Consider the following 72,089-nt stretch of genomic DNA (forward strand, 5'->3'; position numbering starts at 1 on the left):
AATTCCACAGCAAGCGTTCTCCAAACAACCCATAATTGCCGACTTCCTGTTGGGCTGGCGTAAAATTTAGAGCATGAAAGTTGTTCGGCCCGATGAGATCTATATGTGTACCGAGTTTCATATCATTACATGCAAGTGTGTTTGATTTATGGACAAGTGTTCGGATCCCGTTCCAGGGGGCGCTGTTGAGCCCCCCTGCCACGCCCGGGTACCAGCTTCAGCCCGGCCCTGATGGCCGCGGGTTCTGACCTGTGTGCAAAGTTTCAAGAGTTTTTGAGCACGTTAAAGGCCCCAAAAGCCCCTGAAACCTTGAAAAACAGGAATTTTAAACAAATCTCACTCAAAAGACAAATCCCCCCACCCCTCACACACACAGAGACGCAGAGGCAGAGAGAGAGAGGGAGAGAATTCTCCAAAAAATCACATTCAAACCAAAATATCTCACTTCCTGTTGGTCACAGCTTATGACTATAAATTAGAAAGTTGTCCGGCTTGATGAGAACAATATACATAACGATTTTTGTGACTCTTCTTAAAACTAAGCCCCCATTTTTGACTAAAGGTGGCGCTACTGAGCCCCTCACCACGCCCGTTTCTGAAACTTTGCACATGTCTACTGGATAATAAATGTGATGTGTCTGTCGAGTTTCATCCAATTTCAAGTATGTTAAGAGTCTCAAAAGCATCCGAAAAGAATATTAAAGTTTGATGCGTTGCCACGGCAACAGTATCTAAGATATAAATAATCCTTTCACAGGTCTACATCTGCCGTGTGTCTACATTATACACATAAAGTTTTAAGCAAATCGGGTAAAAATAAGAGGGTGATTTCAAAGCATTTTGAAAGTGACACATTTTCTGTTGCCAGTTGGTGGCGCTATAACTTTGACTCACAATAGTCACATCCATGTGATCGGCCTCTTACAACGAACACACTGCTGAAGTTTCATCAAGATCAGTTAATGTATGCAGAAGTTATAACACACGTCCTGTGTCCCATTATTCGCCATAAATTCGTTTCCTCGCCACGGCCAAACCGTTCGAGATATCAAAAATCCGTTCGCAATTTAGCATCCTCAATGTCTTGACTTCATTCACACCGAGTTTGGTGGTGATCGGATGAATTCCCTAGGAGGAGTATTTCACATTCCATTATATGCGTTTTCCAAACAACGTATAATATCCGACTTCCTGTTGGGCTGGTGTAAAACTTAGAGCACGAAAGTTGTTCGGCCCGATGAGATCTATATGTGTACTGAGTTTCATATTATTACATGCAAGCGTGTTTGATTTATGGACCAAGTTTTCAGACACCATTGCAGGGGGCGCTGTCGAGCCCCCTTGCCACGCCCGGGTACCAGCTTCAGTCCGGCCCTGATGGCCGCGGGTTCTGACGTGTGTGCAAAATTTCAAGAGTTTTTGAGCATGTTAAGGGCCCCAAAAGTGCCCGAGAAGTAGAAAAAAATAATAATAATAATAATAATAAACAATAATCCTACCGAAAACAATAGGGCCTTCGCCCTTTCAGGGCTTGGGCCCTAATAAATAATCCTACCGGAAACAATAGGGCTCTTCGCCCTTTCAGGGCTTGGGCCCTAATAAACAGAGCAATTCCAAGAGGGTCCTCACACCATCGGTGCTCGGGCCCTAATAATAATAAATAATCCTACCGAAAACAATAGGGCCTTCGCCCTTTCAGGGCTTGGGCCCTAATAATAATAATCCTACCGAAAACAATAGGGCCTTCGCCCTTTCAGGGCTTGGGCCCTAATAATAATAATCCTACCGAAAACAATAGGGCCTTCGCCCTTTCAGGGCTTGGGCCCTAATAATCCTACCGAAAACAATAGGGCCTTCGCCCTTTCAGGGCTTGGGCCCTAATAATAAACAATAATCCTACCGAAAACAATAGGGCCTTCGCCCTTTCAGGGCTTGGGCCCTAATAATAAATAATCCTACCGAAAACAATAGGGCCTTCGCCCTTTCAGGGCTTGGGCCCTAATAAATAATCCTACCGAAAACAATAGGGCCTTCGCCCTTTCAGGGCTTGGGCCCTAATAATAATAAATAATCCTACCGAAAACAATAGGGCCTTCGCCCTTTCAGGGCTTGGGCCCTAATAATTATAAATAATCCTACCGAAAACAATAGGGCCTTCGCCCTTTCAGGGCTTGGGCCCTAATAATAATAATAATAAACAGAGCAATTCCAAGAGGGTCCTCACACCATCGGTGCTCGGGCCCTAATGATGTGCAAAAATAAACAAATTATTAGTAAAACACGCCCCTCTGCCTGATGCAGTTATTTAGGTTATTCTAAATATATACTTGAAACTAGTAGCATAGAAAATGTTTTCAAAACATGCACATTGTGGAATGGTTTCCTTTGCTGCTCTATAAACCTAGTGAATACTAGGAGACCATGGTTTCTGTGTGAACTGATTATTTTGTAGACATCTTTTGAAAATGAAGATAAAATTTTGAGGAAGATAAAATTAATTAACTTTTTAAATAATTTTTTTAAAAAGGAAGTCAGAGTTGCGTTAATATATATACTTTTTTGTTTAAAAAAAAGAAAAAAAATACGTAATTATGAGAAGTGCCCTTTATTTCACTTGAGCCCCTGCCCCTCAAAATGTCTGTGCACGTCCCTGCTCCCGAATCAGAACCGAACAACAGAACCCCCCCCCCCCCCGTTGGAGATTTCTTGACACCAAGAAATGACTTTGTTCAGGTTGGGAAGTCTGTCATTTTCATGTTGTTGACTCGTGTACGATAATTTTCTTCCAAATACGATAATTTTGAGCTTCTGGTACGATACTTGGACATTTCCAATCTGGCAACACTGACACCGTCACACACACACACACACACACACACACACACACACACACACCAGCAGAGACACTATAGAGTTATCTAGAGCTACAGAAGCTGTGGAGCTGAACATGTGACTATGAAATACTAAACTTTATACTTTCTGATGACCAGGACTCTCAGATATGATGATCTCCCACTTATAATCGTATATAGGCTTTAATATCTTTAGATATCCAGTTGCGGTTCAGAACGGGTTGGAGGTCCAGAGCTCCATCAGGACCAGAAGTGGATTGTTTGTAATGAACAGTAAACTCCTGTGATTTAAAGAGTTGAAGGTGAAGTTTCTCCTGGTGTAAAGCAGCACTGAGTTCTTCTGCTCCTGATCTTCTTCTGCGTGAGAGAGTTTTTTTTATTGAAATTTTATTTTTATTTTTTATTATACATAAGGTAAACACAGAACACAACAACAGAACAAAAACAACAATAAAACAGCAGTAATAATAACAGCAATGAAAAAAAAAAACAGCAACGACAAATAATAATAGTAATATGTAGAAGTATTAAATAGTATTTAAATAGTAATAGCATGTATAATAATAATGATAATAATATTTTGTGGTGACGGTAACAGTAATATCAGTGATAACAATGACAGTAATAATACAATAATGATACTACGGATGGTGATAAGTTGTGTTGACGGTAATAGTAATATCAATAATAATAATAATATATAACATTGATAATAGTGATAATAACAATAACAGTATTGGTACTCATACTAACACAAAAAAAGTGATGATATTGATATTGATAAAATCAATAATAACAATAATAATAATAACAACATTTATATCAATAATAATAGCAACAGTAATAATATAGTAATACTAAATATGGCGATGATGATAATATTTTGTATTGAAAGTACAATTGCAATAATAATATAATAACAACAACAATAGTAATAATAATAATAATAATAACAACAATAGTAATAAAAAAAAAAAGTATAATAATAGTAATGCTAAAGATGGCGATGATGATAACACTTTGCGATGACGGCGACAGTGATATCAATAATAATTATAGTAGTAATAATGATAATAATAATAATAATAATAATAACAATACACACACGTGTGACACACACCCAACACATACCACACCTCTCCTAGTTTCTGTGTCAGTGTGCATGTTTTTTCCCCCTCTCTTCTTTCTTTTTTTTTCTTCCTTTTCCCCTCTGTTTTTTTTTCTTTTTTCTTTTCTTTTTTCTTTTCTCTTTATTTTTTTCCCCTTTTCTTTCCCTTTCTTCTCATTCACTGTACAGTTACTATTTGTATGTATGCCTAAACTAAGGTGGTGCATTAAAAGAAGGTGAAGTGCATTAAAATCAGCATTTGGTGCATTAAAATCATGTGTGGTATGTGTTAGGTGTTGACTTGATTTGGTTATATTTTTATATTTTATATATTTATATCACTATTATCATCATCATTTCATTTATCCATTTATTTATTCATTTATTTATTTTAATCATTTAATATACCATTACCGTCCTTATATCAAGCAAATTATCATCACATCGCCATCATTCCATCACTGTTAAATGTTTCTATGATATTGAAAATATTAATAACCATAATGTCAATAATAATCATAATAATGAGAATACTCACAATATTACTAAAACCTTGTATAAATGTATAATAATAAATGAATACATAATTAATCAGGATGAGTGTGTCAGATTTGTAATAGTTGGATGAGGTCTGATCTGGAGTGTTGAGGTTCCGATATACAGTTGTAATGAGGTGTAAAATATTCTAGGGAGATGTAGTCTATGAGCAGATTTTTCCAGTGTGTTATGTGAATAGTGCTTCGGGATTTCCAGTTCAAGAAGATAGTTTTCTTGGCGATGGCTAAGGCTACAAGGAGCATGCTTTTGTTTGTTATTTCCTGATTGAGAGTTGATAGATCACCTAGTAGACAGAGTAAGGGGGATAATGGGATGCGGCAGCCCAGGAGGCGGGACAGGGATTCAGTGACGTCTTTCCAAAAGTGTTTAATGGGTGGGCAGTGCCATGTGGCATGGATGTGTCCGGACAGTTTTGTGAGCAGTGTGAGCAAATTCCTGATATGAATCCCATTTTAGCCAGCCTTTCCCCAGTGTAGTGTGTTCTATGAAGAGTCTTATACTGTATGAGCTGAAGGTTGGCGTTTTTAGTCATGGAATAAATATTTTTACAAATTTGAGTCCAGAAGTCGGTATCAGGAGCAATCGAAAGGTCTTCTTTCCATTTGATTGTTGGTAAAGTTATGGTTTTATTTGAATTAGCTATAATTTTGTATATTTTGGAAAGTAATTTTTTTGGGGAGGATATATTAATTAGATCTGCTAATGCGGTAGGAAGGTGAATATTGATAGTTCTGTTGTTGATTTTGGATAATACAGCTGATTTGAGTTGCAGATAATTCAAGAATTGATTGCTCCCGATACCATACTCCTGGACTAAGTAAGAAAACAAAACAAAGTTGTTAGACTGAAAAATGTGCTTTAAATGTGAGATGCCCTTTTGTGCCCATTTATGGAAATTGAGTGTTTTTTGTTGCTTGTGAGATCAGGGTTATTCCAGAGTGGGGTGAGTTCAGATGGGGCCTGATTGGAGTTTGTGATGTAATGATATTTCCACCAGGCTGTCAGAGCAGAGGCTATTGTCAATGCTTTGAAACATGGGTGGTGTTTAATGGACTGACTAAGAAATGGGATGTCTGATATGTGCAATTTTTCGCAGAGTGATTGTTCTATGTCTAGCCATGTAGCCATGTCTGACTGAGTGGGGTGAGTCCATTTATATATGTATTGAAGTTGGTTTGCTAGTGAGTAATGGTAAAAATGCGGTGCTTCTAATCCTCCTAAGGATTTGGGTTTTTGTAAAGTGCCTAATTTTATCCGTGGTGGTTTATTTTTCCAGTAGAATCGGGCAATGATGGAGTCTAAAGATTTGAACCAATTGAGAGAAGGTTGGGTTGGGATCATTGAGAAAAAATAGTTTATTTTTGGAAGTACTGTCATTTTGATTATAGCTATTCTGCCCTGGATGGAGAGTGGTAAGTTGTGCCAGCGGTGAAGGTCGTCTTCTAATGTTTTCAGTAGAGGAGTGAAGTTGAGTCCGGGTCAGCTCTGACAGCCTGGAGGAAACCTTAACGCCTAAATAAGTGATGTGGCCTGTGCATAGAGGAATGGGTGATACCTGGGCTACAACATCCCATTTAGTTTGATGTAGCGGAAGAATTGAAGATTTATTCCAATTTATTGCATAATCTGATATTGTAGAGTATAGATCAATGGTTTTAGTTATTTCTTGCAGAGATGATTGAGGATCTTGCAAAAAGAGTAAAATGTCATCAGCATATAAACTAATCTTATGTTATGTTTGGGGTGTGTGGATTCCTCTGATGAGTGGGTTCTGACGGATGGCTGCTGCTAAGGGTTCAATGAAGATGGTGAATAAAGAAGGAGAGAGTGGGCATCCTTGCCTAGTCCCCCTGTGCAGTGTGAAGCTTTGTGACGTTAGTCCATTGGTTGTGACTGTGGCAGAAGGTGCTGTGTATAGAATTTTAATCCAATTAATAAACGACTCACCAAAGCCAAATTTTTGTAATGTGGTGAATAAAAAGTTCCAATTGACTCTGTCAAAAGCTTTTTCTGCATCTAAAGTGACTATAATGGTATTTTCCTGTTGTAGTGATGAATAATGGATTAAATCGTATAATCTGCGTGTGTTGTTGGATGCCTGCCTACCTTTAATAAAACCAGTCTGATACGGGTGGATTATGAGCGGGATAATTTTTTCAATTATATGTGCAAGAACTTTACTGATTATTTTAATGTCTACGTTGATGAGAGATATAGGACGGTTGTCATGTATTGTCATGTCTTGTCATGTTATGTCTTGTTCTTGATCTTTCTCTCTACTCTGTCTCCCTCTGCTGGGGTTTTGACGTTACTGTTTCTTTTCCCTTCTCCCTTCCTCCAGCTGTTCCTCATCTTCTCTAACTACCTCGTTTACTCTCTTCCCACCTGTTTCCTCTCCCCTCTGATTAGATCCCTATTTCTCTGTCTGTTTCTGCTTCTTTCCTTGTCGGATTCTCACTTGATTTTCTCATGCAAGAAACGAACACAGTCCTGTCTGTCCTGTCCGAGTCCTGTCCTGTTGGCATCTGCCTGGTGAGCGCTATCTGTACCATAATAATCATCTTGATCTTTGTATTCTGTCCAGTTCATCTGATGCTGAAAGAGATCTGCTAACTACTGTAGTGATCTGAGCCTTGTCAACACTAGTGATGGCCAGATCGAGGCCTCGTGAAGCAATGAAACAGTTGAACCAAATGTGCCATATTGTTTCGAGGCTTCGAATCAATCCGACACCCGTCTCAACGGTGACACCTAGTGGTCACTTGCAGGTGTTGATCTGAAACAACCTTGACGAGCCATTAAAAAAATGTGTTGTTTTTTTATTATTATAATTTTCTAATATGTGAAGCTTGTAACCTGTAGGCTCCTCACTGTGCATAATGTTATTTTGGTCATGAAAAATGAATATTAATAAAATAAATCAAGCCACAATGTCTCACTTTTTTAGAGATTTTTATTCAAAAATATTAATTTCTCTGCTGTGGAAGGACTTAGCCTACTTCTTTTTTTACAGATAATTTCTCCAGCCTTTGAAAAAATCCTCTCACAAGGGACACTTGTTGCTGGCATACAAAGATATTTTTTAGCAAGGACATACAAATGAGGAAAGATTACTGCTCTCTCTTTCCAGTAAGTTAGTGGATCATGAGTTCTGGGCAAATATGCATCGTTTTTGTATTTTTTTCACTTCCACTGTGGCATCAGCTGCAGTATATTGGGTACTCATATGTAGACCTATAAAATGTATATTCACACAAGATTATATTATATTATATTATATTATATTATATTATATTATATTATATTCACATTGAAGCTATTTTTAACATGATTGGCAGTTGTGATTGGGACATTAGGTTGTAGGGCATTGGGCTATGGACTTTCTAAACAGTGTCCCAAAAGGTTGTAATTATATTTCAATTATAATTATATTTCAAACAATACATTCCATATAGATGGCCCAACAGTGTCAGTAGCAGGCCTAGGTACAGGGGGAATGCCATTCTCTGCACCCTGCAAAATGGCAGGATGAGTGCTCCTCAAATGGCGCATCATGGATGATGTATTGTTGCAGTAGGCTAGCTGCCGATCACAATACACACATCTCACTTTATTTGGGGTTTCTAAATGGAAATGCTCCCACACCACAGATGTACGGCATCTCTTCTGGGGAGCCTCCATTTTATCTATCTATCCAAATCTATCTATCTATCTATCTATCTATCTATGAATCTATCTATGTATAGATATGTATCTATAATCTATGTATCTATATATGTATCTATCTATAACATATGTATTTATATATGTATCTATAATCTATCTATATATGTATCTATCTATAATATATGTATTTATATATGTATCTGTAATCTATCTATATATGTATCTATCTATTAATCTAGCTGTCTATATATATTTATATCTATGTATCTATTAATGTGTCACTATATGTATACTCTGTCTGTCTCTAGCCTGTCAGTCAATGTGTTGTGTAAATTTAAATGTAAGCCTAAATTGCCTATAACTAATCAAATCGCACTATGTCACTATATCACCAAAAATACGCTATCTCAAAGTCAAACTCCTCTCACATAAACCCACGAGGTCAAAATGCTTTTATAATATTTCACTTTTATACAGATGTGCGATTGTGTGGTCTGTTCCCGACCGTGTCAATCAAAACGCTGATTCGGCGGACCACACCTGATGAAACACTAGTGAAACACTTCGAGGCTTCGTTTGGTCATAGTCACGTGACATGGGTGTTTCGAATCACGCTTCGGATCAGTGTTTCGACACATCTGCGCTTCGGGATCTCGCAAAGCTTCGGAACGACTGTTTCGCGTCAGCCATCCTTAGTCAACACTGAGAGACCCGCAGCCTTTCGCCGTTATCAGTCATCTCTGTCTGCCGTCAAAAGAGACTCTTATCTTCTCTGATTTTTCTTTCTCAAAAGTATTTTTGTTTTGTTTTTTATCGCCCTCTCTGCGGGTTGCCTGTTTTACCATTATCTCTCAAGAAGAGGATTTGTTTTCTACATTATTGCCACCCAGTGTTGCTACCCTGTGTTCTCATTAAATAATCTTTTTGTTAATTCGCTATTGGGTCCTCTCTTACCTGCATAACAGAAGAATCCGACCACTATGGATCCAGCGACTCCTAATCCAATCCAGTCTGCAGTCGAGATCCAGGGAGCGATGATCGGCCGGCACGAGGAGGAGTTGTCCGCCGCTCGGCTTGCCGTTGAGACCCTGGCTGCCCAAGTCTCTGATCTCACCAAACAGGTCCATCATCTTCGCCTTGACCCACCGGTCGTTTCCAGGGCTTCCGAACCTCCCGAACCCAGAGTCAATAACCCTCCGTGCTACGCGGGTGAGCCCTCTGAATGCCGCTCGTTTCTCACTCAGTGTGATGTGTTTTTTTCTCTCCAGCCCTCCACATACTCCTTGAACAGAGCCCGTATTGCCTACGTTATATCTCTCCTCACCGGACGGGCCCGGGAATGGGGAACGGCGATCTGGGAGGCGGAGGCTGAATGTACTCACCAGTATCAGGACTTTAAGGAGGAAATGATCCGAGTTTTTGATCGTTCTATTTTTGGTGAAGAGGCTTCCCGGGTCTTATCGTCTCTGTGTCAGGGTAAACGATCCGTTACAGATCCGTTTTCTGGAGGGGCTCTGTGCTGAAGTAAAGGATGAGATCCTCTCTCGAGAAGTTCCTACCAGTGTGGATTCCCTGATTGAACTCGCTATCCGCATTGAAAGACGGTTCGACCTTCGTCGCCGAGTTCGCGGAAAGGAGTCCGCCTTCTCTGTTACCTCCTTCTCCGCATCTCTACCGTCTTCCTCCGCCAGCTCGGACTCCGAGCCCATGCAGCTGGGGGGCATCCGCATTTCGGCTAAGGAAAAGGAGCGGAGAATCACCAACCGCCTCTGCCTGTATTGCGGTTCAGCTGCTCATTTTGTTTCCTCTTGCCCTGTAAAAGCCAGAGCTCACCAGTAAGAGGGGAGCTACTGGTGAGCGCGACTACTCTGGTCTCTCCTTCAAGGTCCAGCACTACTTTTTCTGTCCATCTCCGCTGGACCGGCTCATCGGCTACTTGTAGCGCTTTGATAGACTCTGGGGCGGAAGGCTGTTTTATGGATGAGAACTGGGCTCGAGAACATGATATTCCCCTCAAGGAGCTAGAAGATCCCACGGCCCTGTTCGCTTTGGACGGTAGTTCTCTCCCCAGGATTCAGCGTGAGACGCTGCCTTTAACCCTCACTGTCTCTGGTAATCATAGCGAGACCATTTCTTTTTTAATTTTTCAGTCACCTTTCACTCCTATTGTTTTAGGCCATCCCTGGCTAGTCCGTCATAATCCCTCGATTAATTGGGCTAAGAATACTATCCTTTCCTGGAGCATTTCTTGTCATGTTGAGTGTCTAATGTCTGCTATTCCCCCTGTTTCTTCTGTCTCTATTTCTCAGGAGGAGTCTGGTGATTTGACAGGAGTGCCGGAGGAATATCACGATCTTCAGACGGTGTTCAGTAGGTCCCGGGCCACTTCTCTCCCTCCACACCGTTCGTATGATTGTAGTATAGATCTTCTCCCGGGAGCTACTCCCCCCCGGGGAAGACTATACTCGTTGTCAGGTCCTGAACGTAAGGCTCTCGAAGATTATTTATCCGTAGCCCTCGACGCCGGTACTATTGTTCCCTCCTCCTCTCCCGCCGGAGCGGGGTTTTTCTTCGTTCAAAAGAAGGACGGTTCCTTACGTCCCTGCATCGATTATCGAGGGCTGAATGACATAACGGTTAAGAATCGTTACCCGCTCCCTCTTATGTCATCAGCTTTCGAGATCTTGCAGGGAGCTAAATTTTTTACTAAACTGGACCTTCGTAACGCTTACCATCTCGTGCGCATCAGGGAGGGGGACGAGTGGAAGACGGCGTTTAACACTCCGTTAGGGCACTTTGAATATCGGGTCCTTCCTTTCGGCCTCGTCAACGCTCCAGCTGTCTTTCAGGCACTGATAAATGACGTCCTGAGAGACATGCTGAACATTTTTGTTTTCGTTTACCTTGACGATATCCTGATCTTTTCGCCGTCACTCCAGATCCATGTCCAGCACGTCCGACGCGTCCTCCAGCGCCTTTTAGAGAACCGTCTTTATGTAAAGGCTGAGAAGTGCACTTTTCATGCTTCTTCCGTCACGTTTCTCGGTTCTGTTATTTCTGCAGAAGGTATTCAGATGGATCCTGCTAAGGTCCAAGCTGTCATTGATTGGCCCGTTCCAAAGTCACGCGTCGAGCTTCAGCGTTTTCTCGGCTTCGCTAATTTTTATCGACGCTTTATCCGTAATTTCAGTCAGGTGGCTGTCCCTCTGACAGCTCTTACATCCGTCAAGACGCGCTTTTGTTGGTCCGATTCCGCCCAGGGGGCTTTTGATCTTCTCAAGAAACGCTTTACGTCCGCTCCTATCCTTATTACACCTGACATTTCTAGACAGTTCATTGTTGAAGTCGACGCGTCAGAGGTGGGCGTGGGTGCTATTCTTTCTCAGCGCTCTCTCTCTGACAACAAGGTCCACCCTTGCGCGTATTTCTCTCATCGCCTGTCACCGTCTGAACGTAACTATGATGTGGGAAATCGCGAACTGCTCGCCATCCGCTTAGCCCTAGGCGAATGGCGACAGTGGTTGGAGGGAGCGACCGTTCCTTTTATCGTTTGGACAGACCATAGGAACCTTGAGTATATTCGTTCTGCCAAACGACTAAACACGCGTCAGGCTCGTTGGGCAATGTTTTTTGCTCGTTTTGAATTTGTAATTTCCTATCGTCCAGGCTCTAAAAACACCAAGCCTGATGCGTTATCTCGTCTCTTTAATTCCTCTGAAGTCTCAATGGACCCCGAGGGAATTGTCCCTGAGGGGCGTGTCGTCGGTTTGACTGTCTGGGGAATTGAGAGGCAAGTTAAACGAGCGCTCGCTCACACTCCTTCACCGCGCGCCTGTCCGAAGAACCTCCTTTTTGTTCCTGTCCCGACTCGTCTGGCCGTTCTTCAGTGGGCTCACTCTTCCAAATTAGCAGGCCATCCCGGCGTCCGGGGCACGCTCGCGTCCGTCCGTCAGCGTTTTTGGTGACGCACGTCGTTTCGTGGCGGCTTGCTCCGTCTGCACGCAGACTAAGTCTGGGAACTCTCCTCCCACCGGACTTCTCAGACCACTTCCAATTCCTTCACGACCGTGGTCACACATCGCCTTAGATTTTATAACCGGACTTCCTCCGTCGGGGGGCAAGACGGTTATTTTCACGGTTATTGATCGGTTCTCTAAGGCGGCTCATTTTATTCCCCTCGCAAAACTTCCTTCTGCTAAAGAGACGGCGCAAATTGTCATCGAAAATATTTTCAGAATTTATGGTCTCCCGTCGGACATTGTTTCGGACAGAGGTCCGCAATTCACGTCTCAGTTTTGGAGGGAGTTTTCTCGTTTGATTGGGGCTTCCGTCAGTCTCTCGTCCGGCTTCCACCCCCAATCTAATGGGCAAGCCGAACGGGCTAATCAGACTGTTGGTCGCATTTTACGCAGCCTTGCCTTCCGTAACCCTGCGTCTTGGTCAGAGCAGCTTCCCTGGGCTGAATACGCCCATAACTCGCTTTCTTCGTCTGCGACCGGTCTGTCACCTTTTCAGAGTAGTCTTGGGTACCAACCTCCGCTGTTCTCGTCTCAGCTCGCCGATTCTTGCGTTCCCTCCGCTCAGGCTTTTGTCCAACGTTGTAAGCGCACGTGGAGGAGAGTCAGATCTGCTCTTTGCCGTTATAGAGATCAGACTGTGAGAGCTGCTAACAAGCGTAGAACTAAGAGCCCTAGATATTCTCATGGCCAGAAGGTATGGCTCTCCACTCTCAATCTTCCTCTTAAGTCTGCGTCTCGTAAGTTGACCCCGCGTTTCATCGGTCCGTTCCGTATTTCTCAGATCATTAGTCCTGTCGCGGTGCGACTTCTTCTCCCTCGTTACCTTCGCCGTGTCCACACGGTCTTCCACGTCTCTTGCATCAAACCCGCTCTTCGTGCTCCCACTCGTCCTCCTCCCACCCCTATTCTTGTCGAGGGCGCTCCTATCTATAGGGTCCGCAAGATTCTGGACATGCGTCCCAGGGGTCGTGGTCATCAATATTTGGTAGATTGGGAGGGGTACGGGCCCGAGGAGAGAAGTTGGGTTCCCTCTCGGGACGTGCTGGACCGGTCTCTCATTGATGATTTCCTCCGTAGCCACCAGGTTCCCTCCTCGGGAGCGCCAGGGGGCGCTCATTGACGGGGGGGGGGGGGGGGGGGGGGGGGGGGGGGGTACTGTCATGTATTGTCATGTCTTGTCATGTTTCTGCTTCTTTCCTTGTCGGATTCTCACTTGATTTTCTCATGCAAGAAACGAACACAGTCCTGTCTGTCCTGTCCGAGTCCTGTCCTGTTGGCATCTGCCTGGTGAGCGCTATCTGTACCATAATAATCATCTTGATCTTTGTATTCTGTCCAGTTCATCTGATGCTGAAAGAGATCTGCTAACTACTGTAGTGATCTGAGCCTTGTCAACACTGAGAGACCCGCAGCCTTTCGCCGTTATCAGTCATCTCTGTCTGCCGTCAAAAGAGACTCTTATCTTCTCTGATTTTTCTTTCTCAAAAGTATTTTTGTTTTGTTTTTTATCGCCCTCTCTGCGGGTTGCCTGTTTTACCATTATCTCTCAAGAAGAGGATTTGTGTTCTACATTATTGCCACCCAGTGTTGCTACCCTGTGTTCTCATTAAAGAATCTTTTTGTTAATTGTTAATTTTCTATGATTGGTTTATCCAGTGCGCTGATTTGTTCGGTGTTAAGTTTTGGGAGTTGAATATTATTGAAAAATAAATTAATATCATCTTGTCTTGTGTTATTATCCGATGAATAAAGTTTGGCATAGAAGTTCATGTGTGCGTGAGAGAGTTTTAATGCATGGATGCCTTGAGCTTTAGTGGCCTGCAGTTATTCATAAGAGACTTCTTTAAAAACATAAAAATAGTAATGTGTCCAAATGTTTGACCAGTAGTACTGTACTATTATACTATTGCTGCATAATTATCAAAAATGATGAAGTCCTTTCACGTCACCATTTGGCGTGTTGTTGTCCGCCTACACTTCACATAATAGTTCTGTAGGCCTGGGCTTCATTTAACCAACTATGATAGTTTGATCAAATGCTAAACGGTGTATCAATATACATAGACTAAATAAAAAGTGACTTTAATACTACTTACCACTAATGCAACTTTCGGTGCTGGTTTTGTGCAGTGCTCTGGAGTCAATTAGCATCCATTGTTTAAACGACGCAGATTCAGATCGCTTCATAAATGTAAATTTGTCTGTCCATCTAATTTTCAAACCATTTATGCATGACTGGAAAATTACCGCTCCACTTCACATTGGCCAATGAAATTTGAACTTGTTGTGCCAGATGACGATTGGTCGGTGTATTATACATGACAAACAGGCTTCAATGAATTATGTAATTATGTAATATTTTAAAATATGTGATATGTGGATTTTTAATTGAATCAACACACTACCTTTAATTATTGAAAAAAACGTTTAAAAATTGTTCGGTTTATTCCTTCCTGCCGTCGAGCCGTTTACTCACTGAAATAACTATATCTGGCCCGAGAGCATCGGTTCCCGAGCAGACTGTGGAAAACCTACGGTGACTGGACAAGTTTTCTAGCGTGCGTCCGCTTTTAACGCGTCTTGACGGTCGTACAGTCTGACATTAATGACGAGATCTTACAGTGTGACATGGCTTACAGCGAGGATCATGTTCATAGCAACAATCGTAAAGGACTATTATAAATGGCACAGTGTGCGCCGGCTTTAGTCTTGAGTTGTTGAGTTGTTGTATTATGTGGGGAACTGGTATGCATGTAAGAGGGAGAGAAAGTTGTTTTTGTACATGCAATGCTAGCAAAGAGACATGTGAGTTACCTGAATGTGATCTCTTGATTTATGTGACTATACAACAATGTCCACTAACACTCTTTAGAGTATTAGTAGACTGTATAGTATTAGTATAGTAAGTATTAGTTGTGATTGACGATCAGTTAAACTTCACAGAGCTCATTTCTAGAACGGCCCGGTCCTGCAGATCTGCCTTATACAACATTAGGAGGATCAGGCCCTTCCTATCAGAGCTACACAACTCTTGTTCTCTCCAGACTGGACTATTGTAATGCTCTCTTGGCCTTCCAGCACCAACTGTCAAACCTCTGATCCAAACACTAATAACACTATATCATTACAATCAACATCACTCTTGTGTTTATGAAGAGAATGAGTCTGTGTTTCAATATGATCATCATGTTTTAGGTGTAATATATGATCCTGTCAATCAAACTGAACAGACTGCATTCAGTCACTTCTGCTGTCTGGACGTGATGCTTTCCATTTGAGACACACAAACTTTTACATTCTTACACAATTACTGTCACAACGGCTGATTCTTGATTTATGATGATGGATTATATTTTAAATAACATTTTCATATACAGTATATTTACACCATTGTCTATAAATGTAATGATTATGTAACAATTAGTTTCAGAACGGCTGATTCTTGATCTTGATCTTTTTTATGATATTTTTATATAATAAAGTTTTTAATCTCCTATAAATGTAATGATCAGTTTCTCTGCGCTGCTTCACTAAAGCAGAAGTGAAAGTGTTCCAGTCCAGATCATGTAACCAATCAAAGAGCGAGACTGAAAAGCCCATTTGCATTGTCAGGGTGGAGTGATTGTGATCCTCTCAGAATAGAGCAGCTCTGTCTCCAGAGACCATGTTCAAACCCCAAGAGCTTTATTTGACATTTACTGCTACATCAACCTTCTGAAAAGCACCTGCATCTTCATCTGTTAGTTGAATGATGTTGTCAGACACAAAGTGAACTTGTTGAGAAGCTTTATTGAATGTTGCAGCAAACACAGCAGATTGAAAGATCACACACACACACACATACACACATACACACACACACACACACACACACACACACACACACACACACACACACACACACACACACACACACACTCAGTTTCAGTATTGAGTTGTAAATCACTCCAGCTGCAGCACTAGACTCATGTGAATCCTGCCTGACACAGGACACTCAGATACGGCTCATCTTCAGGAGAGAAACATCAGCACTCAGAGCTCTTGTGGAACGAGACCTCATGAGGAGCTCCATCATGTGTTACTCTGCAGACGTACAGCTCTCCCTCTTCCCAGCGTGCTTTGCTGAGGGTCAGGACGCTACTGCGGCTGTAGCGGCCGTCCTGCTGGCTCTCTGCGCTGGTCAGAACCCCCTCGGTGACCTCTGACCCGTCCAGTGTCCAGCTCACCAGCGCCCCCTGTGGAGAGTAAGAGCTGAGCAGGCAGAGCAGTGCGGCTGAGTCTCCAGAGATCTGCAGAGAAGAGGGCGGCAGCAGAGACACTGAGGGCTTCACTGTGGGACCAGCTGCAGGAGACAAACACAACACACACACACACACACAACACACAATTACATTTTTAATGCATTAATTATTCACTGCTATATACATTAAAATGCATGTATGATCTCATCAATAAGTGTAACAGCAGTTATAACACATATTATCTATTATCAGGCCGATCTGACTGCTTTAATTCCAGCAATTATTCACTCTGAACATAAATATCTTACATTTTGAGATATTCACCTGAACTGAAAATGTAACTCAATTTCAAACAGAGTTAAAACACAATTGAATCATACAGAATGAACAAAACACTGAATTATAAGCACAACATGAGCAAAAGAGATTCAGTATCATTGACTGAACTACAGAAAGGAGCAACATTTACATTCTGATGTCAAATCTCTTTTTCCATGTATGATTTCTACTATAAAAGATGAACTAAATATGAACTCAGTGTAGAAATAAATGAAGGAAAAACAAACCTGTAATAAACTGATTAAACTCATAGTGAGACACAGTGTGGAAATATGTTTAGAATTGTATTTACATTTTTTTTAATATATTTTTTTTAAAGGAATAATGCTATTCTTATAATAATATCATTGTTTTAGATTAAATAATTATACAAAAATATCAGTAACACTTTAATTAAAGCCTTTATACATATTGCATTATAAAAAGTATTTTTAATGCATTAATTATATATTGTTTTACACATTATGATCTCATCAATAATTGTAACCAAGGTTTTAACACATTATAATATTATCTATTCATTGTTACACCTCCAAAAAATTATAAAACACTAAAACTCATGACAAACAACCAATTCTAGATGTAACAAGGAATTTGCAAATATTATAAAACATTTTAACTTTGGCCACAGTTATTTATGAAAACATATATGACATTATAACATACGCTATTGATACCTTTATAATGCATTATACATAAAGGCTTCAAGTAAAGTTTTACCACAATATCTAATAATCATTATTATTAATAAATGTTGTTCTTGTTTCCACTGTAAAACACTTTCTGAAATCTAAATTGTATTTTTTTATTAGGTGATTAAATAGACAGACTTACCGATCACCAGTTTAGTTCCTCCACCGAATGTGTACCACAGTGATACAATCTAATGAAACGCTCGTACAAAAACCTCTATTCCACTCGAGTGAACACACACTCCAGCAGAGAGAGAGAAACAACACTTCAACACACTGATATTAGAAGATCCTCAGCTCTTCTCAACACTCACTCATTCAGATTTGACTAAATGCTTTCTGATATAACACTGTTTAAAGAAATATATTTGATGAGCTGTGACCTCTGAGGTGACCTTTGACCTCTTTGATCATGGATGATGTTGTGGAGTTTCTCATAATGATGCTTCTGTTCTTCATATGCAGATCAATCATCATGATTCACAGAAAAACCTGCAGCTTCAAATAAATAAAAAAAAATGTCAGATGCACATTGTTTAATATATAATGACCTGATTATGAGTCCTGATGAACTTCATGCATGTGGAAAATGTGGGAAAAATAGACATCATGAAAATATTTCCCAGAGAGCAACATGTCAACATTGACTCCAAAGACCATAATGGACCTTTTTATTATGACTCTAAATATAGTAAAACTGATTTATTTAGTTCTTGATTTCTCATTGTTAACATGCTTGTAAAGGTGTAGCACAGAACTGAACTCAGAGGGTCCGTGTACTTTTTGATCATTTCATTTCCTGTTTGGAATGGAATAACGAGAAATGAAAACAAGCTCGTTTATTCATTTTTTAATTTAGTTTAAAAAACGAAAAATTCGATTTTGGCTCGATTTTTCATTTTTCGTTTGTGGTTTACAAATCGGTTTATGGGTTCGATATTTCATTTGCACATGTGGGCGGCGCTGAAACGCCCCTTTCATCTGATTGGTCAAACCGATCCACCTTCAGGCAGAATAAGAGTCGGTACGAGTGCGGCACGGACAAATCATACACTATAATAAAATAATGTCTGAAAAAAACACTCACTGTTAACAATATTTGAAGCAGAATATGTTGTTGCTCACGTAATTCGTGCTGCAAGCGACCCAATTAATGTGAGCCACGTAGCCTATGACAGATAATTTTAGCATGATATAGCCTACTGTATTTCCCATTGATAAATACAGTGCAAATAGTTCCATCTCTTTAGATAAAAGGGATGTGGAAATAAAAATCAATGATTGGCTGAACGGTAATATGTCCGTAACATTTACCACTCTAGTCTTTTATTTACATCAAAAGGCCGGTAGGCGTGTGTGACCTATAAATAATTTTGAAAATTGAATAGAAATAAAGATTATATTTATGAATGTATGCATGTGTAGCCTCAGTTCACATGAAAAGAAAGAGACAGAAAAGAGAGAAGCTAGAAGTAAACGTACATTACTGACAAAATTACCAGGTTTGGGATTAATTAAAGTCATGTTGGTTGAAGAGCACGGGATACCGTTTTTATTAACTAATACAATTTTCTTACATACTGAATTGGTCGAGTTTCTCTGATTTTTCTTTATTATGTTGGCTTGAAAAAGCCAGCATATATTTAAACATTATTATTATGTAGCCTATTAATATTATGAGAAATTGACTCCGCCTAGAACTTAAATGCATCACCAAACTCAGCTCAGACCTTCAGACTGGTCTGACTCGCTTATATCTTTTCTAACTAGTAACTGGTCAGACTGACTTTCCCCAAAAAAATCCATTGACTTGCGTCATCTGAGCAATGAAGGCCGTAATACCTAATGCTGTCCACTAGAGGGGGCGACAGGATAATACGTCTTATCTACTCTCTTTCCCTGTTTGCATCAGTTTAAATGACAAATAAATGCATGAATCTATCTATCTATCTATCTATCTATCTATCTATCTATCTGTCTGTCTGTCTGTCTGTCTGTCTGTCTGACTATAACAGACCATCTTTTTTAAACTGTTATTTAAAAAAGGTGGTCTGCTACTATATTTCACAAAGGAAGCCCATTTGTGCGGTCATTGGCGTTATACGAGAAGGACATTCTGAATATGAGCCTAAAATTAGCTGGTTTAAAAATGCGGATTGATCATTGCAGAGTTATTCCAGACACCTCCCGGTGCTATTCGTATTGGAATTGTGTAATCACAGATTATGAACAGATGTTTTACACAACAATTCCCATTGGGTTGTTGGGTTTTTATGTTTTATGGGAACTTTAGACATCATTTTTATACTGTACAAACTGTGTTATCCCCTTAGCTGAATCTAATGTAACAGTTATGGGTAGGTCATCTACGAACATTTTACGGACATATCATGGTAGCCTACTGTTCAGCCTATTATTGATTTTTATTTCCACTTCCCTTTTATCCAAAGAGACGGAACTATTTGCACTGTATTTATCAATGGGAAATATATCATGCTAAAATAATCTGACATATACTGTGGCTCACATTAATGGGGTCGCTTGCAAGTAGCAGCAGCACGAATTACGTGACCAGCAACATATTCTGCTTCAAATATTGTGCGTAGTTACAAGTGAGTGGTGGTTTCAGACATTATTTTATTATAGTGCGTGATTTGTCGTACTGACTCTGCCTGACAGAAAGAAAAGCTCGTAGCTTACTGAAGGCGGAGCGTTTTGACCAATCAGATGAAAGGGGCGTTTCAGCGCCGCCCACGTGTGCAAATGAAATATCGAACTCATAAACCTATTTGTAAACCACAAACGAAAAATGAAAAATCGAGTCAAAATCGAATTTTTCGTTTTTTAAACTAAATTAAAAAATGAATAAACGAGCTTGTTTTCATTTCTCGTTATTCCATTCCAAAACAGGAAATGAAATGATCAAAAAGTACACGGACCTCAGAGAAACTGCTGCGTATGACATATGTTTAAAATGATCTACATTCATGATTCTCTAGTGTCTTATCAGCCTGACAAACATAAACAAAAATATTTCACTATTAATAAATATTATGTACAATTAATCACTAAATGGTTCAATAACATTATTCTGAGAGTAAAATCTTCTATGTAGAGTTTATGAGTTTGTTCTCAGCACAAGCTGTTGTAAATCCTGCCCACTTCTTTGCATTGTCAGCACATGCTTCAGTGCTCTGAGAGTGTTTATAGTGCTGTGAGTTTAACACTTCATGACTGAGAGCAGAACACAATCTTCATCATCACACAAGACTAAACTACAGCAATGAACACAATCAACATCTTCATCTGGACCATTGCACTGTTTATTCAAGGTTTGTGTAATACAGCTTTTACAATGATTAATGATATAATGATCTTAAAATGTGAAATGTATATATTTATCATATACTGTATATCATCATAGATATCATTTTAATTTTTGTTTGTGTTTTCTCTCAGAGTGTAGAGGACAGATCACTGTAACTCAGAGTCCATCAATACCATCAGTTCAACCAGGAGAAGAAGTCAGAATAAACTGTAAAACCAGCAGTAGAGTGCTTGGTGGTGATGAGTTACACTGGTACTCACAGAAACCTGGAGAAGCTCCTAAACTCCTCATATATGGAGCAACAAACCGTTATACTGGAACTCCATCTAGATTCAGTGGCAGTGGATCTGGCAGTGATTTTACTCTGACCATCAGTGGAGTCCAGACTGAAGATACAGGAGATTATTACTGTCAGAGTGTACACTGTCCTAGTAGCTGTGTGTTCACACAGTGATAAAGAGTGGTACAAAAACCTCTGTCAGTCAGACGTCACAGTGACTGCACTGATACAGCTGAGAGAAACTGCAGCTGCTGATGGAGGATCACAAACTACACAATATCTAACCTTTCACTGACTTTATTTATGTATTATGATGCAAGTAAACATATCTACATATAGAATATAAGTAACACAATCTAACATCTCTTACTAAATTGGACTAAAATGTGGAGAAATGTGAGTGGTGCTTGTCGCTGTAAAACTTTCCACTACAATATTATCTATGTTATTACTGTAGGAAAGTCAATCCTTTAATTGCACTTCCATACTTCACCACTAGAGATTCACATGTCTTTTACATTACAGAGTTCAGTGAAAGCCCTGAACCGGCACTGCAATGTGAAAAAATAAAAAATTACGTGAGGTCAGGGTTTGAAATTAACATGCGCCAATGCCAAATGTGGGTAGATTTTCCGTTTGGCGAGTAAATCTCAAAAGGCTATTCGCCACACTGCCGAATGTTCATACCAAAATAGTATGTAATAAAATGTTTATTACAAATGCATTTTGTAATGTTATAAAATATCTGGCATGATGGCTCGGAGTTGTTGTGTTTGCCAGTCACTAATCTGGGGACGAGGTTAGCTAGCCACAGAACGTCTCTAGCGCTCCAAGTCTCGGGGGCCGTAAGGTAACAGTGCCGTGAGACTTGGAGCGCTAGAGACGGTCTGTTGCTAGCTTGTACTGCAGCTAACTTCCGGTCTACAGCTCGCTGCCGCTTATTAGCTGTTATGTGACGACATTTAGCAGGAGTGAGCCAACCTTTGAAACAAAAACCCACAGACGAAAAGGGGGATGAATTACATAAAAAGAAAGTTTTGTGAGAAATGGAGGTTTGGAGATAACAGAGTTTCAAGAGGCTGGCTACAATATGATTCAGACGCTGTCGTGCTGAGTTGTTCTGTGTGTCGCCAGAATGCTAAAGATAAAAACAGAAACAACTAATTTGTCATCGGAAATAAAACGATGAAACTTGAGAACATTCGTGACCATGAACACAGCAAGTGTCACATTACCTGCGTGTCTGTGTCCCTGTGTCAGAGCAGACCAGCAAGAAGATGAAGCTACTGTTTAAGACTGTACATGCCATTGGCAAGAAGGCCAGGCCACTTTCTGACTTGAAAATGTTTTCCTCCTGTAGAGTAGTGTTATTGTAGATAGTTTTTAAAGACTATTTAGCAGACGTGGGCCAGTATTGGTTATTTCTCAGATATTGTTAAGCTTTGGTTTACCTCAAAATAATTGTGTAAATATACAGTAAAATAATAGGCCTGCTGATGCTGACATTGAGAGCTCCATGCTTTCCTATGGCTCTGTAACATTAGGTTAATGTTTGTCTCCAGATACTGTTTAAATTATAAAGCAATGTGACACAATTTACTTATCAGACTTATAGTGTTGACCCTGAAATAAACTAAGGTTAGGAGGCTGTTTTCACAACCAACTACCAGCTATGTTGGATAACATGATTGTAATTATTATTGAATTAATTTGGATGCTTGATTTTTGCAGTTTGGATGAACAAAAAGGATTTGCTGTGGGGTCAACATACAGAAATGAGAAGCAGGCCAAAGAGTTTATGCATTATATTGCAGAGGTGGAGAGAAACAACATCAGGGAAAATCAAAAAAAAAATTCTCTCCATCATGTCAGATGGCTCCACAGACAGCCCTGTGAAAGAGGAGGAGTTAGTGTATGTCAGATTCTGTCACAAGGGCAAGATCGAGTCTAAGTTTGTTGGAATTTATGCAGTGGAGAAGGCAGATGCCGCACATATAAGTAAAGCCATCAGCGCCATCATGGAGGGAGTGTGTGAAGAGTGGGAGAGCAAGTTGGTCGCTCTGGGAACTGATGGAGCTGCTGTTATGACTGGAGCCAAGAGTGGTGTGGTCAGCCGGCTGAAGGGGGACAGGGCCTACATCATCGGCATCCACTGTATGGCACACCGCCTTGAACTGGCCTTTTCTGATGCCATCCGTTCCAACGTGATGTTTCAGGAAATAGAAGACCTCCTCAGTGGGCTCTACACATTCTACCACACCAGTCCACTGAACAGGGCAAACCTTGTAACCAGCTTCCAGGCTCTTGGGCACACACAGAATTGCCTGATGGGTAGGACACCTATTGCGTGCACTGGATCACTTCCTGCGAGGTTACCAGGGGCTTGTCCAGCACCTTTAACAGGTATTGGTCTAGATTGCTACTGTATATTATGTACTTCAAAAGTCATCATCAATATGTAATGTCAAGTAAATAACAAGAAGTAATATTACAATTGTTCAATGCTTTATACACTAATAAAACATGTCATTATTATTTTTTAACAGCAAGTAATTGTCTATTTGTATGTCTTTGTTCTTTATGCATTTTAGATTCAATCTGCTGATGCCCAAAATGTCAGAGTTGTCCAGCAAGCCAAGGCCAGGATATACTATAGTACTGTGAGGGAGGCTGTTGTTATCCGCTTCTGTGGCTTCCTGCATGACACACTAAACCCACCTGAGCAACCTGTCTGCCTGTCTGCAGAGGTCCACAAATCACCATAGCAGAATCCCACCGCTCCTTGTGCTCAACACAGGCAGTACTTCAGAAGTACAAAACCAAGTATGTTCATTTAAGCTGCAATAAGAAATACTTAAATAGAATTAAGAGAAATGATTGCATCAATAAGAGAGGGAGAATGTGAAAGAGTATGAGCCTTTTATCATCAGGAAAGGGCCCATGATGAAGGCCACAATGGCCAACAGCTATGAGGGAACTTCGCTGACCAGAGGTGACAGCAAGACCCTCGGCCTCGTCATCTCACAGGACAAAATGCTTGGCAGTCTAGTGGAGAGTATGACTGACAGGTTCCCGGATGCCAGTGTAGGGGTCCTGTGTGCAACCAAGCTGGTCAGCTTCACCAACTGGCCAGAGTCAGGAGATGCAGCAGCAGGTTTCTTTATGTTTTGTATTACAGGACAGTCAGGTTAGGTTCAGGTTCATGATCATATTTTTATAGTTTGAGAAGTAAAACTGCATGATGCTTGTTGTAATGTTGTATAACATTATTCTAGATTTTGGTGACACTGAACTGGAAACCTTGGTGGACCACTTCAAGCCTGTCCTGGAGGCCTCTGGCATCCATGTTGAAAGAATCCCTGACCAGTGGACAGTCCTGAAGGTGCTGATATACCAAGAGCCCCAGTCCCTGGAGAAGATATCCTGGTGCCATGTCAACAGGAGCCATCAGCATTCCTGCCCTGATTTGCTGGCATTGGTTGACCTAGTCCTGTCCTTCCCTGCCTCTACAGCTAAATGTGAAAGAGGTTGTAGTACCATGAAACACAGATGAAAAACATCCTAAAGTCTGATACACTGTCAGATCTCCTAATGGTCCAGCTGTCCTCTCCAGAGATCAGGGAGTATGATCCAAGCAAAGCTGTGATGCTGTGGCACCAAGACTCTGTCAGGAGTAGGAGGCCAGAATTCATGGACTATGCAAAATAGGTAATTGCGGTAGAGAGTGAGGAGTCGTATGATTTTTTTTGACGGACGAAAGTTTCGGAGGCAGTGTGCAAGCGTGACTGACATAACGTGAGGTCGTATTTATTTTTCAACGTGCAAAAATTTCGGATGCGAATTTCGGACTCAGTGTGCAAGGGCCTTTACTCTTTCAGACCTGGATTATTTTATATCTGCATGTCAAATACTTATTCTTAACAAATTTGAGTTGAAATGTCAATGAAGAACAAAAGCTGGAATGTGAACAGAGGAAGGGGTCGTACGTGGTCTGTAAAAATACTGGCGATATCAGGTAAGAAAACATTTTTCAGTCCTTAACCCTCTGGGCTCTGAGGGGTTTTTGGGGTCCTTGAGATGTTCTGACATGCCCTGACATTTGTGCTTTTTTCAGTTGCTTATAAACATATAAATGGCAAAGGTGTAAATGCACTCTATTTAGCACAAACAGGGCTACCATAATATGTGAACAACTTGCATGTACATGTTTGTATTTTTGATAGAATAATGTTTATGCATGGTTTTTTCAAAAACAAAAAACTAAAGTTTCTGAAATAAGGCCATAAAACACATTCTAAATATATGTAAATAAGACTTTTGACTAATGGATGACGTTGCCTAGAATTTTTTCTTCAAAATTATGTGAAAATCATCCTGCCTAATCATTCACATAACACAATACATTGATTTAAATCTTGTAAAACACTTTTTGTTTGGAAAGGCCATATGCGGGTGGGCGTGATTCACACCTGCGGAGACAATGGGGCCCGCATAATGAGGCTGCATACTTAATGAGCCTTTCATTCAGGTGTGTCACTGAGCCACAAGAATGCAAGGACAATATATAACTGGTTTGTTGTTTTTTCCACAAATTTTGCTTGCAAATTGTACAATATCCAAGGTAAACATTTCTAGTAATTGTGCAGTTAATTGTTCTCATACTGTATTTTCAGATTTGGAATATATTCTCTTCCCAAATGTGTCACTAATAAAGCATAATAAAATTATTTAAAGAGAAGGCTCATGTAACAGGTGTATATATTATCTAAGTTATTATTTTATTATTAATTAGCCTATATTATAATTTTTTTGGCGGACTTTTATTTTGACGGGCGGTTTGGTTTCCAGTGTTGAGTGTGCGTGGAAAAAAGAGAAGAAGAGCGCGGCATATAAGAGACGCACGGAGAAGAGAAAGTGAGTGTTGTGTCGTGTTTTGAGAAGCTCGTCTGATAAAGTAACTTAAACGGAAGATAATCAGGGCTTTAGTCGAATACAGGACAATATAAAGTGATTTTTGTTCCGCATTTCGTAGTTTTTGTGTAGTTTTGATCCGTGAATCGCGTTGCATTGGACTGCTGGAGTGACGCAGTAATGTTTTATGAAGGCTACGTGAACTGTGAGTGCATTTAAAGTACAAATTTAGCCTGATTGGGGACGATTGAAGAGATTTTTCACATTTTTGTTGAGCTTTTGACTTCTTTCATCTTGTTCGAAAAGCACTCTTACGAATTTACGTTTCAACCAGACTGGTCACGTGTATTTGAGTGTTCGGCACGTGAGATGGGAATCGATGCTTGCAGTTGGCGCTGAACATATTTTTTTTTGAGAAGATTTGAGTTTAAGACTATTTTGTATTACCCTGCCATCCAACGACATCTCAGTTTGGCACATCTCCGTTGGTGTATCCCAGTTTGATACATTCTAGTTGATATCTCATTTTTGATTCATCTCCATTTGATTCACTTACTTTTTGACTCATTTTGATTTAATATTTTTTTTTTGTTGGACATTTCATTAAGCTTGAGTGATATTTCTACGAAAACCTCAAGTTAATTTCAACGCACGCTACGTCAAGACAACTTTTCAATTGATTCCTTTTTGATATTTTTGAACTGAGTGAACACAAAAAGGGACGTTTCACGTAAGTGCTCTTCCAGATGTGAAATTTCATTGGGTATACCATTGTTGATGTTGTTTTCCAAATGTGATTGTTTGATCATTTGAAGTTGATCGTTTGAAAACTGTGAACTCATCCTAACTGGTGTTTACAAAAGTGACAAGTGTTTTTTTATTTTTTTTTATTTTTTGAAGTGAGATTTACCATTGTACAACTGAATGGTTTAGAGCTTTTACATTGAAAGTGTTTGTGTTGTAGTGAGTTTAAAAGAAAACACAAAGACCATACATTTTATTTATTTTCTTTTATTTTGTGATTATCAACCCTGAATTAACACCTGATTACAAGAAAGAAAAATACATAGAGAATAAATACTGTTTAATTTTCGTACTTACCTGCTTTGTACCTTTTTGTTTAGAGCTGTCAAGGAGTAGGGGCATCTCAGCTACTTTATTAGACCAGGGGAGGGAGGAGTATATTAAACTTTCTGATACATTTAATATTGCTTCAGGAAACCATCTTGTTACGTTTACTCATACTGAAGCCTACCCTCGTCGGTCTGTACATTTTAATAGAGTAGGACACAACATACATACAGTTAGTGTGTAATGAGATTAAAAGCACTGAAAGCGGGGACTAAGATCTTTACGTCATTCAGTCTTCCGTGGCAGCACTAATAAAATTCCCCCTACAAGACGAGTTAAATACTCGCTACATAAGTGGCGTCACGAACAGGATCATACTTAGCCTAGTTTTGTTGTTGTTGCACTATTCTGTCCCAGGTCCGTGAGCAAGAAGAAAAATGGCAGAACTGGAAGAATTGAAGAAGGAGTTTGCTGAAATGCAGAGGAGGTTAGCGGAGCAAGCTGGGGCATTGGATCATGCCAGAACAGAACAGCGAGAAGCCCTGTCATTGGCCAGAGCAGTAATGGAGCAGCAAGCAGCCACTCGTGCAACCCCAGCAACGATCTATATCCCAAGAGATCATAAACTTACCGATTTCACTGGCACCACAAAACCCGGAGAAGGAAGTGTGGAAGAGTGGATTGTCTCTATGAAATCAGCCTTTCGAGTCATGAAGGTGCCAGAAGAGGATCAGGTGGAGCTGATAAAGCAGCACTTAAAGGGAGAAGCTAAAGATACTGTGAAGTTCATGATGGAAGAAGTGGATAACAGTGTGGAGTCCATCTTCCAGCTGCTCCAGGAAACCTATGGAGACAAGGTACCTATTGGCACGAGGTTGAAAGACTTTTATGATCGAAAGCAAGCACCTGGTGAGACCATACGCGCCTATGCTTACGATTTACGAGAAAAGCTCTACAAGGTGAAGCGCAGAGAGCCCAGACGAGTTTCAGATGAAGAGAGTGTTCTGAAAGAGCAGTTAGTCCTTGGACTGAGGGATGATTTCCTAAGGAGAGAGATGAAACGAAGGGTCAAGGAAGAGAAACGCTTGACTTTTGCACAGCTGATGCAGGACGCCATCACATGGTCTGAGGAAGAGGAAGCACAACCTGAAGGTAACCTGAAAACTCCTGTGCGTGCGAGAGTGGCAGTTCACACTACAGTTGCGACTGGTGACAATCCATCCTCACTGACATTAGAAAAGTTGCACGAGGCAATAGAGAAGATAGCTGCGCGACAGGAAGAATTGTACAGAATTGTCCATAGTCAAAGGAGAGTTGATTCCCAGCCGGGTGTTATGAGAAGACAGCCACTGAAAAACAGTGAAGGGCAATATATCTGTTATACATGTGGGCAACCAGGTCACACCAGTCGACAGTGTAGGCAGCTTAAGGAGCTTGGTAACCGGGGCACTGCGTCATCACAAATGGCGGAAGTATCTGAGGTGTTAAGAGGAGCTTCGTCGGGTGACATGGCAAGCACCAGTGGGCCTTCAGTAATCCGGAGTCATACAGCTGACTGGAATGCAGATATGGCACCAGAAACACTTAAGGATAACGCTTTTGGAGACTGTTTGACAGTGGATGTGAAAATAGCAGGGGTGCTCACCAAATGCTTGTTGGACACTGGTTCAGAGGTCACCACCATTTCAGAGTCTCACTTTAAACATCATTTCGGAGGAAAAGAGATACAGTTGTCGTCTGCTAACTGGGTGCGCCTCACTGCTGCAAACGGACTAGACATTCCTGTCCTTGGATGTCTACAGGCAGATATAGAGTGCATGGGAAGTCTGCTTCCAGGGAAGTGTGTTTTCGTGCTCACAGATTCGAACCCCGACGTGAAGGAGATGAAGGGATTGGCTGGAATTGTGGGGATGAATGTGCTTAGTGAATTGAAAAACCTTGTACTGTCTGGAAAGGATTTGGATAAGGAGAGCAAAGTGAGCCAACGTGCAGATGCTAACGTCAGACGAGTGATAGCAAAAGTAAAAAAAGATGAAGGACTCTTGGGCCCAGAAGGAAGGATAGGATTTGTTAAGGTGTCTGGGAAGCAAGTTGTGATAATCCCACCCTTAAGTGAGAAGATTGTGGAAGGCCACTGCAGTATACCTCATCAAGTGAAGCATCAAGTGTTGGTGGAGTCCACAGGTTCTGTTACCCTTCCAAAAGGATTGTTAGTAGCCAATGTGCTTGCAAGCCCAGAAAAGGGTAAAGTTCCGGTGCGGGTGTTAAATCTATGTCAAGAAACCGTCAGGTTGATGCCGAGGTCCAGGATTGCAGTTGTGTCTAAGCCTCAAAAAGTAGTCCCAAAGCAAATTGTGGAATTCGAAGAGGATGATGATGAGCTACGTGTTAAACAACATGTACAGTGCAGCATTAAGATTGAGAGCCAGCCTGAACAACTGTCAATTCCTGTTCAGATGAATCAGGACGGATTGTCTGAGTTGCAACGAGAGGAGTTAAATGCCCTGCTGACACGTTACAGTGATGTTTTCTCCAAGAGTGACACAGACTATGGATACACAACAACAGTGACACATAGCATACCTACCGGAGATGCACAGCCAATAAAACAACGCCATCGACGAGTCCCACCTCACGTTTTCCAAGAGTTTAAGAGACATGTGCAGGATCTTGTCAGTCAAGGTGTACTGAATGAGAGTCGCAGTCCGTGGGCCTCACCTGCAGTCATTGTGATAAAGAAAGACGGAGGTGTTCGTTTCTGCTGCGACTACAGGAGACTCAACCAAGTCACATTAAAGGATGCCTACCCCCTTCCACGCGTGGAGGAATCCTTGGATGCTTTGGGGAATGCACAGTTGTTTTCCACACTGGATCTCACGGCAGGTTATTTTCAAGTGGCGGTGACTGAATCAGATCGGGAGAAGACTGCTGTCACAACTCCGTTCGGGTTGTTTGAGTGGACACGGATGCCGTTTGGTTTATGCAACGCTCCGGCCACCTTTCAGCGATTGATGACTGCAGCATTAGGTGATCTGGCTTTTGACATTCTCTTGATCTATCTTGACGATATTATTGTGTTCTCTGTGGATTTCAAGAGTCATTGTGAGAAGTTGGAGCTTGTTTTCTCAAGGTTGCGTCAGCATGGACTGAAGCTGAAACCAAGTAAATGTTTCCTCCTGAGGCCAGAGGTCCGGTTCCTGGGACACATAATTTCGTCAAAGGGAGTTCAGGTGGACAAGGACAAGGTTCAGTGCTTGGATGCGTGGCCTTCACCGGCGAACGTTAGGGAGGTTAGACAGCTGCTGGGATTTATGAGTTATTATCGTCGTTTTGTTCCAAGATTCGCACAGCTGGCAAAGCCCCTACATGCCCTGGTGGGAAAAGGTAACAAAGGCAAGTCAGCAGAAGCGTTTGTCTGGAGTGATGAGTGTCAGTCCGCATTCAGCAAGCTGAAGAGTTGTCTCATGTCACCTCCGATTCTGGCTTACCCTGATTTCCAGTGTCCGTTCATACTCACGACGGATGGGAGCCTCAATGGACTTGGAGCCATACTCAGTCAAAAGCAGGGGGGCGTTGAACGTGTCATTGCCTACGCGAGCAGAGGTCTAAAGGGATCTGAAAGAAATGACAAGTATTACAGTGCCTTCAAGTTGGAGTTACTTGCCCTTAAATGGGCAGTAACTGAGAAATTTAAGGAATACCTGATATTTGCAAAATTTCAGGTTATTACCGACCACAATCCTCTTCGCTACCTGGAGACAGCCAACCTCGGAGCAGTAGAGCAGCGTTGGTCTGCACAGTTGGCAGAGTTCAACTTTGAGGTGTGTTACAAGCCCGGCAGACAGAACATCAATGCTGACGTTCTTTCTAGAATTCCCTGGGGTATGGAACCCGAGGAGGATGACAATGGGAAAGACTTCATTCGGTTGACATCAGACGAGGTACGAGCATGCCTGTGGCCTGGTAAAGAAGAAAGGGTTGACAAGTCTGTTGTTCGAGTTGCCAAACAAGCAGCCATAAGGAAGGGTGTTGATGGTTATAGCTGGTCTTCCATCAAAGAGCAACAGAGAAAGGATCCTTGTATAGCACCTGTGTACAACGCTGTATTTGAGAACAGGAGGATAATGACACGTAGTTTCCGGGATATGGAAACCCAGCAAAAGAAGCTAGCTAGACAATTGGAGCGTTTGAAATTAAAACATGAAGTGCTGTTCCGAGTAATTACAGACCCAAGAGACGGGGAAGAGATTTGGCAGTTGGTAGTGCCTGAGTCTTTATGGGAGAAAGTGTATAAGGGAGTCCATGAACATGGAGGACATTTTGGCAGCAGGAGTACATTAGAGCAGATGCGACAGAGTTATTATTGGCCCTCAATGGCCAATGACGTACAAACATGGGTAACCCAGTGTCGAAGATGTACCCTAGCTAAGGATGTATTCCCCAGGATTCGTGCTCCTATGACCTGCACCAACGTAACCGCACCTCTAGAAGTTCTTGCCATGGATTACACCATGCTTGAGAGGTCAGCAGGAGGTTATGAAAATGTTCTAGTGCTTACAGACATGTTTACAAGATTTACTGTGGCAGTCCCGACGAAAAATCAGACAGCACTTACCACCGCCAAAGCCCTTGTACGACACTGGTTTGTTTGCTATGGGTGTCCTGCCCGATTGCACTCGGATCAAGGCAGATGTTTCGAGGCAAGCGTAATCAAAGAGCTCTGTAAATTGTACGGAATTAGCAAGAGTCGCACCAGTCCTTATCATCCGCAAGGGAACGCGCAGTGCGAAAGATTCAATCGCACGATGCACGACATGCTGCGAACATTACCTGCGGAAAAGAAGAGGGATTGGAAAACTTACCTGCCTGAACTTGTGATGGCCTACAATAGCCACGTTCATTCATCAACCGGTTACTCCCCATTTTATTTAATGTTTGGACGGGACGCAAGGCTGCCCATGGATGTCCTAGGAGGAAAAGACCTAACTGATGATGAGGCGGATGATCTTGATGAGTGGGTAAAGAATCACCATGAGCGCCTGAGAACTGCAGTGGAGACGGCGAAGGTAACTGCTCAAGATGCTTCCACGAGAAGGAAGAGGGTCTATGACCGCAAGGCTTCAGGAGCGCTCATTAGACCTGGGGACAGAGTATTGTTGCGTAATCACAAGTTTAGGGGACGAAACAAAATCCAAGATAAGTGGGAGTCTGTACCGTATTTGGTAGTGCAGCAAAATCACGCAGGTTTACCAGTCTTTACTGTACGTCCTGAGCAGGGAGGTTCCACAAAGGTCGTTCACAGAGATCAATTGAGACACTGTACCTTCCCCTCACCCACAAGGCAGGTTACACATGCAAGAAGAGAAAACGAATTGTCAGACTCAGACTCACAAGACATTGTTTACATTCCATATACTACACAATTACCAAACACATGCTTACCTGGGGAAGTCGAGGGTGGAGTGGTACGTGAGGAGGGTAATGTAGCTGGGAGTGAGAGAGTAGACACAGGTCAAGATGGGGAATCTGAAGACTCTGACATTTCAGAAGCTGACACTAGTGGGGTACCTAACCTCAGACGTTCGAAGAGAGGAACCCAGGGTAGATTGCCTGTAAGATATAAGGATGATTACATTATGTAATTTGGGTTTAAAGTGCCAATACATGTGTAAAGAAAATGTCAAAGAATGTGTTCTGTCTAAAGAGGATGTCTAAGCAAAAATTGAAAAGTGTCATTGAATCCAATTTAACTGCTCTTGTGTTTTGTTTGTTTACCCAGGAACTGGTCTGTTTGGAGATGTCGATGGAGTGGCAGGGTTTAGCAGGGGGGAAATGTAACAGGTGTATATATTATCTAAGTTATTATTTTATTATTAATTAGCCTATATTATAATTTTTTTGGCGGACTTTTATTTTGACGGGCGGTTTGGTTTCCAGTGTTGAGTGTGCGTGGAAAAAAGAGAAGAAGAGCGCGGCATATAAGAGACGCACGGAGAAGAGAAAGTGAGTGTTGTGTCGTGTTTTGAGAAGCTCGTCTGATAAAGTAACTTAAACGGAAGATAATCAGGGCTTTAGTCGAATACAGGACAATATAAAGTGATTTTTGTTCCGCATTTCGTAGTTTTTGTGTAGTTTTGATCCGTGAATCGCGTTGCATTGGACTGCTGGAGTGACGCAGTAATGTTTTATGAAGGCTACGTGAACTGTGAGTGCATTTAAAGTACAAATTTAGCCTGATTGGGGACGATTGAAGAGATTTTTCACATTTTTGTTGAGCTTTTGACTTCTTTCATCTTGTTCGAAAAGCACTCTTACGAATTTACGTTTCAACCAGACTGGTCACGTGTATTTGAGTGTTCGGCACGTGAGATGGGAATCGATGCTTGCAGTTGGCGCTGAACATATTTTTTTTTGAGAAGATTTGAGTTTAAGACTATTTTGTATTACCCTGCCATCCAACGACATCTCAGTTTGGCACATCTCCGTTGGTGTATCCCAGTTTGATACATTCTAGTTGATATCTCATTTTTGATTCATCTCCATTTGATTCACTTACTTTTTGACTCATTTTGATTTAATATTTTTTTTTTGTTGGACATTTCATTAAGCTTGAGTGATATTTCTACGAAAACCTCAAGTTAATTTCAACGCACGCTACGTCAAGACAACTTTTCAATTGATTCCTTTTTGATATTTTTGAACTGAGTGAACACAAAAAGGGACGTTTCACGTAAGTGCTCTTCCAGATGTGAAATTTCATTGGGTATACCATTGTTGATGTTGTTTTCCAAATGTGATTGTTTGATCATTTGAAGTTGATCGTTTGAAAACTGTGAACTCATCCTAACTGGTGTTTACAAAAGTGACAAGTGTTTTTTTATTTTTTTTTATTTTTTGAAGTGAGATTTACCATTGTACAACTGAATGGTTTAGAGCTTTTACATTGAAAGTGTTTGTGTTGTAGTGAGTTTAAAAGAAAACACAAAGACCATACATTTTATTTATTTTCTTTTATTTTGTGATTATCAACCCTGAATTAACACCTGATTACAAGAAAGAAAAATACATAGAGAATAAATACTGTTTAATTTTCGTACTTACCTGCTTTGTACCTTTTTGTTTAGAGCTGTCAAGGAGTAGGGGCATCTCAGCTACTTTATTAGACCAGGGGAGGGAGGAGTATATTAAACTTTCTGATACATTTAATATTGCTTCAGGAAACCATCTTGTTACGTTTACTCATACTGAAGCCTACCCTCGTCGGTCTGTACATTTTAATAGAGTAGGACACAACATACATACAGTTAGTGTGTAATGAGATTAAAAGCACTGAAAGCGGGGACTAAGATCTTTACGTCATTCAGTCTTCCGTGGCAGCACTAATAAAATTCCCCCTACAAGACGAGTTAAATACTCGCTACACTCATAATGACCTTTTAAGATTTTGTTTACATCTATCCTTATATATATATATATATATATATATATATATATATATATATATATATATATATATATATATATTAAGGTTATACAATTACAACAACATTTAAAATTGTAACAATATTTCCAGTGTAATCTTTCTTTGTATTCGCGATTCATATTAAAACAGTATTTTTGCCAGCTGTAGTAGCTCCACAACAGCACGCATCTGTGCGTTCGTTCGTTCATTCCAATACACAGAAACGCGATTCATATTAAAACAGTATTTTTGCCAGCTGTAGTAGCTCCACAACAGCACGCATCTTTGCGTTCATTCATTCAGATTAGAACAAAGCAAACAGAACTGACCTAATTCCTCAGCGGGATCCGTTTGCTCCTCGAAATGATACTTCCAGAACTTCTGACTCTGAGGTAAATTTTTTGCAGGATTATTATCAAGATAGTATTATTCCTCACAGCATCGTAAAGTACATAAGTCTGAAAGTGAACTCGCGGTGTGTGTTATCCAGCTGATGTGGGCGTTTCACAGGTTTGTTTGGATCGCCTCACATTTGCGTTTGAATAGCGCGCGCTCTCCGTGGGCGGAGCACATTAAAACTTAATTAGCTGAGATGAGAACGACTGACATCTCTCTCTTTGCATACATATTACATAAACTGTGAATATTTGTTTTTTATAAAAATTACTTCATTTAAAAGTAGAGAATTCAAGCTTCATGCCTGTGTGACTGTATGCCTGTTTGACTGAGTATTCGCTGAGTTACAGTTCATTTTCGGACGCGTTTCAGAATTGACTTCACTGACGGAGAGTAGGCAGAACTCGCATCATGTTTATTTTTCTTTATTTGGCGAAAAGCACAACACTTTGTTTTTATTATGAGCATACACAAAAAAAATACACACTAAACAGGATCGATTGATGTACAACACAAGCATATAAGATAAAAATTAATATTTTTATTTTATTTTTATTTTGCACTCATACGGAAAAAAACGAGCCTATCGCGCCGGCGCGATAGCCGACCTCGGTGGGTTAAACAGACTGTAACAGTGGCTGCATACAGAAGACTCAGTGAAAGTCGTCTGGCTCAAGTCATAGTGTTCAACAAGAAACGTGAGGGAGAAGCATCAAGGATAACACTATAGAGATGTTCCTGAAAGCTGACTCTGGCCAAGTCAACAAGGACATTTATGAGACGCTGTCTCCTGTGGAGAAAATGTTGAGTCACAGGCTAACTAGGATGGTAACAAGAGGAAAAAGAGGTCGGAAAATACCTGTTCTGTTTCTTGACCGCACTAAAGCTTCCATCGATTTCATGATTGCGCTCAGGGACAAAGTTGGGGTTCTTAAGGACAATCCATTTTTGTTTGCAAACATTGGCACCAAAACAAATATTCATGGCTGTGACTGTTTGAGAAAATTTTCAATTGAATGTAAAGTGGATAATTCACAACTTCTCAGATCCACCAACTTGCGAAAGCATGTGGCAACATTGTGCCAGCTGCTGGACCTCTCCAACCAAGAGCTTGAGCAGGTAGCGAAGTTTATGGGACATGACATCAGAGTACACTGTAACTACTACAGGCAGACTGATAAAACCTTGCAAGTAGCTAAAGTTGGCAAGCTTCTATTTGCAATGGAAGGTGGAGCCGAAGCACTTAAAGGAAACAATCTTCAGACCCTGGATTCAGCAGTCTATGGTCTGCACTGTTAAAAAAATAAAAATAATCATGTCTCTATAAGCATCATATGACTTCTAACTACTTCTTTTTCTTGTTTTTTTTTTTTTACAGCCCAAACAGAGATTCAATCAAGGAGCGAAGAGGAGCGCCACTCCAGTATGTAACAGCGTCTATGTTGTAACTGTCTGCAATACTAGTTAACTGTAACACATAGCACAACATAGGCACTGTATAAACTATAAGTGGATTAATATACTTCTTCCATTAAGTGCAACAACTTTAAGATAATGTTTAAAGTGGGCACTCCACATAAGTAACATGAATATGTATTTGTCTTCAGTGTCTGAACACTCTGACAGAGAGGACGCTAGACCAGCCGTCCAAGATTAAACCACACAGAAAGAGACCCAAAGGCACTGATGGTATGATTACTTTAATTAACTTTATTCATTTTAATTTGTACCAGTACTTAAACAATACTGGGTTTAGTCCAGGTTTAGACTTGGTCCTGCTCACTGCTCTTTGTGAATAAAGTTTTCAGATGTTATTCTAAATGTTTTTTTTTTATTATTATTATTCTGCCCCTGTCCGGAGCTTTTAGGTTGGAACTCAACATTTTAATGAAGTTTATTATGTGTCTTTGTCTTCAGAGTTTGATGGAGCTGATGGAGACGGAGAGGAAAGCACGCTAGACCAGCCGTCCAAGATTAAACCACACAGAAAGAGACCCAAAGGCACTGATGGTATGATTACTTTAGTTAAAGGGGTGGTTCAGGACTTTGGACATCGGACCTCATTTCCAAGTTAGCCTGTGTGTTATTTATCAATGGAGACAGTTTTCAAAAATGTTCATCCAGTCCTTCCAGTTGCATAGTTCGCCGGTGCTAGGCTAGCGCGAGTCAACGGTATCTGCTAGCCTGCCATTAAAGACAGTTTTACCCACTCCACAGTACACCAAAATCAAATAAATTATAACACCAGACTATCGATGTAAATGTCTGTTGAGAGAATAATGTTAGAAATCAAACTACCCTTTCATCGCATTGCAATAGTTATACTTTTGTTCCCTGTAGTTATTAGCACAGTCTACAGCAGCGGCGGAGTGATATTAAGTTACCTAGGCAACCGAGAGAGCCGTTCCACGTGACAATCACGCAAGTGTATTTATTTGCCGCTGACACTCATCACTACAGAAGCAGAGTATATTTCATGAAGAAATCAACAAGACATAGGACTATGGCCACGTTTGAAAGCCATCTAGTGTGCTGTTGTCTATTTTTCTCTTTACCTTTGCCTAGTTCTGGCTCCAAGGGATTGAAACAGCTAAACATTTCCTTGTTTGTTTCTTAACCCCCACCTGAACCGAGCACATTTTCACCAGTTTGGCTTTACCCAAGTCTAAAAGCAACAAAAAAGAGGATGAAAACACACAAAAAAAGTGGCAATGTAGCGTTAAAAACACGCCGTAAAAGCAACAATAACACTATAAAAAAGCAACAAAAATCACAACTAAAGAGTGATGGAAAAGCCACAAAAGAGTGACAAAAAGGTGACAAAGATACAGTATGACTCACAAACTACGAAACACACGACATAAAAGCTTCAAAAATGTGACAAAAACATGGCAACAAAAATGTTGCGGTTAGTTTTGTAGGCCTTAGCTTTCAAATGAGGCGTTAACCCTGTCCCATATAGGCTGTAAGCTCTAGTCGAGAAGCTTTTAGATTTGGGTAATATTGAACTGGAGAAAATGCGCTCGGTTAAGGCAGGGGTTAAGAGGTTAAATATGGAGGTAAAGTGGAGTAACTGGTAATATTTTCTTCTATTGCACATTTAAGACTGCAAAATATGCCTATTTTCTTATTATTAATTAGAGATGATGGCTAGGGCTTTGGATGCGTCAGCTATAACAGCACAGTTTACGCACAATTTAACACATTTTGGTTAGTAAACTAAAAATACCTATTCATATTAGCCTTAGCATTTTATATTTGGAACATGTATAATCAATGAAAGAATACCTCATGACAGATTTCTTTGATACTGTTATCATCAAAGTTAGCCTGATTTCAGTTACAAATAATTTAGACCCTGGACATCATAATGTTTCTACAGGGGTGTATACAAATAAGTTTAGTCCAATATTTGACATTGAGAGACTTAAATGTAAGAGATTTGTGCAAATATGACGTTTAACTTCAATTAAACCTTTTTCAGATGCTCAAAAACAGACCAAGAGACCGTAGAGTGAGGAGGAAAAGAGTGCCGTGGAGAGAAGGATGGGCAAATTCATAGCTGTGAGACGAGTGCCTGGGAAAGAAGCCTGCATGTTGTGCATCACACATGAGTCCCCAGCACTGAAGAACCGCACCTGGAAGGATGTCAAGTATTATGTTTACAATGAGATAATTAAAGTCAAGAGAAGGCTGTTTCAAAATGTTTAAGGATGCTGCTAAAGTTTGTTGCGGCTTCAGAGAGGAGGAGAAGTTTGATTTTCTGCTGTGGTTCTGTCAGTGTTTGGCACCAGTTAGTTGTAGCATTTAAAAGTTGTTCATTCACCCATGCACACTGTGCACTGTAAAGGACATATATACTTTCCTTGGATTTCCCTGTGTTGGGACAAAGCCGTCTTGGAGTTGTGGATGAAATAGATTTACATTCTGTGAGCCAAACATGTTGCACTTATGAGATGAGACACAATGTACTGTTGCCTTGGTTAAAGACCAATATTTTATTTATTTTTTCATTTGCAAGCTGCCAGATATTAATATTTTTATTTTATTGATGATCAAAGCTGCTATAACTGTTTTATTGTAAGGCCTCAAATAATTTGGGTTTGTTCTGCAAGGAATATAAAGGCAAATATGCTTAAAACATGTTGGTCTAGTTTGTGGTGTTTAATTCACCTAATTCCACCACAGACCTCCCAAAAATGCTAATGAACAGTATTGATAAGAATGAACTTTTTCACAAATTTACATTAAAATCGTGAAACAATTATTCTAAGATAAATACTCATTCAAACAAAACATTTGTAACTCGATTACACTCAACTCCATATATTTCTATGTACTTGTCATGTAGGCGATCTTTGGGGTACCCCTGCAGTGCCTCTGAGGCCCCCCAGAAGGCCCAGGACTGCACTTTGTGAACCACTGTTCTACATATTCAATTTATAGTTCATAGTGTGAAATGGTCGAAAACTGGATTAATGACCCCACGCAGTGGCCAAATATGGACTATTCAGACATCTACCACTATCTCGTGGAATCACCAAGTAAGTAACGTTAGCCTATTTTTTTGTCATTAACACACTCACAGTATGACAAACTAGACGATGAGGCCATGTCAAGAGGAGTCGGTGGTTTACTTGGATCATATTTCACTTGATTTAAGCTATTGACTATTTTGTTGTCGACTAACGTTAGCTATACTAGTAAGAAACCCTCAAACACTGTAATCAGAACAATCATGTCAGAGGCTAAAAACATAAATAATCCGAACCTTAAGTGGGGTAGAGACAATGAAAAACATGCCACATACATATTTTGCCGTACACTGTAAACCTTTTTACAACTTTCAAAGTCCTAGCACTTTCTAGACACAAGCAGTTCCAGCCAAGTCCACTTTAGTCCTAGCCTGCCACTATTTCAACAGTAAAATCAGTTAACAGCCAAGGTAGCGTGCCTAGTGAGAGCTAACGTTAATCACGTAGCTGCTAGCAGCTTCGTCTTTTTAACTAGTAAGTTATAGCTAGTCGACAACAAAACTATGTCAATAGCTTAAATCAAGTGAAATATGATCCAAGTAAACCACCGACTCCTCTTGACATGGCCTCATCGTCTAGTTTGTCATACTATGAGTGTGTTAATGACAAAAAAAAATAGGCTACTTACTTAGTGATTCCACGAGATAGTGGTAGATGTCTGAATAGTCCAAAGAGAGTGTATGTTTGTGCGATTTTTGCTATCAAGAAACTTTGCAGGTCTAGAGCGAGCGAGTTCTGTTCTCAGGGGAATCTGTTTGTTTTCCCCCAAAAAGGGGCATTACCCTTCGATGACGCAAAAGTAGCGTTGGTCTATAGTGTGATGGGTCCTCAGTATGATGGTTAAAATCTTTTTCTTAAATCTTGCTCCTAAAGATATTTTAATGGAGTGTATAGCTCTGCAGCGCCAACTAGTGTCTAGAAAGTGTATTGTTTTCTTCTTGAAACACTTGGAAAGGCATGTCCTCAGTTTGGAGGTTTTTAACTGAGACCTCACTTTGTGGGGTTTGCAGGAATGTGTGTGTGTGTGTGTGTGTGTGTGTGTGTGTGTGTGTGTGTTTTCTCCCTGCCATCTGACATGTTACCTTTGATTGTCTGATTGCTTTTGTTTATTTACCTTTAGTTTTGATTTTGAAGCCATATTCATCCCTTTTGTGCTGAACTGTGTGTGGAGATTTTATTATATTTATAAATAAAGTATTATTGTTATTTTCTTTATATTCACGTCTCTGCTGTATCTTTGTGGGAACGAACCTGTGTGTCCTTATTGGACCATTATTTCACTGGGTGAAATTCCCAGGGTGGCGTAGTCGGTGTTGTAATTATCATTGAGTCCAAAATAACGAAAGCCACCCCTTTGGTGCTACATGAGCACTGGAAGAAGTAAAGGGTTGTTGAAGCCAGATTGTTGGTTGCAACACCAAGATACATGATCTGCGTTAAAAAGTAGGTTTTTACAATATGTGATTCTGACATCAATATGCAATATAAATGTTATAGATCTCGAGCAATGATTGTAAGTTTGCTAGTAATAACTGGTTTACTTCAGTGCAGAATATCTTTGTTCACATTTAAATACCTTTCTAGAGAAACCATCAATGCCCCCGAAGATCACAGTGTTGAAGCTGTTTTGGAGAAAAGTCAAAAACAATGAAAAGAAAAGGCTCGGCTAATAACATTTCTTTGACTAATTTAGGATGAGTATACACATACCGAATGAGCTTATGATTAGTATCAATGTGCATCAGTGCTCTTGGGCTAGGCACAGAGTATGTTCGCCGAACCACACATCCCAACTGTGTCAGCCGGGAGACGATCCTGCACAGTCGACTCTGAACATGGAGTCCCGGATTCTCTCCCACAGCACTCCATGACCCTCAGCCTGCAGCAAACCCTTCAACATCCTCTATCCAGCATAAGGATGTCTGGATTTAACTGCTGTGACTAATGTGTCCAGCTCCTCATCCGGAGCCCTACTGTATGTGTCTTTCACTGACAGTCCTGTTTCTGACACTCTCCGGCGTATGGTTCTTGTGCTCGCTCCCAGCAATTCAGCAACACACGGCACTGGTGGAGACATGGCTATTAGTTCCTCAATACGGTCCTCTGACAAAACTATTCTTGGTTGCCCAAGCTTGCCAGATTCAAAGTCTAGAGTGTTGTGCGTACACACGTGATTGTTGTTGATCTCACCAATCACCTGTACAACCTCTCCATCCATTACAGCATGTGGAAACGAACACACAGGAGTCGGTTTAACCCTCTGAGGTCGACAAACGCGCCGGCGCGTTTTGCTGCATTTTCTCCACATTGTAGCACTATAAACTTAAATTTCTCCGTCATTTATGGTCATACAGAAAAAAGAAATATAAAAAAAGAATCTGTGGTATTTCTACTTTTGTATGTGTCCACTTCCAATCAAATCAAAACATTGTGCTTTTGTAAAATAAAGAAAATAAACAGGGTGTGCGTTCTGCCTCTCCGTCGCGGTGAACTTTTTTTTCTTGAGCACGTCTATAAACTGAAACAAAACTCAGCGAATACTTGTCACACATTTATGAGCCATACACCTTTATAAACATTTAAGTGTGTACTTTTAAATGATCGGATTCAAAACGAAAACAAATATTCTCTGTTTAAGTAATTTGTATAAAACCAGCAAGATGTCCAGCTTCTCAAACGCTTCCTAATTATTTTTTAATTTACCACGCCCACTCGCGCAAAAGATATTCACATGCAAATCTCCACATGGAACGCGATCGCCCTCATTACCTCAACAACAAAACACTTCACTTCACTTTTCGTCGAGTTTGAAAGAGCTTAGATTGGATTTACATCAGAAGAAGAAGAACGATATTTGAAGACAAGAAAGATAAGGTAAGAAATTCTTACATATTAGTTTGCTATTGTTGCATAAATTTCACATTGCAGTTGAACTGTTGCTAGATATATGGTGAATATTATAATATTTAGACCCGTGTTTACTGTTACTGTGTTTGTGGATATCTGCTCAAACGTAGATATGTATATGGTAGGCCTAACCATAATGTTTTATATTTGAGCGCGATCGCGTTTGAATGTATCATATTTTTGATCGCGATCGCGTTTGAATGTATCATATTTTGGAAAAGCAAAACGCTCCAAACGGCTTCATGTTTTTACTATTATCTCATTTCATATCATCATAACGAATGGAAACATTTGAAGTAACATGATAATCAATATATTTTTCTCTAGCTTAGTTGTTACTGAAATCTTTTTGAAAATATATATAGGCTGCTATATTGTTATTATTTTATGCAGCACTGCGCATAGCCTATACCTACAAGGCACAACAAAACTGGTGTTCATTATATAATATATTGTTGGAAACATTTGTGTGAGTGTGTGTATTCTGTGAATTTTAAAAAGCAATTTTAACAAGAAAAATCTAAAATGTATTCCCAAAATCGTGCAGGCCTTTCTCTTGATATCAGTATGTTCACTTTTTTTTTTTTTTTTTTTCAGGGCCCAGATGCCACTGAGTCCTGCTGACTTCAACATTCACAGTACATGTCTCTGTACATGAACATGGTAAAGTGAAAATCAAACACCTTAGAAAATGAAAGGTATGTACAATGTTTTTAGGAATGGCACAAAGGTCTCTTTCTTCAATAAGTGCTTTTTTGTTGTGTATCTTTGGATTATGTTGTGTTGTAAATAAATCCAAACAATTTTAAAAGCCATTCTTTTTTAAATCTCCTCATTCTTTGTGCAAGGGTGGTCAGAATGATGGGCCCTGATAAGCTCCTAATAGGGCCATTAGGGAGGTTCTTTGTCTTTCTCAGGTGTGGAAAGCTTTCATATTAATGAGATGATCCGCCCCTTCGCATATTGCTTTATCACACAAAACACGTCGTAAATTTTTTAAATCAATATATTGTCTTCTCTGAATGAGCAGTCAGGGTGATTCTCACATAGTTTTAGAGCAAATATTCTAGGCTACGTCATACAATTTTCAAAAGTCTTGTGAAGAAATAATCAGTAGGGGTTTCATGACCTTATTTCAGTGAGAATTTATTTTTGTATTTTCACAAACCACGCATAAATGTCATTATCTCAAAACTACAAACTTTTACATACATGCTGCTGATATATTATTGTAGCAGAGTTTGTGCTGAATACAGTGTAATTAGACTTTAGCCATGAAAATGTCACAAGTAACAGAAATAACCACAAATGTCAGAGCATGTCAGAACACCTCCAGGGCCCAGAAAACAGCTCAGACCCCAGAGGGTTAATAGTACACAACTTATGAAGGATTTAAATAAAGGCCTATGTTATATTTATTATTATATATTTGTCAGGAGGGATCGTCTTCTCTTCTGGCGCCTGGCGCGTTTATTGAACCAATCAGATAAGAGTAAATCGAGAGTCAGCGAGAAGCTCATTTGATTGGCTACATGATGAAGGTGGACCCGCCCTCCTCTTCACGTTTGCAAAACTCAATGAGTGAAAGAGTCGTGCCAAAACTGTGAGCGCAGAAAGACGGAACTGTGCAAATCGGGTTATTTCGGGAGCATTTACCCCACGCACACAACAACTCATTTAGACATTTGCAACAGTTTATTTTTACGCATACAGATTGGTTTTACACTTTCAATCCGGTTTGCAGTTCTTTAAACTGTTGTTTTCGGTTGCAAATCACTGTTCACAGGCTTGCAATGATTTTGGCCGTATTTCCGTATTTCGGCGAAGTGCCAAAAGAGTAAGCGCTGAAAAATGGAAGTCAGAAGAATACAGATCATATTTATTATGCGTTAGCGTGAAGCTGCAGTTTCACAACACATGAATTACACTCACGAAAACCAGTCAAATGTTGTACTTTTTTTTTTTACGCTTGAAACGTGATTTACACTTTTACAAATCTTCTCTTGCGCATGCAAATTTAATTTACGCTTGCAATCTTATACACACTTTCACAAATCTTACCCTGCGCAAGCGATGCTTCAAGGCATCATATTTCCTTCATAGTATACTTACTCAAACCCTGTGATTGCTGCATCTAAGACTGTGTGTGTTCATCGGTCCCTGTAACATCCAAACAAGATTTAATGTTAGATCTGCCATTTATGTGATCAAAAGGCTACTACATCATAGACAAATACAATCTAAAAATGATCTTCAGTTATGTAAATCTTTATGTAAATTAGTCAAATAAGCATTTATGTGTGTAATGCAAAGTGTTGACAAAAGCTTAGGCCAAATGGATGACATTATAGCACACATTCAACACACACACGGCTATCTGATGTGTTTTCATCTGGAAGATGTATTTTTAAGAGTTTCATCTGCCGTACTGTACATCTGTCAAATGTCCCCTGTCAAATATTAAACACACATTTAGGAAACGTCTATGTTGCATTTGGTTACGAGTGAATCTGCACTTTTTTTTAAACAAACATTTATCAGATGTTTGTACACAGTTAAAGCAATGCTGTCAAGAAAACGATGTTTAACAAATCTTGAGAAGTGTGTGTGCTGAATGAAGCACGACTGGTAGCTATATGAAAATGAAACGTTTTACAGCAACTTAATATAATTAATATATCAATATTTAATATTAATGTCTTTAAATCAATAGTTTCCTCGTCAGTTGTTAAATAAGTGCAATGTAAATATTAATAATGACTGAATCAATAATATATGATTCTGCCAATAGACTCTTCAGAAATGTGTGTATAATAGCTTAGCATTTCTCAACATGAGGAAGTTGTTTGATAATGTGTTTGTTACTGATCTACAGTCTTCAGGATAATGATTTAAATAGAGAGAGTCACTTTGCATTGTCAGCACATGCTTCAGTGCTCTGAGAGTGTTTATTTATTTATTTACAGGAGATTATTACTGTCAGTTATCACAGTGGTGGAGTGTTCACACAGTGATAAAGAGTCGTACAAAAACCTCTGTCAGTCAGACGTCACAGTGACTGCACTGATACAGCTGAGAGAAACTGCAGCTGCTGATGGAGGATCACAAAGTCAAGTCACCTTTATTTATACAATAAAGATAGTTTCAAAGCAGCTTTACAGTGATAACAGGAAAATAATGCAACAAAGTTTGTTTCTGCTGTACAGCAGATCTAGAAGAAAATATCGTCCAAGTCCAGCTTGGTGGTTAAAATAGCCCCACATCACCATAGGCCACTAACCTTGGAAGAAACCAGACTCAGTCGCTCAGTTCTCCTCTGGCTAACGAACCAACAGTGTATGATTATGTGATTATGATTATGATTCAGGCAGCATTACAGGTCAGAGGTCAGATTGGATCAGAATATTCTGAATATTATCCAGTTCCATCGGGTTGAAGATCGGAGTCACGCTGGTATGAAGACGGGACAAACAACACAATGACAATGTTTAGCAAAGTTTCTAAAGACTTTAAAAATAAATATACATTTATATGTAGCAGTAGCGGCTTGTCAATAGAGGGCGCTGGGGCCGCCCCATCAGAATTCCAGAAATATACATGTATATGATATAAATGATATAAAAATGAAATAAAAATAAAAAATAAAATAGTTTACTCATACAATGTAAGAAGTAAGGGCCTCAGCATTTAATAAACACTGGCTTTAATCGGTTAACTATTTTCTTTATTATGTTTTTCAATAAGTTTCATGCGGTTTCATGTGAGAGGGACGCCGGACAAATGGATGTCTATCTGAGTCCTTAAATTTTCGAGCAGCATGTGACCTGAAGCTGGTCTCTAATTGGTTTCTTAAAGATTCTCCTCCAGATGCAGGTCGCTGCGTCCCTGGCGAATCAGAATTGGATACATGTAAGGGATAATCCACGGCTAGCCATGCATTAAAGGATTTTAATGCACGCCATAGAGGCGAAGAACCACCCGACGCGAAGCGGAGGTCTTTAAAATGATTTAAACACTCATTTTTTAACAGACCTACTTTTCTTAAGTTACGGCTCGTTAGTTGTAGCACTCCGTCCGCTTTAAATAAAGTAGAGCCATCGGATTGCTTTTAGTTGAAAGAATTATCACATTTATTTAAATTCATTGTTAAAAGAGAGAGACAGAGAACTGAAAGAGAAGGAACAGAGAGAGAGAGAGAGAGATGCGTGCGCGAGTTACCTGTGTGTGTCTCTTCTTTAAAGTCTACAGTCCCCTCGTTGCTTAAGCATATAGCTAACTTAATGATTCTTTAATGGATTTATTACAATTATTTATGAATGACAGGCAACACTGACAGTGACAAGGCAATCTTTATTTGAACTAATCATGTCATTTATTTAAATGAATTATGTAGAGTGTGAAATAAAACCGGCGTCTCTAACCACGATTACTATATAAAGACACATTACATTTATTGAAATGCATTAAATTAAATGAAAACAAAAAAATCAAACAGTTGGAAATTTCGATAGGGATTGTTTTACTCATCATTATACTAACTGATGTTAAACTCCACATTTCCATTTATCGTGAAGTTAGACATGGAAAAGGGTAGGGTTATTTCAGGTTTAGGCTTGGAGGTGAAATCATGTTTGGCTTTGCTTGTTGAGGTTCTAGATGTCAGTATGTCACTCCATGCCCTCCTCTCTGACAAAGACAGGGCCCGACCGCAAACTCGCCTCGCATCGGTGGCCTGTCACTGACACGATCTGGCGACTTTCTAGTCCTGCATCAGAGAGTCGTCCAACGGCAGTGCTCCGCAAACTATGGTTTGTGTACTTTTGTGAGATACCTTCCACCTGAACAACAAGAATTTAAAGTATACAATTTAGATTTGGAAAATAATATAAACACAGTTTAAATTCATGGGCAAAAACGAAATATCTATTACCAACCTCTTCACAAATACTTTTTAGCATATTGCCAAGGTAGTTGAGCCCCATCGGCTCCCTGCTGAACCACACTTCGGTGCTCTCGAGTTTGCACAGAGGGATGCGTCTCGGATGCAAATACAATGCTCCGGCATTTTCTGGACACTTTGACAGATATTTTTTAAAGCTGTCCACGGGACAAAGTGGGTCGCCGGGGCTCGCAAACATAAATCCTCGTAAATTTTCCCTATCCGATGCAGTGGGATCCTTGTGGTTTTTTGTCTCTGGGTTATGCGCCAGGGTCAGGTACTCTTTCCCATTCTCGTCTTGCCGGAGAACGAAAGACTCTTTTGATAGGTTACGGTTTCCTTCTCTTCCCCTCCGTGCAAAACACAGCTGTATGTCAAACCACGGTCACACTTTAGAATACTGTTCCTTCATTAATGAATAATTACACAGGAACAAACGAGTAACGCATTATTAACATTCTAGTAACTACTAACTAATGTGCTTGGGCCCATTTCTCAAAATTGCCATATTCACCATACAAATTAAACGATATGCAAAAACCATCCATTTAGCCTACCTAAATAAACATTTTCATATGTGTCTCTCACTCTGTTTGCAAGTGTAACTGTGTTACTATGGTTACCAATGTTTATAGTAGCGGATTAATGTAATCAAACTGACTGGAACTACCTGTGCATTAAACGGTTTTACTGCACACCTTCCAGCCAATCAGAATCGAGTATTTAAACAGCCCGTGGTATAATATCTAATAATCATTATTATTAATAAATGTTGTTCCTGTTTCAACTGTAAAACACTTTCTCAAATCTAAATTGTATTTTTTTATTAGGTGATTAAAGAGACAGACTTACCGATAAGTCTGCCAAAACTGTGAGCGCAGAAAGACGGAACTGTGCAAATCGGGTTATTTCGGGAGCATTTACCCCACGCACACAACAAGTCTTTTAGACATTTGCAACAGTTTATTTTTTACGCATACAGATTGGTTTTACACTTTTAATCCGTTTTGTAGTTCGTTAAACTGTTGTTTTCGGTTGTAAATCACTGTTCACAGGCTTGCAATGATTTTGGTCGTATTTCGGCGAAGTGACAAGTGTAAGAGCGGAAAAATGGAAGTCAGAATAATACAGATCATATTTATTATGCGTTAGCGTGAAGCTGCAGTTTCACAATACATGAATTACACTCACGAAAACCAGTCAAATGTTGTACTTTTTTTTTTTACGCTTGAAACGTGATTTACACTTTTACAAATCTTCTCTTGCGCATGCAAATTTAATTTACGCTTGCAATCTTATACACACTTTCACAAATCTTACCCTGCGCAAGCGATGCTTCAAGGCATCATCTTACATTCATAGTATACTTACTCAAACCCTGTGATTGCTGCATCTAAGACTGTGTGTGTTCATCGGTCCCTGTAACATCCAAACAAGATTTAATGTTAGATCTGTCATTTATGTGATCAAAAGGCTACTAAATCATAGACAAATACAATCTAAAAATGATCTTCAGTTATGTAAATCTTTATGTAAATTAGTCAAATAAGCATTTATGTGTGTAATGCAAAGTGTTGACAAAAGCTTAGGCCAAATGGATGACATTATAGCACACATTCAACACACACACGGCTATCTGATGTGTTTTCATCTGGAAGATGTATTTTTAAGAGTTTCATCTGCCGTACTGTACATCTGTCAAATGTCCCCTGTCAAATATTAAACACACATTTAGGAAACGTCTATGTTGCATTTGGTTACGAGTGAATCTGCACTTTTTTAAAACAAACATTTATCAGATGTTTGTACACAGTTAAAGCAATGCTGGCAAGAAAACGATGTTTAACAAATCTTGAGAAGTGTGTGTGCTGAATGAAGCACGACTGGTAGCTATATGAAAATGAAACGTTTTACAGCAACTTAATATAATTAATATATCAATATTTAATATTAATGTCTTCAAATCAATAGTTTCCTCGTCAGTTGTTAAATAAGTGCAATGTAAATATTAATAATGACTGGATCAATAATATGAATGATTCTGTCAATAGACTCTTCAGAAATGTCTGTCTAATAGCTTAGCATTTCTCAACATGAGGAAGTTGTTTGATAATGTGTTTGTGACTGATCTACAGTCTTCAGGATAATGATTTAAATAGAGAGAGTCACTTTGCATTGTCAGCACATGCTTCAGTGCTCTGAGAGTGTTTATAGTGCTGTGAGTTTAACACTTCATGACTGAGAGCAGAACACAATCTTCATCATCACACAAGACTAAACTACAGCAATGAACACAATCAACATCTTCATCTGGACCATTGCACTGTTTATTCAAGGTTTGTGTAAAACAGCTTTTATAATGATTATTAGTTCTTTTAAAATTTTAAATATTTAAATTATTTTTTTCCTTTTTTCTTTCAGAGTGTAGAGGACAGATCACTGTAACTCAGAGTCCATCAATAACAGCAGTTCAACCAGGAGAAGAAGTCAGAATAAACTGTAAAACCAGCAGTAATGTGTATTATCATCGTTCATATGGTCATTACTTACACTGGTACTCACAGAAACCTGGAGAAGCTCCTAAACTCCTCATATATCTGACATCAACCCGTAATACTGGAACTCCATCTAGATTCAGTGGCAGTGGATCTGGCAGTGATTTTACTCTGACCATCAGTGGAGTCCAGACTGAAGATACAGGAGATTATTACTGTCAGAGTGAACACTATATCAGTAGTAACTGGGTGTTCACACAGTGATAAAGAGTCGTACAAAAACCTCTGTCAGTCAGACGTCACAGTGACTGCACTGATACAGCTGAGAGAAACTGCAGCTGCTGATGGAGGATCACAAACTACACAATATCAAACCTTTCACAGACTTTATTCATTTATTATGATGTAAGTAAACATGTAATATAATAATATAATCTAATATCTCTTACTAAACTGGACTTTAATGTGGAGAAAATGTGAGTGTTGCTTGTCCCTGTAAAACTTGCCACTACAATATAATCTATACACCTTAATGGAGTTTATTGAAAATAACTGAGTTTAGTTGGATTAACAGTGTTGTTCATCATTATGCACACTGTATATAATGAATCGCTATATAAAGTCAGATGTCAGTGAGTATAAAACACTGAGAGTCCACAGTCTGAGCACAAGCGCTACTCTTCAGCACAAACACAACATTCAATAACAGAAACAACTCGAAATGTCCAACAGAACTGAACATTAGACATTAACATAAACTGCCAACATCTTTCCCCGTGTGCTCTACGATCTACTTCAGGCTTATGATGCTAAATGCAGCCCTGGGCCGTGGACCTGGAGTTCCCAGCATGCTTTGCGCTAACTTTTTTTGACAGATGCGTTACACCAGCATAGAGACCCCATCACCGACAATTAAGCACAGCAATAATAATGGGCCGTCGATGTACGAGTTTTATGGGCCGTTTAGACAAAAAAATGAAACAAAAGTGTGAGATGTATCGGCCCAAAAGCACATCAGCCCAGCGGAGAAATGCCATGTCTGCCAGATGTTCAGTCGCTCCTGGTTGGACATTTAGAGGAGTTTCTGCTATTGAACTCTGTGGTTGCCATTGTGCTGAAGAGTAGCGCTGTCAACTGTGATTTTCACTTTGCTGCAACTTCATGTGTTTAATAACCCCAAATCACAATTTCTCACTGAAGCAAATTCTGCGATCAGCAAAGATCAGGTGCTAGTGATGGAGAAATGAAGCTTTGTGAAGCACTGAGGCTTTCCTCAACTGTATCGTAGAATGCTTCATTACTCCAAGCTTTTTAACACACTGCACCATAGGCATAATTTAAGGGTGGGATGGGTGGGACAGGTGGGACATGTCCCCACCACGTTTTATAAATAATAAACTTTATTTTCTATAGTGCCTTTAACTGTACTTCTCAAAGCGCTTTACAGAAACAAATAAAACAACAAAAATACACCATATAAAATAATCCACAATATAAAATTAAAATTAAAGCAACAAAATACACCATATAAAATAATGCACAATGAAAAATGTATGCAAAAATTCAATTAAAAGCTACCCTAAAAAAAGGTAAGATTAAAAAATGCTAAGAGATTTGTGACAAGTGCTGAATATACAGAGATTCAATAGGCCTACTATTCAATATTCAGTAAAATACTATAGCCTACTTGTAGTGCATACAGAATACAATATGTTCACATTACTCAGTTGCAATTACTAGACTTTTTATGTAATTGCAATTGTTTACTGTATACAATATTATTATTTTCTGTAACGTTCTGGATGCTGTTTTTGTCAGGACTCTGGTTTGATCTTCAGCCTTTCTGCTGTGTTTGTCTTGTGTCTTGATTGTCAGTTCACCTCACTCTACTCTCACAGCTGAATCCCATCCTAATTAGTGCTCTCACTCTCATTAATCACACACCTGTTTCCCATTTTCTGCACTGATTTTCTCCACTACTTATGCTTCTCTCTTTCTTTGGTTCTCTGTCAGTGTGTCTTGGTTTCAGTCCGCTTCACCACTGTCCCCTTGCCTGAAGTCTCGTTTTGGTTGCTTCTAAAGACCTTTAAAACCTTGTCTGATTATTTGATCCTGTTTTGTTGTTTATTTGCCCAGTTCCTGTTCCCTATCTCAACTCAGCTTGCTCACCCGGCTTTTGACTCCCCTGCCTTCGTCCTGGACTATTGCCTTGGCCTCATCCTTGAAACTGTTGATCCGCTACTGGTTTTTGACCCCAGCCTGTCCATTGGATTTCGCCTCTGTCTCGCCCTCTTACTTGGTAGCTCGGCTACCAATTATTTTATGTTTTGCATTGTTTTGTTTTTCAAGCTTTTGGACAATAAATTCTATTCTGAATTGATCTGCTCTTGGGTTCCTATTGTCTCTGCACCTCCCTAACAGTTTTCTCCATGTTTTGATGTAGTGTCTGATGGATGATCTGTAGTGCTTATTTTATTGACTCAAGTGTGATTTTGAGGACAGCAATTGTTTGACTTTTTGAGAAGAGTCAATGGTTTTGTGAGTTTAGTTTGAAAATTTGGATTTGTAGAGTTGGGGAACTCGGACTCGAGTCCAATTTTGAATGAACTCGGACTTATCACACACTCGACTCGGCTGAATTTGTACTCGGACTTGACACGGACTCTGACACTTTAGACTCAGAAAATGTTCCGAGTACAGTTGAGTCCAGGCACTGGAGGACACAATATTATTCAAAAACGAAACGAAACTCCTTGTGGTGTTTCAGCGTTGAGCATTGTAGCCAATCACAGACATGTAAATTAAGCGCATGAACGCAGTGGCCAATCAGAGGCGTTTAGAGTCACCATGCGGAGTATTCGCTCAAAATGTATGTTCAGAATCAGTGCAAGCTTTATCCTTTCGCAAATCCCCTCATATACAACAAAGTCTAGACGCGATATAAATAAGAGATTCACAGTGCAGATGCGGACAACTTCAGTGTTTATGACGAGAGTTTTAGTGAGAGTGCAGAACACGGTAAGTAAGTGATGGCTTAAAGGGAGCGCTATTGACAATCTTAATCATAGTTTTGTTTTTCATACTTCTAGAGGACCAGTGGTTACGTTCACATTGTAAATTATAAAGAGTGATAACTGAATTTAAATGTGGGAGTTAATCCGCAAAATTTGAGTCCTGTGAGTCATGAAATTGCGATGATCGACATAGTAACCATAGCAACATGAGAACGTGATAACCATAGCAACATATTGCCGTCTAATAATGTTATGATTTTTGTTACATTCACACTTTAGTCATAAGTTTATAATACCCTTGCAGTATTGTACTGCATGTTAAAGTGTTATTATTATTTATTTATTTATTAATAAGAAGGATCATAAAAACATTGTTTCTATTTAGTACTGCCCTGAAAAAGCTTTTTCACATAACAGATGTTTAAAGACTGGCTGGGCCCTTTGCAGCAGAAAGTGGACGCTAACGCCGACACTGTCAGAGAACTGGAACGTTCAGCATCTGATCACAGTGATCGCATAACTGAAATGCAATCCGTTATATCCACGCTTCAAAAACAGGTGGTACAACTGGATGCCAAATGTGAAGATCTGGAGGGAAGATCCAGAAGGAACCATATTCGCCTAGTTGGATTACCCGAGGGAGTTGAGGGTTCGCATCCAGCTGACTTCGTCTCTCAGCTTTTGCAGAGCTTGCTGCATCTCCAGGAGAAACCTCTACTAGACAGGGCACATCGCACACTGCGCGAGAGGCCAAGGAAGGGGGAGCCCCCCCGTCCCCTTGTCATTAGAGTTCACTACTTTCAAGCCCGTGATGAGATTCTACGACGCGCCCTGCGCAGCTATCTCCTCTGATGCATGATGGGAATAAGATATCTGTCTTTGCGGACTACACAACGGCTGTTGTGAAGAAACGAGCTGCTTTCAAGGATTCAAAACGTCTCCTTCACTCATGCCCTGGGGTTAAGTTTGGCCTTCTGTTTCCTGCTGTGTTGCGGATCACTCTCTCCAATGGTGCTGTACACAAGTTTGAGGACCCGGCCGCTGCATCGGACTTTATAACAAAAAACTGTGTTACCTGCAAATACCCGAGGTAAATATCATGTAGTCAGTTTGTCTTTAAACATTTGGTCAGTGTGCACTGACAGAATATGACTATTGTCATTCTGCTCGATAACTTGCCTGCGATTGTTGTTTCTATCGAAATAATTATGTTAGTTTAACATAAGTCCACACATGTGTTATTGGTGTTATGGACTAAGTTTAATCCTCTGTTTATATTTCTTTGTGTTTATTTTTTGTAATTATCATTGCACTTTCTCCCAGGCGGCATAGAGTTAATTGTAGCTGTCCGAGTGTTAAAAAGGTAAAGTGCATGTGTCTCGTTTGGGGAGATGCTTCTGCCGGGGTGGGTGGGGGGCGGGAGAAAAGGGGTCTTGTTGCTGTTCTCATGTGTGTTTTTTTTTTTTTTTTTTTTTTTTTCTTCCTCTCTCTTCTCTTCCTTTTTCCTTGGTCTCCGCTCAATTTTTGTCAGTTTCACAGTGAACAATTATTTCACATTTAAAAGTTGATCCATATCGTGTATGACACAACCTAAAATAACACAACATCTAAGTGGGAGGAGTTTCACATTTGTTAGTTGGAACTGTAATGGAGTGAACAATCCCGTTAAGCGTAGCAATATATTACATCACTTTCAACATTTAGGAGCCCACATTGTCTATCTTCAAGAAACACATCTTAAAATTCACGACCACCTATTGTTAAGGAGAAGATGGGTTGGGCAGGTATTTCACTCCAGATTTCAGGGTAAAGCCAGGGGCGCTGCAATTCTTATACACAGGTCAGTTCCTTTTGTGTGCTCTGATGTCATAGCAGATCCCAATGGGAGATTTGTCATTGTCACGGGTAAAATCAGTAATTTTCCAGTTATTCTCGCCAATGTCTATGCGCCTAACTGGGATAACGATATTTTTTTAGACATTTATTTTCTGTACTGCCTGATACCTCTTCTCAACATCTTATTTTGGGAGGTGATTTTAATTGCTGGATTAATCCCAAACTCGACCGCTCCTCTGTTAGACATATTACACCATCAAAGTCTGCAAAAGGTGATTCAGTCTTTTATGGAGGAGTTTAAGGTCTCGGATCCTTGGCGTTTTTTTTAACCCGTCTGGTAAAGAATACTCTTTCTTTTCTCAGGTTCATCATAATTTTACTCGGATTTACTTTTTTTTTGATAGATAACAGTTTAATTTCTTCAGTGGAGTTATGCTCATACAACGCTATTGTTATTTCAGACCATGCCCCGGTTAGTATGAAGATTTGTGTTAAGGAACTTGAGGGCACACGGTCACCGTGGCGTTTAAATACCCGTTTGTTGTCAGATGAGCATTTTGTGGACTTTGTGTCTAATCAGATAGATTTGTTTATATTAACAAACAAGTGTTCAGATGTTTCAGCATCCCTCCTTTGGGAAACTATGAAGGCATACTTAAGAGGGGAAATCATCTCATACACTGCATATAGGGAAAAAATGAGGAAACGTAAACTATCAGAGATTGTTCAGAAAATCGTCCATATAGATAATATCTATGCAGTTTCTGCATCCCCAGATACATACAGGGAGCGTCTTGCTCTACAGGCAGAATTTGACATTCTTTCATCATGCTATGCAGAGAATTTAAAGGAGCTGTATGTAGGATTGTGGCCAAAACTGGTACTGCAATCACTTTAAAAATACTGTAGAGAGGTGTATCCCCTCCCCCTCCCCCCTGACTCGAGGTTGCCAGATAAGCTGCAGGATTCAGCAGAAACGTAGGCTGCTTCAATGGTCATACAGGTCAACTTGCAGCATGTGTAACTTATAGGGTTGCCAACTTCAGAAAAGGAAAATACAGGACAATCGTGGTTATTTATAGGAAAATGAGGGACACTCAAAACTGTACATCATTTCAGTGTCTGCAGTTAAATATGTGTTTAAAAGGTTATCAGACATGAACACATTTGTATTGCTTTACCTATTTATGTATTTAATTTATACATAAAATACAAAAAGTCATACATTAAAAAAAAAAAATTCACATTACAAACAAACCATCATTCAAAATAGCAGCATTTATCTAAAATAGAAAGCTTTTTAACATTATATAGGTTTACAGTTCAAAAGTTTGGGAGATAATTTTTTTGGAAAAAAAAAAATTAAAGAAAGTATTTGCCTACTTTTATTCAGCAAGGATGCATTACATTAATCAAAAGTGACAGTAAAGACATTTATAATGTTACAAAAGCTTTCTATTTACTTTCTAAGGCTTTTTTTTTTTTTTACATTAATAATAATCAGAAATGTTTTTTGAGCATATTATTCCTTCAGGTAGATTACATGTTTTCTTGCGTGGCTGGATGTTAGACTCATGAACAATAATCACGTTGTTTGCATTTGCCAAAATTGTTTTGCCGAAATCAAAACGTGGACAGTAAAAGGTTATTACCGTTAGCGCGAGACGAGTCCGGCTTGAAGCAGAAGCGACCGGACGGCAGAGGATGTTCGCAAATCAAACAATGATTTGTCTCAAAACAGTGATTAAAAAAAGCTGTGATTGGATGATGACAGGTGTCGGTGATCATTCTCAAGTGTCGTGGTCAGCACTGCTGCTGTTGCTGTTGTATCAGTCAGTGGTTAGATCAGCTTGTCAAAAACCGGGACATGGGAGGTCACGCACGGGACAAATATATTAGGCCCAAAATACGGGACGTCCCACCTAATTCGGGACAGTTGGCAACCCTAGTAACTTAGTCCACGATATACTGTACGTGAAGAACGAATGACGAATCATTTTTTTCTGAGGTAAAGTTAGGCTTCTGTCTCAATTACGTTTCAAATTGCCATAATGGGCGTGCTAATGTTGTTTTCCTCAGCGTCTCCGCATAATGACAGAGAAACGGGCTCCATAATGCATTGCTAATACGTCCATGTGAGCTAATGTTACGTTACTTTGCACGAACATGCATAACTTTGTTCGACTGTCATGAATATATGAAATGTCCATTGACATCAAGTACAGGTTAGCCAAGCATAGATGAATCTTACCTGTCCTGGAGAAAATTAGCAACGTCGTGTCTGTGTTCAAATTCTTCTCCATTTTCAGCCGTCTCCATCTTTCAAAAGCATCTCCAATACAAATTCTGTTTTTATTTCGGACTTTGTCACGACGAATTTCTGAATTATAACGAGGTCTTTTTGATTTAGTAACGTTAGACATTTTTATCCGACTAGAGTTAGGGTAGGTTAGAGCAAAGCTGGCAACCCGGATCCCGAAACACTACTGACTTCGTGATTGGTAGATAGGTGGAGGGAGGCGCGTCAGGCCAAAACACAAAATGACAACATCAACATCAGTTGAGGGCTGCAAGTCCACTTTTTAAATGACAATATCCTAGCCATACTACTGTTGTCAGTGATATAAGTATTTGAAATGAACATGATTTCTTAATGTCTGTTGACACATCAGGGCCATTTTATGATTAATTGAAATAGATTTCTTACATACAGCTCCTTTAATGCTTAGATCTAGATACAAGTACTATGAAGAGGGTGATAAGGCATAAGCTGCTGGCCCATCAATTAAGACAGGATTCATCCTCGCATCTCATTCCTCAGATTCAAACCTCATCAGGGGTAACAACAAACCCCCAGCTAATTAATGATCATTTTAAAGAATATTTTATTTCCCTATATACATCTGAACAAACTGATAACCCCCTTGCTTTTGATGTCTTTTTTTTAGCAAACTGAACACACCCACTGTCGATTCTGCTGCCCATTTGGAAGAACCTATCACTATAGAAGAACTCACTCGAGCTGTTACCTCTATGCAAAATGGTAAATGTCCAGGGCCGGATGGGTATCCAGTAGAGTTTTATAATTTTTTTTTTTGACAAATTGGCCCCCATGATGATTGACATGTATTTTGAATCATTTGATTCACTCAAGCTCCCTCAAACACTTAATCAGGCTTCTATCTCTTTGATATTAAAGATCCCTTGCATTGCACTTCTTACCGCCCGATCAGTCTTCTTAATGTTGACTTTAAACTCTTATCAAAGTTTTTGGCAGTACGTTTAGAGCATAGATTATAAAAAATATGGACAAAGCGTCTGTGACGTCACTCATAGACTTTCTGAAGAATGGTTTTGAAGCCGTTTATGGGGGGTATGGGCGGCGCCATCTTGGAAAATCTTGGGAAATCCTAACCCCGCCCACCTTCTGACGCAGCGCGCGTCACTCAGCTCGCTCTGCTACTCCGGTTATCTCTGTGTATATTTTAGGCAACGAAATATGTTATAAAACACCATACTAACTCTTTTCGTTTTCATTTAAAGAAATCTTAAACATTATAGCCACACAAATGTGGTTCAGGCAACACGTATTGATTATATTCACTGCACATAACGTTTGCCTATTTATGAAAAAACGAAATATAAAACACAACCCTGCCTCTTTTCGTTTTAAATATAATATAAAAATATTAAACATTTTAACATGGTCCAGGCAATATGTGCATTTGTACTAAACAACAGATTTTGCAGTAAACAACTTTACAGGTCATCTTTGTTATTAAAATTTAAAATGACAAAACTCAACCCAGTCTCTTTTTGTTACATTTCACTTTTATCAATATTAGCCATTATAAAAGTATAAGTAAAAGGTACAAGAAGCTATACAAATAAAGCAAACAATTCAGTCAAACATACAAAGTCAGCGCTCTAGTCTAACCTTACATCGGTAAAGTTAAATAGCTTATAAAGTTATGAAACTTCCCCTCAGCCAAAACGATTGGCCAGGGAACAAATTATAGATTCACGAGACCAAAGATCGCCCGTTAGATATAGACAAGACGAATTATATCATATTGTATTCATATTTAACCACTACAGAGACACCAGAGTCCGCGGCAAACGCCAGAACGACTAGCCGAGGAAAGGCTGTTCCAGGCGGGGTACATGAGCGCCGAGCGCCTGGTGATCGCTGGATCTCACAACCTGGATAAAATTTTCATAAATCTTTAAATAAACCACAGATTTGAGCTTTAAACAACTACATTCTCGCCTGAAAAACTCTTCAAACTACATTTCATGATACAGAAACAGTAGTATTATATTTCAACTGTGTTAAAAAATGGCGCTTCTTATGTTGTCATTCTCCTTGGCGCAGCCTAAGCTGTCAATCAAGCTGTCAATCAAAGTTAACCATGCCCTTATTTGTCATACATTTTATATCTAAATACGATCTAAACTAACGAGTTAGAAAAAAATGCACCCCCCTCACAGTTGTTAGGCACTCGGAAGCTATCGAAAAATACAATAAAAGTCCATGGGACCAACCTGTAAAAACATGAATTATGCTGTGAAAACGGACATTTTAACATGGGGGCTATGGACATTTGCTCCCTTTTGGGACCTCCCTCTAGCGGATTTTCGATGTATTGCAGTTTTTCGCACTTCTGGGTTGGCTTCATTTTTCAGATTAGAATGTTACCGCTTGGTTGCAACTTAAATATCCTGTACTGCCTACAGTTTTTCTAATACAGGGATAAGAGTAGCTTAATGTAACTTCTGTTGATTTATTATCAGCTGTTATTGAATAAGTATAAGGTTGTACATGTTATATGCTGATTACTGTTGATATATTGAGCTGAGATTTGAAGTTTGAACTGAAGTGTGACAAATAGGCCTGAACATGTGATCATTTGGTATTATGCAGCATGTGATGCTTAATGTTACATGGTTGTTATGCTTTAGTATGATTGTTGTACAACATATAGATATATAGAACATCATTTTAAAGTTCCTGTTTGTAAAAAATCAAACAGGTCAGGTCTTATGGACAGAGTGAGAACAACTTGGAAGATCCCTTTTATCGATGGCGAGCCTCCCAGTGTGATCCAAAGAGACGCAGACCAACTCATCGAACATTTCCCTTGGTGGTAGGAAGGTATCAGTCGCCTGAGCTGGTACACACTCTTCATCCAAAAGTGGCAACTTTCCTCTTACACTGTCACAGAACTGGTGACACACACTTTAACAGAGAACTATTGACAGTGGATTAACTAATACAGAAAGTGATCACAAACACAGACTTTACCGACCACAAAAAGGAAAAAACCAAAGACTCAATTACTTTAAAGGGCCCTTTTTTAAAAAAAATTTTTTCATGCATGTTATGTAATTGTGTTCAACTGTTATTTGCAAAATTATTGTGAGTAAACATTACTGGATACAACTTACCTGGTCTGATACTTCCTTTTATGGGTACAGTTTACATCACTTAGCTCCTTCCGAACTTAGCACAGTGTTAGTTCCCGTTTAGAGTGTACCACGGTTACACAAACAAAAAACTTGGCTTCTAACCACCGGTCAAAAGCTGTCGTTCCAACCACACAACTTTGCGATGCTGTTTGCGAATGTTCGTTTGAACGATGGTTTCGGGAAACACAGACTCGTTGAACTATGCTGATAACGACGGAACTTGCGACCATAGGTGGCTAACGATGTGTAAGATTAATAAGGGAATTAAGATCAATATAACTCAAAGGGGATTGAATTACAGTGAATAAGAACCTAATTAAAATGCAAATTATTCAGAATTAATATTTAACACTTTATCATTCGTCCACCGATAAGTTGAGATTAGGGTATTTTATCAATTCTGGACCGAATATTATCCCGTGGCCTACGGTAATAATATCGTAAAATTATGATAACTGATTATGAGCAAGGTAACAAAATCTACAGTTTAAGACAGTAACTTGTAAGCACACAGCACAAGACGCTTGTATGTAAAATCAACCAAGACTTTATTGAACTACTCTAATACACACAAACCAAACTAACGAAAACACACAAACATTCATTCAAACAGTGACAGAGAAAAGTGATGTTATTAACGGAGGGTGAATGGAGTCCCAAATGTCTAGCTTTAGACACTATTTCTTGACCGCAACCTGAGAGAATCAATCTACTAGCACTTTAATCTTAGTTCGTTTTCTTAATAAGATTTGCACCAGTTCAGCCAGAATTAGGAGATATTGTGTACTTGCGTTTGGATGCTCCTGTGAGCGCGTGCGTTCCCTTCTGTGACGAAGTTGCTGGAGAGGGAATTTCTTCGGCACTGATTGGCAGGCAGTTGGTCGATGATGCGTTCTGAGGGACAGCACTCGATGGTGAATGGTTGGTTGGCTTTACCGGTGGCGCTTCGTTCGCGGGATTTCCTGGATTGCGGGTTGCTATGCAATGGAGTTCTCTTACGAGAGGTTCTCTCGTACTGCGTAAGAACTTATGCTTGGGGGAAAGTCTCTTTCCGTGAGATATTGAAGCCAAAAATTATCCTTTAATTTTTATATAATGCAAAACGCGTTGCAGCAGCATACAGACATAGGCGAGGCACCTTTGCGCGCCTATTGGCTGCTCTGCGGCAACTGCAGCAGCCTATCGAGAGAGGCCCTGTTGACGCCTGACCAATTGGGGTGCTTCGCGCCCATTTGCATAGCGTCCCGCCGAAATAGGCGTGGCCTAGGGCTATAAATATAGCGTCGAGAGGCTGGTTCACTGATTTTCATCTCTTCAAGCGGAGCTCACACATTGCTGGATCCTGAGATAAGCCGCGCCGTCTGAAGAAGCCTTTTCAGCGGGACGAGTCTGCATCGAAGCCGCTGGCCGAGCCGCCTTCTGCCGACATTCCTGCTGTGCTATCCGGTGCACTATATGCTTTACTGCAGTGTGTTTTCGCCCCGCGAATCACACACCTTTTCTCTCTAAAAGAGCTGAGCGTCTTTTTCAAGATGTCTCGCACTCTCTGTGGCTCGTGCAGAGCCCCTCTCAGCGACGGGGACCGCCATGTTATCTGCGTTTCCTGCCTGGGAGAAGATCATACAGCTCTCGCGCTCGTCGACGGCGGATGCCCTCATTGCGAGCTGATGTCAATGGCGACTCTGCGGACTCGCATGGCACGAGTCTGCACCCCTGCCTGCCGCGCCGTAAGAAGCGCCGCGCTCAGCGAGGCCCTGAACCTCCTCCCACCGAGACAAGCTCGCCGGTTCGCCCGCCAGCTTCACCGCCCGCTTCACTCGAGTCTATCACCCCCGGACAACGGTCGTCGTCTGCCGCCGTTTCCGTCGCGGATGAGTCTGATGATGTGGAAATAGCGGAGGAGGAGTCAGGCAGTGAGGATTATCCGAGCTCTGTTGATCTCGCACCCCCTGCTCGCGAAACGTCTGGGAAACGGGCCAGCATTGAGTCAGAGCTGATGCGTCTGCTCTATCAGGCCGTTGAGAGCCTCGGCCTCGAGTGGTCGACGCCCGTAGAGCCAGCACGCAACCGACTGGATGGCTGTTTTCTAAAAGGGGACCGTGTTGCTACACCGTCTAGACCCGCGCCTTTTCTTCCTGAGCTTCACGAAGAACTCGCGAAATCCTGGTCTGCATCCTTTTCAGCCCGTGTAAAAACTTCTGTTTCTGCTGCATTCTCCGTTGTTGATGATGCTAAAAACAGAGGATACCAGTCCCTTTCGGTTGTAGAGGAAGCTGTTGCAGATCATCTTTGCCCGCCCTCCGCTGGACGGCGCGCTAAGGCTGCACTTCCTTCTAAAGCCTGCCGCACCACCTCAGCACTGCACGGCCGCGCTTACACCGCCGCTGGACAGGCTGCAGCTGCGTTGCATACAATGGCCACGCTACAAGTTTTCCAAGCCAACCTTCTCTGCAAACTTGACGAGGAAGGACTGGAAGCTGTAAGCGTCTCGGATTTGAGAAGCGCCACAGACCTCGCTCTTCGCGCTACAAAATCCGCTGCACAGGCCGTGGGGCGAATTATGGCCTCTCTCACCGTTGCTGAGAGACATTGGTGGCTAACACTGTCTGAGATGCCGGACTCGGAGCGCGCCGCGTTCCTCGACGCTCCCATCTCATCTGCTGGGCTCTTTGGATCGTCCGTCAAGGATTTTGCGGACAGATTCGCTGAGGTACAGAAGACATCGCAGGCCATGAAACATTTCCTGCCTAAGCGCGCTAGCTCCGCGACAGGTCGCTCTAAACAGCCGTCTGCTCGAAGCTCACAGCCGCAGCCACCGCCCGCCGCCGCCGCCTCACAGAGGAAGCAGGCCCGAAGCTCGAGATCGCGCTCTCGCTCTGCTGCCCGCCGCCCTCAACGTGGTCCCCGGCCAAAGATTGACATCAAGCCCGAGGCCTCGAAGTCGTCCTAGCCCTTCTAGGAAAACGACGGTGTTCAAGTCCCGCTGCGGCCAGACTTCCACCAAAACTACCAGCTCGCTCAGTTCCAGAAAATGTGACTGTTCCAGCTTATTTAGCAGTAAACAAGTCGGTAACACGGCCCGCTTGCCTGCTTACAAACGCCGTTGTCACGGCGACCCAGATATATCCCTCAAAGAGTGTAATTTCTGGTATTCCGGCCACGGCCGATGGTGTTACGAGTGTAGAAAAAATGCCCACTATAACGTGCTCATTCCTACACACAAACACAGCTCTTCACACAGAGCTCGCGCTCGTAAAATCGACTCAGGTCAATTGCACGTTAAATGTAGTGGATGTGCCCACAGCCCAGTGCCCACATACACTGCACACTGCATGTCTCCCGGTTTCTGTAAAAACGAAACCAAAACACACGGTCACAGACCCAGGTTGTGTTCAGTGCTTCCCATGTGCCCGCTGTAGCGCGCCCTCATGCACTCACAGACATGTCAAACCCCGAAGGGTCTCACCCACTCGCCTCCTCTCAGCTACTCGCTGTGACAGAGTTGAGCGCGAGCAGGCTGCCCGCTGTCATCAGCGCGCCCCCCGCCTCGTCTGCCGCAAACACGGCATCTATGTTTCAGCACATAGATACTCTTCAGCCGCCACACGGCCAGAGCACAGACTTCATTCAACCCCTAGCTATTCATGCGACTGCATGGGCACAGCTTCCCGGGGTGTCAGAATGGGTGCTGAACATTATAAAAAGAGGCTATTCGCTACAGTTTGCTCGACGCCCTCGCCGCTGCGAGGCGCGAGTCGAAACTACGGTGAAACCGGAAGTAGCTCATCTACTTCGAGCCGAAATAGCGAAACTACTGAGCAAAGGGGCCATAGAACCCCTATCTCTAGCTCAGAGCGAAGGGGGCCTGTACAGCAGATATTTCCTGGTGCCAAAGAAAGACGGGGGTCTCAGACCCATCTTAGATCTAAGACGGCTGAACAAAGCGCTTTCAAAGCGCCCGTTCAGAATGATCACAACCAGACAAATCCTCTCGCAAGTTCACCAGGGGGACTGGTTTGCGTCGATAGATCTGAAAGACGCGTATTTCCAGATACAAATAGCGTCTCGTCACAGGTGATTTTTGAGATTCGCCTTCGAGGGCCAGGCATATCAGTATACAGTCCTACCGTTCGGCCTGTCTTTAGCACACCGTACGTTCACGAAGTGCATGGACGCGACCCTCGCTCCCCTGAAAATTCGGGGAATGCGAGTTTTGAACTACTTGGACGATTGAGTAGTTAGACTTTATTAACAAAACAAAGCCGAGTGCCCCTCTGCAGAAAGACCCTCCATAAAGACCCTCCAGCAAACATATATACCTACATCCTTCTTCCAAACATGGTAATACATTCTATAGGTATTTTGAGAAATAGTTTTGTACCATGTGACATTACTGAAATAGAATTCTCTGCTGCAACAGCACAACTCTCAGGCTTCCAAAGTCAATTCAAAGTCACCCACAGACAAGGAAATAATAGTGTACAATAAACAGTTAAATTACTTATTTTCTAAATAATAAAATCTTCAACACAAGTCAACTGCAAGGTTACATTTGCCAGCATATGTCCCAACATGGCAAAGAACCAACAGGAAAATAAATGTGTGCCTGTACTAGCAGCGTACTTGTAGTAAATTAATACAAACTTCAGCATATTCTGAATCTCTAGCATTTAATAATAGACTTCTAACCAACATCCTCCTGTTATTTCCAATGAGCAATATAATCCTTCAGACAAAAAACATTTTGCTGTATCAAATTCACAAAACGTTTTCGTTCAAAAATATAGAATTATGTCCAGCAGCTCTCATACAAACATAATGATTGTGGACTTACGCATATTCTGAATAATTAGTAGCCTAACATACAAAGCCGCTCTTATGAATTCACAACTAAATAATAAAGAGTTATGACTTGAAATGTTTGCTGTATACCACAATCAAAAACAGCTTATACAAAAAAAGTGAAAGAACATCTGCAGAGAGCACAGTCAAAATGAAACTTTTTGTGACTGACATTGCACATATTGCAGGGCAGTAGCCTATAACGTAGCCTGCGTATAACAGATCGGTTTACAGCATATTGATGTTAAAACTAAACAATACAGAAAGCAGCTCTCATACAAAAAATACTAAATAGGTCACATTGAAATTGGCAATTTTCCATACGTTAGCTTTCAACGAAGAGGGTGCCGTTCGAATTTGGTGCTCAGCCATCATCACGCGACTCTGTTATGTGCGCGTCTCTGTTATGTGCACGCCACAGACTGTCCGCGCACTGCACGTCCGCTTTAGAGTTCCGCCTTTTGCTTTCCGTCAATATTATGTTATTAAGAAAAAAAAAAATATATATATATATTTTTAGAAAATCGATTTTTGACATCATCGATATTGATTGACGCGCTTTGACACAAGGGGGAGGCGGGGGCCTTGAGTAATTTGCGGGGCCCTACGCAACTTGTGTAGTGTGTGTATAGGGGTGATCGGCTCTGTATGTATGATTCTGTCAATAGACTTTTGTGACTGATCTACAGTCTTCAGGATTATGATTTAAATAGAGAGAGTCACTTTGCATTGTCAGCACATGCTTCAGTGCTCTGAGAGTGTTTATAGTGCTGTGAGTTTAACACTTCATGACTGAGAGCAGAACACAATCTTCATCATCACACAAGACTAAACTACAGCAATGAACACAATCAACATCTTCATCTGGACCATTGCACTGCTTATTCAAGGTAAGATGTAAAAACTGACTCTGGTTTTGGTGTTTTTGTAAAAGTATATGATGATAGTAGTTTTAAACACTAATAGTTTTTCTTTTCTCTTCTTCAGAATCCAGAGGAGTGACTCTGACTCAACCTGAAGTTAAAACTGTCCAACAGAGTCAAACAGCAACAATAGAGTGTATTAAAGCTGCAAGCAGCATTTATCGGGGTTCAAGCTATTAAGGCCTTTAAGGGTTTTTAAGCACAAAAGCATCAAAAGTTATCAGGTTTTATTTAGCAAGCATGTAACCACTGACATAATAGATGGAAAAGACCATTTACAGCCAATACAGGCAATGTACCATAGGAAATATATGGTTTTAAAGCTTTTTAACAGTTATAGCGCCACCTATGGTCCGATCTCCATAAAATTTGGCATGCTTGTTAATGATGTTATGTCACATATGCTCACCAATTTTTGTGAGGTTCTGAGTTTTCATTTAGGATTTATAGGCTTTTTAATGTATTTTGCTACGCCCATTTTATAAATGACCCTATTACAGCCATCCAAATGCAAAAGTTTAACTTTTTTTTGATAGTTTTTGATCTAGAGAGTCCAGAGAATTGTCCTAGACTGGTCTGGTTCCAATCGTGCGAAAAACCTAGGACTAGTTCGCAAAAGTAGGTTTTTAACATGTTTGCAAATATTTAATGAACGGTTTGATTGACAGCAATGGTCCTTGAGGCAAAGTTGTTCAAAAAGAGGAGATCTATCAAATGATATGCATATTGTGTGGATATTTGTAACACCACGTGATTACAGAGCTGTAAAACTCGTTAGCGCCAACTAGTGGCCGATTTCTTTCAAAATTGTTACAGACCTCTATGGCCTTGAGTCGAACATGCCCATCGAGTTTCGTTCCGATCGGCCTCCGTTAACCTTGTCTAATAGGTGCTCAAACTTCATTGGCCGATGGTGGCCATGTTTTTCGAGATACGCCAATGTCCTCATACACATACATGGCACCTTGGACCAAGACACTGCATGCCAATTTTCAAGTCAATCGGACTAATGGTCAGGTGGTTATAGCCTGTTTTATGTTTTTTTCATGTTATAGCGCCACCATGTGGCCAATTGCCGCGGTTTTTTTACTGTGACCTCAGATTGACCTCTTACACATGTGTACCAAGTTTGGTGAAGATACCTCATTTACTTCTGGAGTTATAGCCATTTTAGTAAAATAGGCCCCTCCCACAACGAACGTTTTGACGGCCTTACCGTCCGTGAGTCGAAATTTCAACTTTTTTTCGATAGTTTTTGATAATCAGACTCTAGAGAACATTTCTGCACTGGTTTGGTTCCGATCGGGCGAAAAACCTAGGACTAGTTCGCAAAAGTATGTTTTTGACAAAATTCAAAATGGCGGAAAATCTATCATGGCGGAAATGAAATCGGAGATATACGTTTTGTTCGTCAGGCGTCCAGCTTTCCAATGATATAAGACACTTGAGTCTACGTCATACGGTCTAGTAGTTATGAGCAGTTTCGCACTTTTGGTTGCTATAGCGCCACCTATGGGCCAATCGGGGTCATACTTTGATAGGTTCTCCCCAAATTGAGGACTACCATTTGGCCAAGTTTCAAGGTTCCAGCTCTTACGGTTTGGTCTGCACGATGCGTTTTAGGGGAAAATAATAATAATAATTAAAGCTGCAAGCAGCATTTATCGGGGTTCAAGCATTTAAGGCCTTTAAGCACATAAGCATTTAAGACATTAAGATTTATTTAGAAAGCTTTTAACCACTGAAATAATAGATGGAAAAGTCCATTTACAGCCAATACAGGCAATTTACCATAGGAAATATGTGTTTTTTAAAGCTTTTTAACAGTTATAGCGCCACCTATAGTCCGATCTCCATGAAATTTTGCATGCTTGTTAATGATGTTATGGCACATAAGCTCACCAATTTTCGTGAAGTTCTGAGTTTTCGTTTAGGATTTATAGGCTTTTGAGTGCATTTTGCCACGCCCATTTTCTTTATGACCCAATATACCCATGCGAAAAATGCAAAAGTTCAACTTTTTTTTGATAATTATTGATCTTGAGAGTCCATAGAATTGTCCTAGACTCGTTTGGTTCTGATCGGGCGAAAAACCTAGGACTAGTTCGCAAAAGTAGGTTTTTAACATAATTACAAATATTTAATGAACGGTTTGATTGACAGCAATGGTTCTTGAGGCAAAGTTGTTCAACAAGAGGAGATCTATCAAATGGTATGCATTTTGTGACAATAAGTGTAACACCACGTGATTACAGAGCCATAAAACTCGTTAGCGCCAACTAGTGGCCGATTTCTTTTAAAATTCTTACAGACCTCTAGGGCCATGAGTCGAACATGCCCACCGAGTTTCGTTCCGATAGGCCTCCGTTAACCTTGTCTAATAGGTGCTCAAACTTCATTGGCCGATGGCGGCCATGTTTTTTGAGATACGCCAATGTCCTCATAGACATACATGACACCTTTGCAAAAGACCGCTGAAAAATGAGTGAGTTTCGCCGAGTTTCGTTCTGATCGGCCTCCGTTAAGAGTAAACTAACAGCTTTGAATTAAAATGGTGAGGTATCCTGTTGTAAACATCAACCATGCCTGTTGACAGTTCTCTTTTGTGGGAAAGGAATGAAAAGTTCTCAAATCCGCAGCACAGCCTCAGACATAACATTTATATCCATGATCTGCCATTTTCACTATTGTCCTTGCTTGCTTCTTCACAATACCTGCAGATCTTCTGATGATTCGGCTGTGCAGGTCCACATTAACACTGCCTGGCCTAGAACATGGACTGGAAAATGCTAATTTGGGGGGTATAAATATTAATGATCCTGACTCCAACGTCACAGTCGGTGTTATGGTGGGATTCACTCATTTTTCAGCGGTCTTTTGCAAACAGGAGATTTACACATGAAGGAGGAAACAATGGTGTTTGAGGCTCACGGTATGTCAGTTCCATGTCCAGAACTCTTATCATTCAACTATGCCAAGATAAATACAGTTTTCAATTGTATGGCACCTTTAAAATAGATGATTAGTAATATAATGCTTACTTGGAGTCTGAAATGGCTTTAACAAAAGAAGAAAAATATTCTTAGATTTCTGTTCATTCTAATCATGTACAAATAAAGTAGCACAGTAAGATTACATTTATTTGAATGCATTAGTGAGTGTGTGATTGTGCTGTGTGTGCAGCGTGTCAATACTAAAAGTGAAGGTGTAGTTGATATCTTTGGTGATAATATCTGTAGTAATCATAAAAAAACAATTAAGAAATAAAGAATTAAAATTACAAATAATATTCTATTAAGATATGAGTTACAATAACATGATTTGCAATAGTAATAATATCAATAATATATGCACAATACACACAGATTAGACTATCAGGTCTGTGTTTTACAAAAACATTAGTATTGCAGCCAATGTGAGTCTGTGGGATTTATAAACAGACAAAATATGATTTGAAATGTTATTTTAATGATTTTATTAAGTTTAAACAATATTTCAAATGGAAAAAAAAAATGAAAAATAATATTTTAGTGAGCAGAATGAACCAATGAGTGTTCTTCTTCTGGTGGTTAAAATGTAAATGAAAACAATAATACTTAAACAATAATACTTAATACACTAACCATGCTTGAACACACACATGCACACACATTTTGTTGTAGATGTAGATATTTAAAATAAAAGATAGGTAACAAAATGATAATTGCAAATCTCCTCTGTATAACACCATTTTCAGATTTCAAATTAATTACTGAGAGGCAGAATTGTTCAAACTGAGAGCTCAGTAAAAATGAAGTGATAAACTTTGACAAAACATGACTGTGTTATAATAGGTGATTTTCATGCAAGTAATTTTATATAGTCCAAAAACTAATGCAAAAGCACAGATGAAAATATTTTATTAAGTAGAATGTCCTGCAGAGGGCAGTAGAAGACCACTAATTGACTCACTTTCATTTGAAAGACTTTTTTATCCACCAGTAAAACAAAGCAGTTTCTCCATGTTCTTTCCATTAAGCATGCTTACACACACAGACACACACACAAACACAAACACATCCACACACACACACACACAAAGACAAATATGTTTTCAATGTTTTTAGGATGTGATATTGTGAAAATATCTTCATCTCCTCATCTTGAACAACTTTGCCTCAAGAATCACTAATGTCAATCAAACCGTTCATAATCATAATAAAAAAATAAAATATATACAAATATCATAATAAAAAAAAAAACATCATAATAAAAAAGATTGCTTCTTAAAGCATTTGTTTATTTCCCAATACTGAAAGCGAATTAAAAGATCATGCATAATCCTGCTGCTCCCTCTAGTGGACAACAGTGGTATTATAGTTTACATTTTACAGTTGAAGTGTTTGAATGAATGAATGGGAATTTGTTTTTTTACTTATATCTCAGGAACCAAAAGGCGAAAAATTCTGAAACTCAGAGCATAGATAGTGCTTGAGGAGCCCTGTTGAATGAGACCATCAAGGTGTTTTTGGGCGATTGGGGCTGGGAGTTATGACTGTTATAAGGCATATCTGTTCGGGCTATTATCTCTGGAATGCCCAGGGCAAATAACACCACATTTGAATCGAAGCTAGCCAAGGACGGGCCCCTTCCAACGAGCTCTCACACAATGTTCGGGGTGGTCTGGGTCGGGAGTAATGGCCGTTCAAAATCGGGGGTCCCGCGGGCTGGCGATGCGCGGGGGGCGCGCTCCCGAGGCCCGCGACGACACGTTTCGATCAAGAGCCCCGAGAGGTCCTCACCATCAAAATTTGAGCGCGCAACGACTTTCCGTTTTCGAGTTATGAATGAATTTGTATTCGGGGGCGTGGCTTAAATGCCGTTATACTTTCGTTTCATTTCATTCATTTACTTTCGTCCATTTCCATATCTCAGTGTAACACAATTGTCAATAGTAATACTCAATAGATGAGTTTTGACAAAATGTGATTGTAAATGTTAAAATAATGATTTTATAAAGTCTAAATATGAATTTTATAACAATATTAGGGAGTAGTATGATGAAATGACAGCAGGGGGCAGTAAAATACCACTTATTGGCTTATTATGTCATTATATTCATATAAAATCACCTTTTGAAGAAGTTAAACTTTTTTTCTGATAATTATTGATCTAGAGAGTTCAGAGAATTGTGCTGCACTGGTTTTGAACATTATGATATGAACATTATATGATGATAGAAGACACCATTTACAGCAAATACAGGCAATTTACCATAGGAAATATATGGTTTTAAAGCGTTTTAACAGTTATAGCGCCACCTATGGTCCGATCTTCATAAAATTTTCCATGCTTCTTTAGCAGGTTATGACACATATGCTCATCAATTTTTGTGAAGTTCTGAGTTTTCGTTTAGGATTTATAGGCTTTTGAGTGCATTTTACCACGCCCGTTTTCTAAATGACCCTGTTATAGCCATGCGAAAAATGCAAAAGTTCAACTTTTTTTTGATAATTATTGACCTAGAGAGTCCATAGAATTGTCCTAGACTGGTTTGGTTCCGATCGGGCGAAAAACCAGGGACTAGTTCGCAAAAGTAAGTTTTTAACATAATTACGAATATTTAATGAATGGTTTGATTGACAGCAATGGTTCTTGAGGCAAAGTTGTTCAACCAGAGGAGATCTATCAAATGGTATGCATTTTGTGACAATAAGTGTAACACCACGTGATTACAGAGCCATAAAACTCGTTAGCGCCAACTAGTGGCCGATTTCTTTTAAAATTCTTACAGACCTCTAGGGCCATGAGTAGAACATGCCCACCGAGTTTCGTTCCGATCGGCCTCCGTTAACCTTGTCTAATAGGTGCTCAAACTTCATTGGCCGATGGCGACCATGTTTTTTTAGATACGCCAATGTCCTCATACACATACATGACACCTTGGACCAAGACACTGCATACCAATTTTCAAGTCAATCGGACTAACGGTCAGGTGGTTAAAGCCTGTTTTATGTTTTTTATATATTATAGCGCCACCATGTGGCCAATCGCCGCGATTTTTTTACTGTTACCTCATATTGAGCTCATACATATGTGTACCGAGTTTGGTGAAGATACCTCATTTACTTCTGGAGTTATAGCCATTTTAGTAAAATAGGCCCCTCCCATAACGTACGTTTTGGCGCCCCTTAGCGACCGTGAATCGAAATTTCGACTTTTTTTCA

General features: G+C 40.2%; 1 protein-coding gene and 1 gene segment (V, D, J or C); one reads left to right on the forward strand and one right to left on the reverse strand.

Annotated features, from left to right (window-relative positions):
• Positions 1 to 15,973: 15,973 nt before the first annotated feature.
• On the reverse strand, positions 15,974 to 22,601 carry LOC307151300 (immunoglobulin lambda constant 7-like). The segment is given in 4 exons: positions 22,588 to 22,601; positions 21,111 to 21,189; positions 17,618 to 17,666; positions 15,974 to 16,545 (listed from the first exon to the last, which is right to left on the reverse strand).
• Positions 22,602 to 23,875: 1,274 nt separating this feature from the next.
• On the forward strand, positions 23,876 to 25,813 carry LOC307151178 (uncharacterized protein). The gene is made up of 3 exons (XM_079859053.1): positions 23,876 to 23,906; positions 24,014 to 24,237; positions 24,359 to 25,813. The coding sequence occupies exons 2-3, from the start codon at positions 24,024 to 24,026 to the stop codon at positions 24,634 to 24,636; spliced, it is 492 nt and encodes a 163-aa protein (XP_079715179.1). The 5' UTR covers positions 23,876 to 23,906; positions 24,014 to 24,023; the 3' UTR covers positions 24,637 to 25,813.
• Positions 25,814 to 72,089: the final 46,276 nt, after the last annotated feature.

Source organism: Squalius cephalus (genome assembly GCF_949319135.1).
Source record: "Squalius cephalus genome assembly, chromosome: 23".
Lineage (NCBI taxonomy): Eukaryota > Metazoa > Chordata > Actinopteri > Cypriniformes > Leuciscidae > Squalius > Squalius cephalus.

What these genes read in the sequence shown, in the direction of transcription:
- LOC307151178 (XM_079859053.1), top strand. Translation starts at nt 24,024, where the DNA reads ATGATGAAGGCCACAATGGCCAACAGCTATGAGGGAACTTCGCTGACC. An exon ending in GTCAGGAGATGCAGCAGCAG is followed by an intron (nt 24,238 to 24,358) that starts GTTTCTTTATGT and finishes ACATTATTCTAG; the next exon opens with ATTTTGGTGACACTGAACTG.